The following is a 72,089-nucleotide window of genomic DNA, read 5'->3' as shown; positions in this document are numbered from 1 at the left end:
TTCTATAGAATTTCCCTGTGGGAACATGTGCCTCTATTGCATTTTTTAACAATTCAGTGGTCTAATTTGCACACTGTTCAGCTGGGAGAGAAAATATATTTTGCCATGGGGCACTTTTGATGAGTTCCCTGATGGCTTCCCAGTCAGCATTTTTGTAATACCTCGTTGTTTTGAGTAGTGGGTCTTGAGATTTAAGGCGAAAATTGAGGGTGATTTCTACCATTATCAGAGCGGGATCAGCATTCCCTAGTTGGGTGTGGGTATTTGTTGTACAATCATCGGGAACTGTTGTCAGAAATAGAGCAAGAAGTGAGGCATGTTAGTCTTGCTGGTCTGGGAAACGTGTCGGGAATATAACAGCATAAGGTAGGGAATGGGATATAGCGAAGCTCTGTGTTGTGCTACCAGCTACAAAACAAAAGAGGCCATCTAGAACATACGCTGTAGAACGGAGAAAAAAGGAAAAAGACCAAAAAGCCTAGTGTTTTGATGTGATGCTTTGAATGTAATAAATTAGTTATGACTAAAGTTTCATTTCATTCGGAGAAAACAGTAAGAGACAGGGACTAATTGGAACTTGGCCCGTTTTTTATGGGTCACACTGTATATGCAAAATATGTATATATATATATGTATATATATATATATATATATATATATATATATATTTTCTTTCTCTACGTATCTTTGTGCAATTTTGACAATTGGTCAAACCCATTGTCTAATATTTTATATATTTATGGCTAAACTAAGATGGCCAATATATTTCTGAGATTAAATGAGGTTCGACGCATATTTCATCATCTTACAATATATGTTGATTTAATTCGCTGAAATTATTCATTTTCTAATCCTATATTATATTATGTAATGAATATAATATTATCCTAATTATATTTAATAACGACGTCAATAACCTTTAAATGTAGTTTATTACATACCCATCCCCACTTTTAAAGGTTAAGAGGCCACTCGAGGATAAGGTTAAAGAGTGTACACAAGAAATTGGGCAATATAATAATCGTTGATAATGGAAATCCGCTAAAATTTTTTACTTATATGGAACGGTTCATAAAAAAATGTGTTTACGTCAGACTTGAAGACAACTATATTGAGTAACTGATGTGGAACGGCTCATCAAAAAGGTATTTACGTTAGACAACCATATTGTAGTCATTTGGAAAGCAGGAAACCGGAAGATAATTCCACGGGCGTGCAGTTCTAAGAAAGAAGCTTTGTCCATGGAACCTACGTTTATGTTTAGGCAATGATAAAGAGTGGAGGAAATTAGTAATAGTGTTTTCTGCTAGACGGGTGCTTCTTGTGAAAGTCTGGCGAGGGGGGAATAGATTGGAGCTCAGCCGAACACTTTCCATGAAAATAACGATAAAGCAGAGAGAAACTCGCAACATCTCTTCTATGAGAAAGAGGTCACAGGGAAGAGGATTTTTTTAGCTCTATTATTATAAAATTAGTGTCATGATCCATTTGTGCTCCAAATAGAAACATTCATTTACAACACGCCCCAATCATATCAATGCATCTACTGTTGGTTTGTTATCCATTATATGTATATATATGTTCACATCATGCTTAATCATTATTGGTTTTGACTACCTCTTTGAAATTCTCCCAATTTTTCAGCACGAGACGTACTATTATTTTGTATGACAAAACCAATGCACGTCCTTCTGAATCTTCGAGTCTATATGGTATTTTTTTAATACATTTTCACCCCAAACAAGGCACATTGCCACTTTGGTGTAGGGGGCTACCATCAGGGGCAACGGCTACTGGGGTACTATGTAGGGATTTTGGCAGCAAGAAGTCGGTTCACGTTACACTTTAACTTCTATACGCCAATACAGTTGGCAAGCAGGGACCTGGAATGGAATTCGAAAGTCTAGTGGTTCTGGGGGAAAAAGTCTACTGGAGTAGAAAGATATTTTACATCTAGGGATCTCTACTTCGTGGGGATGGAATTTATCTGCCTGTCGGTTTTGTCGGGGGTGTTTACATCGTGGGGACACAAGTGCTTACAGTTCGTCAGAGCATTTACCATTAAAATACTTGTAGCACAGGCAGAGGGATGCAATATTTCTTCGATGGGACATAGGCTGAAACTTGGATGCCAGTTCACAATCTATCAGAGTTGCAACTCTCTTTTGAACCTTGTCTAGGAGCGAGAGACTAGTAGCATATGCACCAGCCCAAATATGACAACAATACTCGATACATGGGCGAATTTTGACCTTATAGATATACAGAAGACTTTCGGGTATTAGTAGTCTTCTAGAACGGTAGATAGAGCTTACCTTCTTCTCAGCGGTCCTGGCAATGCTTTCAATGGAATTGTTCCAACTCATGTTTCCTGTGACTTTGAAAGATGCACTTTCAGGTCAAGAGGCATTGACTATTGCGATTGATATTAGAGAATGTTTCTTGTAATTCTGGAAGGAAACCCGTTTAGTTTTGGCAGCATTGAATGTGGCCATCCATGTTTGTCCTCAGTTCACTACAGATTGGAGGTCATTCTCTAGTGTTTCTGCCATTTCTTTAGATATGCGTTTATTTGTTTTCCTGTCGTGCCTGGTATAGAGTGCGGTGCCATCAGCATATATACCTATCTCAGAGGTAATTTTGTCGGGGAGGTCATTTATGAATATAAGGAAAAAGCGATGTCAAAGGATAGACCCTTGAGGCACTCCCGCACTGATATCATATTGTTTAGATGTACGACCGCCGAGTACAACCTGTATTTTCTCTCATCTAAGAAGCATTTAATTATGTTTATTCTTCCAGTGATACCGTATGATTCGATTTTCCTGAGGAGACCCTCATGCCATACCCTGTCAAAAAACCTTATATATATCGAGTTACCGCTCTGTCCTCCCCCGCTTTGTCACATGGTATATATGTTCAGAGGTTACAGTGAGGATGTCTGCTGTGAAACGGGTTTGTCTAATTCCATATTGTTGGCCAGTCAGAAGTTTAGCATCTGTAAGATGGACGAGAGCTTGTTTAATTTGTGACTCAAATATTTTGACGAATAGTGGGAGTAGGCTAATGGGGCGATAATTTAATGGCTCAGAACTTTCAGCGTAAACACAGTAACTATAATACTAAAGTTTGGGTTTAGATTCTTCTTCTATCTATAGTATGCAATATAGGTATGGCAGGTGCATTCACACCTTAGTATGTAGGCAATGCAATTACCTAACACCCTTTGTGTTTCTTTAATATTTCATGAAAAACTTCCTTTTTAAATGAAACACATTGCAATTATTTTAGATTTATCGTGAGTTAATTCTCAATGAGATTATCTTTAATCTCAGGCCAGTGTGGATTGCATTTTGTTGTGATAACGTAAGTTGCAGTTTTATCTGGATAATTATAAACCTCAGATCAGCTTGCTTACGTGGGCGTGTAAACCGTTCATCCGGTTCGTGACTTCCGGTTTCAAAAAATTTTCTGTTATCTCTTTCATAACCGCCCTTTCTGTTGTTCCGATTCTAAAAGTCACTGCTCCTATTCAAAGCATACAGAAGATCAGCCTTATTTTTTTTATTTAAGCTTATCTTCGAGGTGTTTCTTACACATAAATGTAATTAAACCCCGTTGTGTAAAAAGCTGATTTAAATATTAATATACAATATACAACTATAATTATATTTTTACGCTTTTTTACTGCTTTTAGTAGCGGTCCTGAGAATTCTGACGCTTTATGTTTTTTCAGGGCTTACTTAAAAGATATTATCTCTTCATGGAGGGGCTAGTTAAATCTTGATTTTAAAAGTGCTTATAGTAGGGCCTCAATAATTTTACTTAGTGCTTGCAGTAGTTCTCAGGGGTCGGGACTTTCTGTGTTTTATATTTTACAGCCATCACTCTAAAAATGTTTTATCACGACAAGAAAACACGATATAATATCAAAATTACTTTTTATTTTGAACATTTTTCATTTTACCCTTTAGGTTCTTACGAGTAGACTAGTAATATATTTAAAAAAAATAGCGCGGCTCGTAAAATGTCAAAAAGAAACATAAATAAAACACCACATTTTAAAACGTCGTAAATAACTAAATGAAAACAAAATAATGACGCCGCGGAAATACCGAAATGCTCTCAAAGTGAAAAGTGGCAAAGAAACAAGAACAACAACATCACCACTACCACCACCACCACCACCAATAATAATAATAATAATAATAATAATAATAATAATAATAATAATAATAATAATGATCGGGGGAGCTTACGGAACAAACGTCTATACATTTCTCTCTGACGAAACAGTCGAATCCCTCTTTGTTGAACAATCTCAGTAAGTCGTGACATGCAAGAGTGGGTTTTGTCGATGGTTCTTGTTCTTTTTTGTTACACTTGGATATGTGTCTTATTAGTGAGGAATAACCTTGATTTAATAAAAAAAATCCAAGAACAAAGTTCTACGAATAATTTAAATTAATTTATTGATAGCTTTGTTGATACAAGATGTATTTTTAAAAAAAATTCTAAAAGGAATACAATTTGATTTGTTTCTTAATGATGCTAAACAACTAACGAATAAATAAATACCTTAAATGTGTAAATAAAAATTGATTCGATATGCGCTAAAAATATGACCAAATAACTTCAGGTATTGTTTAAAAAAACAAAAAGGAAAAATATAATAACAATATTTATACAATAAGGGGAACGGATGTAATTACCAATCAGGAGTTCGGCCCGTGCACGGCCGGCAATTGATAACATACTGGGGTATATTAAGCTCTGCTAAGGTTAATCAGCGATAGACAAATCGTCAATAAAAATGTACGCAGACGACTTTTAATAAAGGAAACAAAGGAGAAATATGTTAATCGCACACAAAGATATATTGGTAAATAAAATATTTTGAAACAATGTAATTTGATCATTTTTTTAATTTATTTCTTTAAATTAGAAATATCACATTTTTTTTGTTTCATCTTTATTTGTTGTTAACAAATTAATGTCTTTGTACTCTCAGCTGTGACCAACTTCCGGTTTACTCATTGTATTTCATAACGCAGCTTTATATAAAAAAAATAAAAATAATAAATTTTGCATATCATAATGCAATAAAAATTTGGATCTTACTATAGATTTTGAAACGAACACAGTTATTATTTTGTAATTGATTTCTTTTAAATCATTTTCCTATCGTTATTTGTTGTTTATTAAAAAATCTCGCCTATATAGTATGTATTAAATTTTGGCGTGAAACCAAAGATCCCCAACCGAATTCATGAAACAGAATCGAAGAAGAAATGTTTTAATCACGCACATATATATATATATTGGACAAAGGAAACATTTTTGTAAAATCAGGTAAATAGACTACTATTAAAATGTTATTTCTTTTGAAAAATTGTCTAATGTATGTATGCATACCGGGCATCATAAATCGGAGTCTTAAACTGGGACCAAAAAAAAAACGGTTTAAACATCAAAGCAACCAAGAAAACAATAAAGACGATTTTAGTTTTATAATCATATATATATATATATATATATATATATATATATATATATAGACAGACAGACAGACAGACAGAAGAGAATGGGCAGTAATGGAGACAGAGAAAGAAAACGAGACAGACAGGCAGAGAGAAGCGAGCTGCGTATGAATTCGATCAGAAAACGAAATTACAGAATTTCTTTACAACTGATAAATAAAGCACACGCACACAATATATATATATATATATACATATGTATACATTATATCAATATATATATATATATATATATATATATACATGCATAAAGAGAGAGAGGAAGGAGGAGAAGGAGACAGAGTGGAAGAAAGAAAGAAAGAATGAAAGAGCAATGAAAGATATGTACGTCTTTGTAAATAAGAAGTCGCCAAATATAAGTTATCCCATACGTGAAGTACTATGCATTATAGTTAAACATAAAACTAAGGTTGCCACATTAAAAATCATAATCAATTCATGAGATTTTTTATTAGGAAGAAATCATATGTGTTGTTGCTGACATATAAACACAGAAATAAACCATGCCGAGGAGAAGGCTGAACATAGAGAAGAAACTGATATCGATGAAACAAAAAATCCTTTATCTATTAACCTCGGACGTCAGCGTAAATCTTTTTTATGGAATTCTAAAAACAGTAAAACGTGTAATTGGAGTGCAATCATATCAGACAATGAAATTTATGAATGTAAATGTATAAACATCTCTGAATTTACACGCAAACTAAGGTTTCATTCGTTTAGATACACGTTAATAGTGAAAATGTCTAACAGTGCTGTCGAATAGAAATACAATGAAATAAAGCAACATCGAAAAAGATATAAACGACAGAAAGTAATGAAGTTTAGTATTGACAGGCAAACGACGGGTTCAATCTAATTGCATACGTCTATATATCTACGAACTGAAGTTACTGTAATATGCGACTTGGAGATAAACAACTCAGATTGAACTCGATGTAGCTAGAAAATACATTGTTGTCAGTTTTCCAGGTTTTATAAGCATATTGGATTAAATTAGCTAAACAAAAAAAAACGATATTAAATGTAGTTTCTTTAAAATCGACACAGCGCATAACATTAATAGTTTCACAATAATGTAAATTTTAATGTTAATTATATATATATGTATATATATATATATATATATATATATATATATATATATATATATATATATATATACACGTTTCATTAAATAGCACGGATAACTCTTGCTTGTTTTTCTTGTAATCCTCCTTTTCTCTTTGTCGGACCATTTTCCGAACGTTTTTCCAAGTGAAAAAAGAAATTTCCCATAATCGCGAACGTTTTCGACCTCCATTGGTCATCCTCAATCGAGTAGTAAAAAATAAAAAGTGAAATTGAAAAAATGAAAGTAGCGAGATGAAATGAAAAGACGATTAAAAGATGATTTAAAGGCGAGTATAATCGTTTAAAATCATTAAAATACGCAAAAGCACTTGAGCGTTTTGAGTCTGGTTAATCGTTGTTTTTTAATGTGGATTAACAATATATATTATAACTATAGCGGAGAAGGAATGTTTACCTGATACAATCGGAATTAAACTCCAATTAAATTTAGATATTAATATCCATATATTAATGAAATAATTTCAAACAATCTCCGCAAAGTAAGGACTTTGAAATTTGTTTCCGGAGTATTCTGTCGAAAACTAAATTGTATTTTAAATTTTTATCCACAGTTTAACATTTTTTTATTTTCCCATATATATATATATATATATATATATATATATATATATATATATATATATATATATATATATATATATCTGTGTGTGTGTATATATATATATATATGTATATATATATGCAAATTTTAAAAGACAAAAGCAATGCAGAAAATACCTGAATCATGAGAGTAAAGGAAAGAAAAACAAACTAACAAGTAGACGGGTATGTTTTAGTAGAGAAATGTCTAATTGTTTATTCGTCAATCATTGCTCACATCGCTGTATAACTATTTATTTTGCAACAAAGTTATTGGCATGTCCGGTTTATATAACATCTCTTAGTGGTATAAAAGGTTGATTAATTTTGGGAGAAAATACCTCCTATTTTCAAAAAGAAAACAAAAGTATATTCAAGATGGCGAAATAGAAGAGAACAGGACTGCAGATAGAAGTCAATAACTTACACTGTTTCGATAGAACCCCTACCGACATCCACCAACTTCTCCGAGTGATTGTTGATAACACATACTTCACAAATTTGAAACAACACCTATAAACAAGTGTCTGTCCTACACATGGGCTCTACCCTCTCCGGTCTCCGAGATATTCTTATATGGATAGACTCGAAAGACAAGCAGTCAGCACTTGCAACTCCTGCCTCCTCTTCACGAGGTATATAGTTGATATCCTCATACTCACTTGCTCCCGTGACGAAGCATCAATCTTTAACGCATTTAACAATACCGACTAGAACCTACAGTTCACCATAGAACACCCAGACAACTATGGCTCTCTCTGACTCCTGGATTTCAAAGTTAATATCAAGGAAAACGGCTATATATGTACAGAATCTACAGGAAAACAGCCTGCAGGCATTTGTTTGTACAGGTATGATCCGCATTACCCCTCAAAGACAAACTGAGATACGCACACACAGAGATTTCACGCATACACAACAAGTGCACTAATACACCCGACAAAAATCTGCACACCAACAACTTCCTATACACCCTCTCCATAAACGGCTATCCCAATTCCACCTCATCCTCACTCAGAAAAAGAAAAAAAAACGTCAGCGCCAAGCCCTCTCAAATACCTGTTTCCTCAAGCTCCCCTTCTACACCGGTACCACATTAAGACAGCACCAAACCGGGAAACACTCACCAAATACACAGGAATCTTGCTCCATATCCCACTACCCCATTCCAAATACGGGCCTATGTTTGCGTACCCACGTGGTCTATGACCTGCAATGGACTAAAAGCAACACATCTTACATAGGGAGTACCACTAGACCACTACACAAACGAATTAAAGAACATATAAACACTATAATCCCTTCATTTCACAAACATATTATTTCATGTAACAACAACAAACGTAATATTCGCCTTAGTATCCTTACCTCAGTCAGAAACGTTGGAAATCTTAGAATTGTTGAAGCACTCCTTATTTCCAAACACACACCTTCCTTGAACCACAGGCTGGAACTGAGTTCTCCCTTTATCCTTTGACCCCTAATAACAAGAGAACCCAAAGTAACAATAATATACACATTTTTAAATACATAAAAAACACATATATATATATATATATATATATATATAAATAAAAATATATATAATCTATAAAATAATAACAAGAGAACTCATAGTAACTACAATAACGAATTATACAGGGTGTTCCAAAAGTGTTGGGCATATCTTAACATGGAATATCTTGACCACTGTTAAGGATATAAAAACGTATCTGGTATATTCAGAAATCTTGTAATCTCAAATTTTCCTTATTAATATTCAAACATGTCCAATGTTTGTTTCATTGGTCACACGACACACGTCAAGCCGAGAGTCCAAATCTTGCCGAGCACGTCCCAGAATTGCATTGTCAATGGTTGAAACAACTTCTGTTATTCGTGCCTTCAGCTCATCCACGTCTCTTGGAATGGGAGGCACATAGACAAGTCCTTTCACAAATACCCACAAAAATAAATCACAAGGTGTGAGATCTTTTTTATGAAATGCATGTTTACCAAGTGTTTATGATCCAGTTTTTGCAAATTCAAGCACACAAAACGCCTTTTCTGTTTGAGTGAACGCCACTACTGTATCAGAAAAAAGAATTTTAAAAATCAATAGTCTCACAAAAAAATTAATGCATTTAGCTTTAAAATAGCACCACTTCAATCTTCCTACCCCTCATAGATAAACAAATATGAGGACTTGAAATGTGCCTAAAATTTTTGGAACACCCTGTATATATAAATAATTATATATATGTATATATATATATATATATATATATATATATATATATATATATATATATAAAATAATAAATAAATTATTATAAGAAAAAATTAAAAGACCACACACAGTTACTTACGCATGGACTACGAGGTATATATAAAACAAAACATCCACACGATACATAAAGTAAACTCGGAGATGAGATATATATATAACGAACATATAAATAGATACAGACAAAAGAGCAAGCGATATAAATAAGGAGGTAGATAATAAGATTCATATAGTAATACACATACATTAGCAAAATGTATATATATATATATATCTAAAATTAATACATAGGTAGACATCAGAATATATAAGTCTATGCATATATATATATGTGTGTGTGTGTGTGTGTGTGTTTAGGTACCACAATACATTACTCTATGCATTAATAACAGCTAACACGCTCATATTTAATGATCGGTTTCTAGATCACTTCATATTTAAAAAAAACCGTTATAATTAACTAAATTAAACTCAATAATAATAAAACAATAAAGAGAAAAAGAGGTAATGGAGACATAAACGTAAAAGAGTGGAGATTAATTGTGGTAGCCATGACGGAGAACTAGACCATATTAAGTTAACACGTAACAAATACGAGGAAAAAACACACGGGGTAAAATAAAGTAAATATCCATACATAAACAGTAAAGTAATATTCCCACTAATCTACAAAAAATACATAAAATTTTAGCCCAGTTAGCCCCTTGTATATATATATATATATATATATATATATATATATATATATATATATATATATATATATATATATATATATATATATGCGAAATATAAAATGTGTATACAGGTAGACATCAGAATACATTACTCTATGCATTAATAACACCAAACAAATTCATATTTAAGAATCAGTTTTTAGATCACCTCGTATTTAAAAAAAACAGTAAGACTAGATGAATAAAACATAATAAACTAAAAATAAATAAATAGAGAAAACACATAAACGTAAAGGACTGTAAATTGATTGTGGTAGACGTGAAGAAGAAATAGACCAGATCAAGTTTACAAGTAGCAAATACGAAGAAAGAAACAGGGGGAAAAATGAATATCCATATATAAACAGTGAAGTAATATTATAACCACTAAGTATGTATAAAAAAATCAAATGCATAAAATTTTTACCCAGTTAACCCCCTTACCCAGTAACACAATAGGAAAAAAACGAAATAAAAACAAAAACCGGAAGTAAAATATATGAAAATATATTTCTAACCACTAAGTATATACAAACAAAGAAAAGACATAAAAGTTTACCCAGTTAGTCCTCTTAAACCGTAACACAAATAAAAAAAAAATAGAAATAAAAAAAAAACACAGGCCAGGAGAAAATATATGAAAATATATTTATAGCAAGTCAGTAAAACTTTATAAAGAGAAAAAAAAAACAAGATATAAGAAATAAAGTTAAAAGGAGTTGTCTCCGTTATACTATATAATTCACCCGGCGTTCACTGGGCACTATATACAAAAATGTGTTAAGAATATATATATATATATATATATATATATATATATATATATATGAATAAATTTTTGGAGGTACAAAATTTATATATACATTTAAATAAAAGGGGCGGAAATCTCTCAAAAGCTCTTTCGACTATCATCTCGTCAGGAGAGAATCGATAGTATAAAAAATTAAATAACAATGTCGAAATAAAGAGCAAAAGTGGGGAACAAGTAAACAAATACTAAAAGTGCCAGAAAGACGATTAAAAGTAAATTTAATTGGTGAAAAGCGTTTAAAATTGCACCGCGAGGGAAGGACAAAAAAAAAAAAATAAATAAATAAATAAAAATAAAAATAAAATAAAATAAAAAAAAATAAGGGTTATCAAATTTCCCCGAAGAGATTCAACGCCTTCACCGTATCCTTCTGCCAGCATAAAGATGGTTTACGAAAGGCAATAGAGACAGACTCCAAAATTCTTAAATGATTTTTGGAGTCCGCTCTATGCAGTACCTCAAACCACTCTATTTTATACTGATTGGCACAACATGGATTATCAACCAAATGTTGGCCAATAGTCCTTCCCTCGCAGTGCCATCTTAAACGCTTTTCACCAATTAAATTTACTTTTAATCGTCTTTCTGGCACTTTTAGTATTTGTTTACTCGTTCCCCCCTTTTGCTCTTTATTTCGACATTGTTATATAATTTTTTATACTATCGATTCTCTCCGGACGAGATGATAGTCGAAAGAGCTTTTGAGAGATTTCCGCCCCTTTTATTTAAATGTATATATATATATATATATATATATATATATATATATATATATATATATATATATATATATATACGAATACTAATAGACCAGATCAAGTTAACCAGTAACTAATACGAAGAAAACCACTGGAATAAAGAATATTATGGCCACAAAATAAAACAAAAAACATGAAAATAAGCCCAGTTTTCCACCTTACAACCTTAATACACATATAAAAAGAAAGAAAAGAGAACACAAAATAAAAACACATACAAGAACAGAAAAAATATATATATATTTATAACAAACTGGTATAAATTAGTTATATATATAGTATAATAAAAAGAGGAGAACAATAATACAGTCATCTCCATCACACAATAGGGCACATGAATTTTTACTGTGATACTATAATTTAAAAGAAATAAAAATCTTAGCTGCATGATAATAATAATAATACTAATAATAATAATAATAATAATAATAATATTAAATTATACAATATTATACAATATAAAATACATATACAAAATATGTATAGCCAATGTTTATAACAAAAGGAAAAAAATACCACCCAGCCCCAGACGGTTTAAACTAATCACACATTTATGCGATCATCACCTCTATCTGCAGTCCTGTTTTCTTCCCGTCAGCCATCTCGAATATACTTCTGTTTTCTTTTTGAAAAGGGAAGGCATTTTTCTCCCGAAATTAATCAAAGTTCGATACAACCAATGGACTTTATATACACCGGCCATACTCACAACTTGGTTGCAAAATAAATAATTATACAACGAGGTGAGGAATCATAGACGAAAAAACAATTTAGATATTTCTCAACTCAAACATACCCGTCTATTTGTTAGTTTGTTTTTCTTTTCTTTACTCTCAATGATTCCTGCCCTTTCTGCATTAGTTTTGACTTTTATAACTTCCATATATAACTTTACCCGGAATGCTTCAATCAAAATACAATCTACTGTTTTATATATATATATATATATATATATATATATATATATATATATATATATATATATATATATATATACATGTATATATATATATATAAATATATATAGGGGAAGTAATTGGATCATTAAAGTATATATATATATATATATATATATATATATATATATATATATATATATATACATGAGGCGTGTAATTTTAATGATTTGCGGTAAATTTGATCCGATATATCTCATACTTGACAGCTAAAATATTTGAATAAAGATACGAAAATATGTAGATATATAAGTCTTTAAAATATATTTAGTTTGAATTTTTTACATAAAGGTATGAAAATAAGTAGATATATAAATCTTTAAAAATACTTTACAAAGGATGCGACAGAGTTCCCGCTTGTTTTCGTTTTCGTCATAAAGTAAATGTTTCTTTTCCTTAATATTTCATTGTTAAAGTTTTTTTTTTTATTCAATAAGTCTTAAGAAAGGATGTTCTTGTGAAAATTTTCACACGACATACTGTTTGAATTTGTCGAAATGGTCTTGAAACAATTGTAACTAACAATGGAATAATCTATTTGTTTGTATCAACCCATTTCTTGAAGGCTTGCTTTTTGTTAAAAGAGTATATTAATGCTCAATTATCAAACATGATAATTTTATAGCTTAATTTTTAAGTCATCTCTCCTTTTTGTCTTAAATATGAACCATTAATTAATTATATTAACCCAGTATAATTCATAATAGTACAAATTTGTCGATATATATATATACATATATATATATATATATATATATTGAGAAAGTGATATGCATGTATCTATATATAACATCACTCGATTGATGTTATCGATACGAAAACCTGACGTGCGTCATAATTGAGAATCCGAAGATCTCATTGAAACCAAAGCTCATGAATATTTCTCATTAGTAGAGTTTTCGTCAAATTCTGCGGATAGCGATTGTCAATCACGTGAATCGGTTATCAGAAACCTGGCTCTATTTATCGATATGTACTCAGCAACATAGATGTAGTATAACATGTGTATATACACGCTATTTCACCATTAGAGATCTTTTACCTGCGAAAATCGCCCATACTTTGTTTGTATACATATTATTTTATTTATTTATTATTTTATACTCCTTGAAAAAGCTTATTCTATTGGCATGCATGTTTCCAGATCATATGTCTTGTTAGCGTAGCGTGAGTGTTTCCCGTAATCTAAGACGTTCTGGCGTAACTGTTCACGCACTAGACAATAACACACATGGTCTCATGTTCGATTTTTTGAGAAAGTTAAGCTACGCTGACGAGAGATATGATTTTAGAATATGCATGCCTCTTAATTACTATTTATAAGCAATATGAAATAATAAATAAATAAATTATATTTGTGTGGGTCCAAACATATTATCAGCGATTTTCTCAGGAAAAGCGTCATTAGTGTAAGATACACTTATTAACTGCATTATCGTTTAAAAATCAGAAACAAATTTACAAAAGTTTAAAAGCGATACATAAAATATATTGATAATTTTCTAGAATTTGGTGGCGTATCAGTAAACACACCAGACCGTAATACATATAGTCTCAGGTTGGATTCTTGTGTGTATGTCTGTGTGGGTGTGTGTGTGTGTGCGTGCGTCGTGTGTGTAAAGATTCAGAATGCAAAATACGATGACTGTTCATTAGTCAATATTATCTCCCATATCACAAAATGACAGTAGAAATTCCCCCCTGGACCAAAGTATTCAATGTTTACCACAAATATGGCACATACAAATCCAATACATTTAGACCTATGGCAAATACCTTATGTAAATTTCGACAACAATTTTAGACACATTTAGTCGTGTTAAAAATACTACATTGCATCCTTAGAGCAATCACAATCGCCGCACAGTTTAGGGAAGGGGTAACTATTTTCGTTCTAAATATGTAGTCTTACCACATTACCGGAAGGAACTGTGCACGTAGTACAGATTCATCGATTACACCGCCCGTAATTGGATCATACATATACACAGATAAACCATGATTTTCCCTTTAGTAGAAAAGTAATACAGCCATATTCATGAATTCCCTCTGGTCTGATGGGAGGCCTTTTAAGTCTCTTATTGCGTAATACCATCTGATCGAACATTTTAAAGCATTAAATATGGTGTAGTTAGAACATTTATAGAGTGTCAATTCCAATTATTAGACACTTAGTTTTCACTATATAATCTAGCGACCGGAACTTTCCCCTTTAAAGTAAGTATTTTCTGTTGAAAACATATATCTTCTAGCTCTTTCTGTATCTCTTTCTCATTAAATCAAGAGCGAGCTTTACTCAAAGATAATGAGCATAAGCAAAGAGTCAATACCATGGATAGCATATGGCGTAGGATGTTTCTGAGCCAAGCAGAACTGGCTTCTGGATGACAGCGACGATGTACATTATTCTCATATGGTTTAACTGGTTCTGAAGATCATTTGGAATTGAACAAAGCGCAGGTATGATGATTGGCACGATGAAAGATTAAAATACAATTAAGCTAAATTCATAATAAAATAAGCAATTAAAGAAAATAGGTTTCACAATTAAAATTTCGCATCTTCTAGAAGAACCCTTCTTATATATATATACATATAATATTGTATATATATATATAAACATATCAACACTCGACAACCAACTACCGCATGACAATACTAAAAGATGCAACCTCCCACAACAATACGAAAATAGTTATTACCAACCACGTCACCCAACCCAGCCAAGAACCCACTATCTCTTACCCCACACCACCCACACAAACCACCAAAAATCCCCCTACTTAACAACCCCCACCGTAAAAACCCAATGGAACTAAACTACCCCTATAGATACCACCCAACACAAAACAATATTTACAAAACCTACTCCCAGTACCCCACATTACAAAACTGACCCCTAAAATACCCCCCACACAAACACAACCAATCTGAACACCCCAGGTACCATCATAACCCATACATCCCTACAAAACGACACAACCAACCTCCCAAACCAATCAACGAAACTAACGACACTCACACTCATTTTTTAGGAATCTCTCACAAAATGACAACACCAGACTAGACAACAAAAAGCCCAAAGTCATCAAACTATCTACAGAGACACTTCCAAAGTACGAAATTTAAGTACTAAAACTAGGCCTCAAATTCTGCCCAACTCCCAGATGTAACATAGCAGAGTTAAAGAAAGACCTCAAAAAATTTGAACGCAAATTTAAACTCATAGATATACTTAACGACAGTGATAACACAACATACGACTCTCTAGTAAAAAAACAAATCAACATACTTCCCCAACAAACATAACAACACAAAATGACTAAATACCTTCTTTGAAACGCTCTGGAACCTCGACCACCAACAAAAAGAAAACCCCTCCAGTAATCTAACACGAAAACAAAATCAAGCACTTTAAAAAAAAAAACAACACAATAAGAACTTAGTTATAAAGGAAGCAGACAAAGTTTGTGCAGTAGTTATAATGAATAATAACTTCTATAAAATAAAAATTTTAGAATCACTAGGGAACGAAAATGATTACAAACCAATTAGCTCTATCATAGACGGCACAACCATATCTAAAATAACAAAACTCACAAGAAAAACAAAAAATCCATAGAGACTACCCAAAATACACAAATCTAACCAGGTAAGACATGCCATCAACAAACAAAAGTCGGTATACATAAGCACCCCAAACCCCAACGACCTCACATTCAACCCCATAGTAGCAGGACAATCATGCCCAACAAGCAGACTTAGCAACCTAATATATATAGTATTACAGCCCTTCACCAATCTAGTCAGAAGTTTTGTAAGAGATAACACACACTTCCTAAGCTCCCTACCACAAACAGTACACGATGGGACTATACTAGCCACATTCGATGTTAGCAGCCTATATAGCAATATCCAACACAATCTAGGGAAATAAGTTATCGCATATTGGATTGACAAACATGCACATACTTTACACCCTAGATTCAATAAACAATTCGTGATTGGTAGCATCGACATAATACTCAATAACAACTCCTTCCAATTCAATAAAGACAACTACATCCAAATACTAGGCACAGCAATGCGTACCAAAATGGTACCGACATATGCCACCCTTACACTCGCCTTCATAGAAAAGACCCTTTATGAAAGGATAGAGCAAATGTACGGGCACAATATAAAACTCTCTTCATAAAATCTTGGAAAAGATACCTGGACGGCTGCTCTATCCTCTGGAGAACCTCATGGGGGGATATGAAAGAACACCAAACTTTGCTATAAAATCTACGCCCCCAAAAAAACTTCACACTAGAACAAAGCCGCACAGAACTACCTTCCCTAGAGATCCTAGTAACAATAAAAAACAACAACATAATCACGGACATCTACCACAAACCCACAAACACGCAACAGTACCTCCACTTCAACAGCCATCATCCTAAAAAAACTATCTAAAATCAATACCCTACTCCGTAGCACGTAGAGTCTGCACCGTATTAACAGACTAACACCTCCGTTCAACTAGACTGAATGAACTACAAATAACACTGCGGAAAAGAGGATATCCACTACCACTAATAATGAAAGGTATTGAACTGGCTGAAAAAATTCCAATAGACCAACTAAGACCCCCAGAAGAACACAAAAAAGAACACATTTTAGCATACGTATCTATATACAACACAAACAACCCAGACCTATTCACACAGATAAAAAAGCCTTATCCTCCTAAATCAGAACGACAAACTAAACAACATACTCAAAACAACAAAAATAATAAAAAGCAACGCCAACCAAAAAACTCAAAACACATCCTAACTTCCTAAAAACTCGTTCCACATACTACAAAAGGGGTTACAAAATGCAACAAACCGCGATGTTGAGTATGTGACATAATAATGGAAGGTAACACATACACATTCAAAAAACCAACACAAAAATTCAAAATAAAAAAGGATCCAAATTACACCTCTAGAAATGTAGTATATGCACTAAGATGCACAACATGCAACAACTCCTACATAGGCGCCACCAAAAATTTCAGCAATAGAGTCGCCTTACATAAGAGCAACATCAAAATTTCAGATAACAGACATCTCTATGTTTCAAAACACGTACACACATGCAGTGGAAACAGCTTCAAAATAATGCCAATCTTCGAAACAGACAATTATTTTTATTTACTTACACAGGAAAAAAAAAATTCATCACCATATTCACTCCTGAACTAAACAGAGCCTAATATCATCACACAAAAACATGAAATGCAAGGTACACTCGCATGCACATTCATACACATACATATATACACACCCAAACATAAATCAGAACCGACACATTAAAACACACACCCGTGCACGGATACAACCACACACAGACATAACACCCCTATTTCTAATACAACGCACTGAACAATTCCAACCCTACTTAACCTCGAAACCAACTACACTAGGAAACACCTAGAACCATAGTATAATATCTGTTCCAACACCTCGCTCCCTCCTCAGTCAGTGGAGGAGAACCCCCTCAGGACTAAAACAACTATCATCCCTTCTATCATCCCCCTCCCATACCTATACCCCCTCCAATTGCCCCCCCTGTGGGGAACAAAATCTCCCCCATACTAGGAACCGATCCTAGGTCTGGCCATACCCACATGGGGAGACAAATAAATAGAAACATTACAAAATCCCCTATACATATTTTAAATACACCCCTCTTTCTAAACAAACATAATATACCCGAAAAGACTAAAACGAAAAATAACAACACCAAAATCCAAGAATCCAAAAAATAAATATCAAAGTAGAATGAAAGCACCGCTACCCTTATTTCAGAGGAGCTGCCCCCCCTCCTCACACATACACATTAGTAACGACCTCGGATCACAGTCACCTTCCTAAAGAAGCAAATAACCTCATAATACTATAAAACAGTATATACATTCTCAAACCAATAAAAGCAAACACACACACGCACGCACACATGCGCAAATACACACAAACACGCGCGTGCGCACAGGCACACACAACCCACCCTACCCCACCCTAAAGGAAAAGAAAAAAAACACTAGCAGAAAGAGAGAGTGACTACAACCAGGTCAGCGGCCTGGACAAGCCCAATAAAAAGTAATAAAAATTGAACATGCCAATGAATAATCAAACACTTACAAGCCTCCACACCTTGGAAACACTTCAAATGAACTACGAAAATTGCATTTTTACATCTCCAACACATTTGAAAATAATTTCTGACGAGGACGCTTCACAGAACGTCTGAAACGCGCGTTAAAACGATTTCAATGACTTAAAAACATTATTACAATGATCCAAACATAATTCTCAATGAAAAACCAAGACACGGAATAATAAAATAATGTTAAAAAATGCACATTGTTGGTGACTACTCCCTTATTTAAATATATATATATATATATATATATATATATATATATATATTCATGTATATATCCTATACACACACGCACAAACACATACACACACACACACACAAATATATATATATATATCCGATTCATCTCTTACAATAGAGGGACTATCATATACTCCATTGATAAATTAATACGAATGTCAACAAATGTGCACAGTTGTATATATCTGTAGCGAGGAGGATGCTTTCGTCTATATGTCTGGTAGGTCCTAAAACGTCCTTTAAACCTCAGCCTGTGTCCCATCGACGAAATGTTGCTTTCATCTGCCTGTTCTGCCAGTACTTTAATGGTTAATGCTACGACGAACTGCAAGCACTTGTACCCTTTCGGCTTAAATATTCCCGACAACCCGGAAAAACAGCTAAATCCCACCCTTTACAGTAGAGATTTCTAGATGTATGACGTTTACTCCAGTAGTTTCTTCCACCGAAACGGTAGACTTTGGAATTCCCTTCCGCGTCCCAGCTTCCCACACTGTACTGGCATGCAGAAGTTCAAGTCTAACGTGAACCGATATCTTGCTGCCCAACTCCCTACATAGTACCCCTGTACCTTATATCCCTGATAGTAGCCCCCTACACCATACTGGCAATGTGCCTTGCTTGGGGTGAATATGTAATTTAAAAATATGCAATACCTACAGTATAATTCGGCATTGGTCCGCGGTGTTTAGATGCCGTTTTATGCGGATTTCGATCCGTATCTTTGATACATCTTATATTTTCTTCTTTTTTAATCCTAAAATTATTTTAGTAAATTTCGTTTTTTTTTTACACCTTTCTGATCAACGTAGCCCCCACACAGTGGATGTAACGTGCCAGTAACACTGCAAGATCTTTGACTTGTCCCCGTTAGCAAGTATTTTTCCAGCTGCAAACAACCTACATTGGCGAGGTTTGAAGGTCATTATTTATTGAATGGCGTGCAAAAAGAAAACACAGGATCAACATCGACTTTCTGTTCATATAAGAATTTATGTGGTTTTCGCTGTATAGTTCTACAATTAGTTAAACAACTTTATCTAATGTTACTGCTTGTGCTTGGTTGTTGGATACTATGTGTTGTTAAACAGACATATAAGTAAACTCTGAATCACATTGTCACTATATGTGTGTTGACGTTTTTGCAGTTTTCCCGGAATCAGTTACTTGACAATTGTAAAGTTTTATTAAAGTACCGTTATATTCTTCTTTTATGTTGCAAAAATAACTGATATTTTAAAAATATAGAAACACGTAAACTTACCAATCTTAGAAATAAACTTGCTTCCAGATCACGAAAAAACACATTAAGAAATTTACGTGCGGTGTATGAACCTACAGACCACGTCATGCAAAAAAAAACAAATAAACAACCAAAAAAACACGTAAATGATCAAGTCTTATAAAATACGTTTTTTTTTTTTTTTTTTTTTTTTTTTTTTGCTAATGACATAGAAAATGGCTTTACCGACGATAGATAAATATAAATAACGGTTTAGATTACTTCCGAAATTATCGGAAGTATTCTCCGACAATACTTAACTTAGATCACACCATGACTTATGCACTAAAGTTCTGTAAATCTTAAAGAAAATTTGTTCCGGCGTTTTGGAGTCAGTAAGAACGAACTAAGACACACGCAGAAATAAGGTTGCATTAATATAATTGTAGAGATAAACGGTAAATAAATATTACCATACAAACCTAAAACCAACTTCAAATTCTATACACAAAAAAATTATAGATAGATGCATAAATAAAGCGCACACACGTTGCACCTCAAACGGAGGAAAATATCAACAGTAGAGGAGGTAGCAAGCCATGCGTCATTACATATAGGGCTTTCCTAAAAATTACTGTCTCTATAAAACATCACAAATTCATCTTTCATTAGCTGAAGGGCACCAACGTGAGAATAATAATTAAAAAAAATAACAGGTTTCGCATCAAATGTAGGAAATGAAATTATATGCAACACCCTCTCTTTTCGCCTTTCTCTCTCTTTCTCTCTCTTTCAACACACACCCACACAGATATATATATATATATATATATATATATATATATATATATATATATATATATATATATATATGTGTGTGTGTGAGTGTGTGTGTGTGTGTGTCTGTTTGTTTATATACTAGCTGACCGGCCGGCGTTTCCCGGTCGTGCAATACGCTTTAATATACTAATTTAATTTATACAGATTGCGTTTATATGATCATAGAATCAATCCTTTATCTATTATTATACATTACAGAGAACAATTTGTCATATTCCTTAATTGCAAAAAGACAAAAAATAAAAAACATAATGATAAAAATATTGTTCATTCAATTCTGTAGGTGCTTGTTTAAATTATCACGTCAGTTGATATTTAGGTTTAACGATGAATGCCCTGGAAAAGTCACTTTCGAATTAATTTGTTTTACAATTGTTGAAGAGCTACATATAAGGACTAAGAAACATGACAATAATATGCTAACATACTTATCAAGCCAAAACATTATAAAATGCCTATCGTTACCTTGTCTCACTTTCTGATTCTGCCTGCAACTCAAAACAGGATTCTTACCTCCTACTGTGCGCAAACCACCACTATCCACCATAATCTCGTCAAGATAACCAATCAGTCACATTTACTTAACGATGTATTGACGAAAGACCATAAGAAACATATATTGTTAGAAATGTGTTTGATTACTTTGTTATGGAACTTGACATTTTATTTTCGATTTTCCTTCATCTACTTTTTCAATCTTTCGATTTCTTAAACTCCTTTATTTTACTACAATCATTGGTTGTTATTGTCATTTTTCTTTCATTGTTTTATTTTTCTCTTTAAATAAATATGCCTGTTCAGGCTTTTTTTAGAATAGTTTATCTATCCGTGAAACGTAGGTGCACGTGACGACAATACATTAAGCTCCTTTGTATATACCCTCTACCGTCATAATTACAATTTTCTTTTGTGATTGTGTAATATGTGTATGGTTATGATATAAAAACCTTAAAATATAAACCAATCTTGCCACACAATGAGGTATGTAGATATTAAAAAGTGGACACTAAGTAGTAAATAGACCTAACTATGGTGGCATGTTTTTTTGTTGATTTCTGGGCCAATGTATGGTGTAATCCTTTTAATGCTAGGAATTCATTTAAAGGTCAGACAGGAATAATTAAGCTGCATAATTTTACATGCGTTGGAGACATTAGGAACAAAATTCAAGCATGATTACATAATCTCCCAAACAACCTTGTTTAAACAATCCAAATGTGCTTCACTATATTTCTGGGAAATATACGTTGCAATCCATCAGGAAACGGATCAGTGGATTTGTGAAGGAAGATTATCTTGCTTACTATCAAGTAATGCTGGGTTATAAAATAAGGCCTAAAACCCCATATTGTAAGACGCTATGTATTGAGCAACTTCGACAGTGAACAAAAGGACAGAAAGTCGCTATGTTTCAGTACTCCAATGGTTTGGTGTGAACCGAAAAAACACATTTCGACGAGTGCTATTTGTGCAGTCACAAACAACGAAAATCGACCCGAAGAACAGGAATCCGTTGGTTTATTCAAATCTCAAGTCTGAAATTAGTCCCATTCTACACTGCAATGAAATTCCTGTTCCTCTGTGTAAAGGGGTGCCTGAATTGGAATCGTCTGGTTCTGAAGAAAACCATGTCTCTGTTTTGGCCCATAACAGTATTGAATTAACTGGTTCTGATATTGCTTGTCCTACTTCCCCATAGCCACAAGTGTTTTCTTAAGGATAACTTAGTGGTCTGACTAGAAACTCCAAACTTACGGATGAATCTTCTGAACTTTAACTTCAAGACATAAAGAAAAAATGTACTTCACCTATAGAATCCGTCATATTGCATTCACACCACATTTCACTCAGGAAAACGACATTGCAGTCCTGTTGCCAAAGGTTTACTCTCGAACAGTATTATTCTGAAGATTGGCGTATGTTTATAGACGGTTCCAAAATGTTCAAAAAGCGTTCTATTTTACAAAGGAAACATATGGATCAGTAACGGTTGGCTATTCAACGCTTCTCCAAGAAAAATATAATTAAATAAAATTTGTTTCGGAAAAGTGTTCATACATACAATACAAATGGATCATAGATGTCAATTTAGATACAATTAAGTTTTTCGGGCTACAAAGTGTTAACCTAAAATGCCCTTGCTTCTTGTGTTTGTGAGATAGTAAGGCAAGAACAGAGCATTGGGTAGAAAACATTCGGCTGTGTGCACTGAAAAGATTCCTGTTTTTTTTTTTAATTTTCTGACTTCTAATTTCGTCGACCATTCAAATATTTGGTTTCGTTGCCGTCATATAAAGCTAGCATCATAAATTCTTTCTATAGGCTCTTGAGAAAATAGTGTGTTTCAAATATATTTGTATGAAACTTCTTGACTTTACCATCGATAAATTATTAATTGGAATTTAAGATAGACCCCAGATAAGTATCCATAGAGCATCAGGTTACATTTTATACACAACGATTTTTCCCGTCTTCCATAAAACCAAAGTGATGTGGGTGACGACCGAAAAGAGCGCTTCCAGCAAGACATCAGCCACATAGATGTTCGTTATCAAGGTTTTTAGGGTGCTACCATTATAGAAGACTATTTTTGAGTATCGATGATATCAAAGGCCCCTATTCTAAAAAATGATGATGTTTAGACGTGGCATATTTTTAACTTCAAGTTTTAATTGTAAATATACTGGTGAGATTTGTATCTTAACGATACATAAAAATATTGTTTTTTTTTATTTGACTGTGTTGATTGTAGTTATCGGCTTCATACAGAGGGGGTATACAATAGCAGTGAATACTAGCCCTGATAGGAAAAATCGACAGCATTTCTGGAATCAGCGGCCTTGAAATAGGTAAAAACAATTGAAAAATCTTAGCAGTTTTTAAATTGTTTTCTGTCGGTGTTATTATTGTTTATACTTAGTTGAGACATTGCGATACTTCACCGATTTCAGAGAATGCATACAGACACATGAAGTACACGTTTAAAATTTAATAAACACCGCCTTAGTTCAGGGGAAGGGTACTGTTTGAATGGTATGTGCGTTTCATCTATAGCCATTTAAATTAGTTGATTAAGTACACTGACAGCGATTCCTCAATTCTGTAAATGTATTTTCCAGGTGTAGATAAATGTCGGTAGAAAACACTGGACGGGCGGATGAGCACGCTATGTGGCATCAAAATTCCAAACGGTTAAACTAAATTCGTAAATATTTGGTAAAACACCGTAGTCCTTGAGTATTTTAAAAAAGCGTATGGAAGGAATTCTCACAGAGATATGAAAACAGAAACGAAAATAAACGTCAACGACGTTTGGTTAGTGTCCACACACGATAATATCATTAAGAAACTGTAAAAATAAAGCCTTCAGAAATATCTAAGCAATAAATACAGACTGTCAGGAACCACTCACTTTGGAATAAAATTCAAGAAAAATCTGCTGAAAGGACAATGATCTTTATTAATATAAAATATTTACGGAATAACTACTTTGCAAAAGGCAATACACTATTTAAACATGTATAACACTGAGTCCAGTGTTGCTTTCTAATCAGGATCATTGCACAACGCCTGAATATAAGGAATAGATTGCTTCTAGTCAACAAGGACTCAGCGTGTATAGAAAAACTGTTTTAAAATTGACATCCTTTTCTCATTATTATATAAACCTAGTTTATTATTGACATTAGTTTCATTCATATTTTCTAGTTAGGATGCTTTCCAGAAGGCATTGTGTACTTACTGGAAAGAACACCTAAAAGTTGCCAACAACCTAAGCAACGTGATTTTTGTGGAACGAAAAAGAATTAAACCTTGTGATACCCACTCAATCGACTCGATTATTCTCTGCTGATGTGTTTTCATTTGGTCGATGTCAATAGAGGCTAAGTTCTGTGTCTCGGTCTCAAATAATACGTTTGGCAAGAGAAAACTTCATTATAAAATCACCATACTGCTGATTTAGAATGTAGAACGATTTACCAATAATTACACATCTATTATGACCCTACTTTTACTCATGAAACCATAATATATATCTGATTGCTTGGATTATTATACCCACTAATACAGAAAGTTTTAATATATATTGTTCCTGATATTTTCTTATCTGAATATTCGACCAAATCATTTTTTACTCCGAGAGAAAACTTTTTTGTTTTCTGCCCTGGGTCAGTGAAAAATATACTCCTTTCAAACTTAGGATATTCTAGTTTTATTTCGATATGATATAAAATTCGCTGAAATTTCACAGCTAAATATCTGGACACTTGAGTGGGAGCAGGTAGCCTCCATCCATCAATTTACATATTAAATTAAACGTTTCGACGTTTAAAAAGCTTCCAAACATTTATAAATATAGAAATCTACTATCACAGTATATTGTTAAATATCTTTTAAATGTAGAGTTCTTGAAAATAACAAGGGGCATACATTTTACTTGTACGAATTAGATTTTTCATCAACATATGTGATGTCGCTAGCCTCAGTTTCTGTCTAATATGATCGGTGTTCTTCTGAATTATCTCATGTAAGTCACAATACTTTCCATATGACTGTTATGTGTTATTTCTGTTCATTAATTCGCTATTTTGAGGCGTCAGTTTTATATAGACTTCTATTTCAGGAACAAAGAACATAAGGTTTGTAAATTTGAGTTATTATTGAATGCTGTACGTTTCCTTGTTGCCTTTTTTCGAGCTTATATCTTATATGTATTTCCTACTTTTGTGAAACTCATTTTTCTTCACTTATTACATACTCTCTTCTGAAGGGCATTGATAAAAGTAGCAATAAAGAAATAACGGAAAAACAATAAATTTATTTGAGCATATCGAAGTAAATTTCAACAAATATCTATTTAATATGTTATACTATGTTTATTATTATCAATACTATAATCATAATATGTTTTATACTCAATACGTTTCAACATAACACTAGTGGTAAGACATAAAAAAGCTTGGAACTGAATGGAAATCAATCCAAAATATTTCCAATAATTAAGCCGTCGTGTTGATGCAACAGAGTGTTGGTGTTTTCTCTGTTTGATACAAACCAAACCAAATGTATATCCTGGTATGAAAATTAAAAAGAGGATTTATAATATATAAAAAGAGAGGAAAAAGAAAACCTAACAAAATACCTAATATAGGCTATAAATTAATCGTCTGTTATTACATCCGTCATATATTGTAAATATGACTGGAAATAAAATATAACGAATTTTGTCAGTGCCTTTGTGTGGACTTCGAAATATGCTTATTGTTTGTTGTAAACGGATCCTCTAAAGTGTATTTTCTGATTGTAATTTTCACGCCGTGAAATAAGGAAAAGTAAAAGACTCGAACAGTAATTACTTCCGTTACAGATGATATGTAGTACATAGATAGTAGGCATATAAAGCTCGAATGACACAATGGCGGTACGAAGACAACGCCCGATTACCACATTACTTGTGGACATGTCCATGTATGTGGAAGTTGCTTTTAGCGTGAGAGTTAAATTACCTCCTTACAACGTTGCACATACATGTGTTCTGGGAGTCTGTATTAAAACACACACATACACACACACACACACACACACACACATATATATATATATATATATATATATATATATCAAAGGCCTTCGACAAAGTATGGCATAAGGGTCTACTTCACAAGATTTCCAGCTACGGTATAACTGGAAATGTTTTCTCAATCATTAAATCATTTCTCTCCGATAGGCTCATAAGAGTAGTGGTAGATGGTAAAAAATCGGAGGCCTGCAATATAAATGATGGAGTCCCTCAGGGGTCAATCTTGGGCCCAATTCTCTTCCTGATCTACATCAATGACCTCCCTAAACACATACTTAAATCATTCGTTGACATATATGCTGATGACACGACGATCTATGGCAACCCATCAAAGGCTGTAAATGACGAAGTTCTGTCTGATTCTCTCTCCTCTGATCTTGAGCGCGTGGTTCAGTGGGGGAAGATGTGGCTAGTTACCTTTAATGCATCCAAAACCAAACTCCTATCCTTACATCATCAACGCTCTGATCCCCAGCCGGCATCAATTGTGATGGATGGCTCTCGTCTGGGTGAGGCCCCGTGTTTTGACAAGCTTCTGGGTTTGACCTTTACTCCTGCTCTGAAATGGAACACGTACATCAAGTCTGTTGCCAAGGTCGCTGGAAAGATGGTGGGATCCTTCTACCGCTCCAGAAGATATCTCACTACTGATGCAATTCTCTATCTATATAAAAGCCAAGTACGACCAAGGATGGAATACTGTTGCCATATCTGGGCAGGAGCTGCATAAAACAGCCTATCATGCCTTGACAGAGTACAAAATAGACTCTGTGGTTTAGTGGGGGTTGCCCTTTTCTCTACCCTGCAACCCCTCTCCCACAGAGGAGACGTTGCAAGCCTATCCTTGTTTTATCGTTATTTTCATGGCAGGTGCTGGTCTGAACTCCAATCCCTGGTCCCCCCCTGCCAATCTTTCACGAAAAACACCCGTCTAGCTGAATCCACTGTGAAAAATTTCCCCCACTCTATATCTGTGCCTGAATCAAAACGCGGATTTCATGAACAAAGCTTCTTTCTTAGAACTGCACGCCTGTGGAACTCTGTTCCGTCTGCCTGCTCCCCTCCGGACTACAACTTGGATGTCTTCAAGTCTAATGTTAACAAATTCCTAATGAACCGCCCCCTTAAGTAAACACTTCATGAAATCTCCTGACTAACGTAATGTACTTGCAATAACCCTTATCCCTGAGTGGCTTCCGGGCCTTGATAAGTAATGATCTCTGTGTAAAAAAAAAAAAAAATTCAGAATGTTTGAGATTGTATATAATAAATTCCAAAGTCAAACTACGTCGCAACCACAATATATATATATATATATATATATATATATATATATATATATATATATATATATATATATAAGTGAAATCTGCGTGTGAGTAAATTTCCCTGTCAATTTTTAGTCTACAGATTCCGATTTGACTATAATGGCTATTGAGATTTGGGAACATCTTTTAAATCGGTTTTCGGCCAGTAATTTGGCTGCGAATGGGTCAGTTCAACGATTTGACATTTAAAACTCCGCCAATGTTGGGTCTAAACACTTGAAATGTTAGATGCAGGTTACTTGCAGATGGATTACACTTTTAATTTGATTTGAACCCAAAACAATAAATTCTAAAGGGGTCAAAATTGGGGGCAAAGTTTAAACGAAACTGATCACGCGGTCTCCACCAAATTATTCTGCCAATTTTTTCTTTGAACATTTTAAAATTTGCACGATGTGTATGCAGACATACGGCAAGCTTTTTAATCGAGTTGACCTTTGTAGACTTGACTAAACTCCTTCACTATTTCTATGTCTACAAACCTGAAATTCTAGATGTTGTTTATCTGGATATTATTCAAACATTTTAATATATATATGTATATATATATGTATATATATGTATATATATGTATATGTATGTATATATGTATATATATATGTATATATATGCGCATAAATTTATGAACAGTACATATGGCCCGAGCAAACGCGGTTAAACTGCTCGTATTTAACAAAAGGAAAGCGAAATGAAAGTGTATTGCTTGAAAACTGTGATAATAACTTAAGCTAAATAACAAAATTATATTGACCTTACGAAACGCCTTCAATATCTTTCAAACTAATTTCATATGGGCAATATTTATAGTTCACACAGGAATCTCTAGTCACCTTTGAAGCAACCTCCTCCAGTTGCAATGCCCTTACTGTAGCGTTCCAACAACTTCTGGAAGGCCTTTTAGGAGTTCCCTTGTGAACGCTCGTCAATGACATCGTTCTAGCTCTTCATCTCCTCAACCACAGTCTCTAAGTTCTTCCTTTAGGTTAAGGAATAATCAAAAGTCAAAGGAAGAAAGGAGGTGTTTTATGCCAGTCTTGATCAAAGAGTCTGTAACAAGGATGGAGGTGTGAACTGGTGCATTGACCTGGTGAAAATGACACTGACACTACTTAAAGAGTGTTGGCCTCTCTCGACGAAATTGCTTGCTTTAACTAACTTACAACTTCAACAGTTACCTTGTTGACTGCCTGCCCAGTGTAAACCCAGTACATGTAGATCATGAACATACTGTAAAAAAGAGGATCATCCTATTTTCTAAGTGAATTTTCTCTGTCTTGCATTTTGGCTCTGAGAGAGCCAGTGTGCTGCCACTGGGAACAATGTCTCTTTGTCTCTGGAACATAGTTATAGATTCAACTTTAATTGCAGGACACAACGGCATCAAAAACTGGAGGGGTGAAGAAATCATCTTGGCCCTCTCTCTCCTTTCATGACAACGTATTTCATTCTGATCTTCTCTGAGCATTCTGAGACAAGCCTCCGCGAATTCAATCCTCAGGAATAAGTGTGTGTACAGTTCCAACACTTATATCAAACCGTGCACTTATATTCACTATAGAAACACAACACTCTTTATTCATGAAATTCTTTATTATGTCAATAAACTCTGGTGCTCTGAGTCTTTATGTTTTCCACACCCCATCATGCCATACACACTTCATGTCTTCCTTAAATCTCTGCTGCTACTCAAAAACTGGTTCTTTATTACTGCAAAATGCTCCAAACGCAATCTGCAGCATCTCAGAAGTTTTGTAGTATTTTACCAAGTTTAAAACTGCATTTCATTGCATATCGTTCTATTAAGTTGCCCTCACGTCGAAATGCCATTTTTGTGACATTCACCATCTTTTACAATCAGGCTTTAATAAATTGGATTCTTATTTCTGTTCTGGCTGTTCATTTGATACTAGCATAAAAACATGCTTATTCATCTCATAATATCTATAGCAATACAATAGTGTATATTTTAAAGTATACAATTTAAAATGCTTATGCAAAAACATTCAGAAACTTATTTAAAGAATTCTGAAGGGTTTTCTTTAATTATGTTGTTGACATTCGTTGGTTATTTTGAGTTAAGATGAGTTTAGCCATGTGTCACGTAATATCGTGCAGGCAAATTCATGTCACGCAGCTAGAAATAAATTTACTGAATAAACTTTTCAGAAATTGATCCATCAACTGGCCATCTCATTCGTACCTGTTTACGATACTAGACTATTTTCTTACACAATATGTAAAAATCTCGTATATATTTAATAAACAAGGTAAAGTAAGCCATTAAAAAGGCAACATTTGACCTGTCATTTCCGAAGTTTCTGCGTACAACTGTGAAAATCTGAACTGTAGATTGCGCCATATACGCAGGAATATAAGATACTGGAATTTTAGATCGAATTGCCGAAAGTTAATATTTGGAATAAAAAACATATCTGTATAATATAAATATTTACCTGCGATTAATTTTCTGCTTAAATTCATCACCTTAAAAAAACTATATAGAAGATCATCACTTTTATATATAATTATACATGTAATATTCTATTACAACAAATAAAATGTTCATCGTTTAATTTTAATTAAACTTCGTTTCAGAGTACTGACACACGTTTGTAGAATATTCTGTTTAACTTGTGTGAGCTTGAATGTGAATTTTGCATCCTTATGAGATAATCATTAATACACATCTGATTATACACAAACAAATTAAAATTTACTTGGAATAAAGCATTACGTTACGAATAAAATGTATGCTTGCACCATAAATAGACACGTCTTGTATCGAAAATTTTTTCCGTTCTTTAGTAATATACTTTCTCTCTCTCTCTCTCTCTCTCTCGCTTTCTCTCTTTCTTTATATATATAATATATATATATATATATATATATATATATATATACATATATATATATATATATATATATATATATCTGATTAGGGATATACCCTATAATTTTATTAAACGCGAGGTTTATTGCATATATCTTTATTAAACGCGACATCATACATTTGGAATAATAAAACTACATCATACTGGCATATGATTATATCTTAGAAGTGCACTACTTTTTCTTAAATGTAGCTCAAATATAAAATCACTATAAATTTGGAACTGATAAGATAAGATCCAGTTTAAATATCCAGGAAAACTGGGAAAAATTACAAGTATTCGACAATGTGATATGTCCAACAGGATTCTTTGAAACAACTTTTTTTATATATAAACAGAAAACGAAAGGCATGAAAGAGCAGAAGTAAATATAAATTTAAATGGGATTGGCATTATTTACAATTTTGACAAGATAATAATATTTACTCCAATCAGCGAAAATAATTGCTGGTTAAAACAAAAAAAATAGTTTTAATTTTGATTCCAGAATTAGAATTTCTTAATATAATTATCCACCGTATATAAGCAGGATATAGCATATTACTCATCGTTCGACCTACTTGACTTAACATTCATAGGCAACATGAATTAAAAAAAAAGAAACAAATGACATTGTCAAGGATGTTGCAAATAATGTAGGCTAACTCCCCTGTATAGAAAATTACTCATATCGGATTGTTTTTTTTTATTCTGATAGTCACAATTCGCCCATGCATATGGGAATTATTACAAAATCCCGGCTGTTGCATGTACCACTACTATTTTTTTTAATATTAGGCAGGGTCAAATACAATGTTTCAAATTTCATAATGACGACAAACTCCACCGTACTGTATATCGATACTCAATGGCTGACTGGGATAGTTTGCGTACATTCATATCTGACCTACCTCTGCATTCATGTTTAAAAAAGAATGTGTCCTTTATAGTATCAGACCTGAACGAATGGTTAATTGTAGGCATAGACCGATTCATATCATCCAACAAAATTCCAACAAAAACCTAAGAGCTAGCCATGGGTCTCCTCAGAATTTGCTGTTGCTATCGCGCACAGAAGTCACATTTTCATACCTACCACCGTAATAGATGTACTGAGACTAAAGCAGCTTTCAGGACTCCCAGCAACCACTGTAAAAGAGAAATAAATCATGCAAGAAAGCTATATGCTCAGTCTGTTAAATCCAAGCTAGCTGAGCAGCGGCTTGGTTCCCACCAGTTTTGGCAAATAACAAACAGGATCTTGAACAGAAGCGTGCGTTCTATCCCAACTATAATCAATACACCCGAGGTCATCTCGTCAGCATCAGACAAGGCCAGACTATTTGCCAAGAACTTCGCAGCTAATTCTATCCCATGCGACAATGACAAGCAACTCCCTGTATTTCCTCCTATAATAGACAACACGCTATGCAACATACAAATATCTGTGCGTGAGGTCGCCAAGCTAATCAAGAACCTTGATTCCAGGAAAGCAACTGGCCCTGACGGCATTCCAGTTATAGTGCTGAAAAAGCTACAACCAGATCTTGCCCCCATACTTACAAAACTATTCAAGCGTTGCCTTAAGGAGCAATGCTTTCCAACACCCCGGAAAACCTTGTCAGTATGCCCTGTATTTCAGAATTCAGATGAAAAGTCATCTCCCTCTCATTACAGACCAATAAGTCTCCTGTGTGCCATGAATAAGTTGTTAGAACCCATATTAAATAAAGAAGTAGTCAATCACCGCAACAGAAACAACCTTTTTAGTGACATGCAATATGGTTTCCGCTCGGAAGATTTACAGCATATGTGCTTATGGTTATATCACATAGGAGTAGTGAATCTCTTGAAAAAGGTTTAATTTCCAGGGCAATTTCTCTTGACATATCGAAGGCCTTCGACGACGTACGGCAAAAGGGCCTACTTCCAAGATTTCCAACTACGATATTACTGGAATGTCTTCTCAATCATTAAATCATTTCTCTCTCATAGGTTCATAAGAGTAGTGGTAGATGGGCAGAAATCAGAGGCCCACAGTATTAATGCTGGAGTCCCCAGTGGTCCATCCTGGGCCTAACACTCTTCCTGATCTACATCAATGATCTCCCCAAACACATACTTAATTATCCGTTGTCATCTATGCTGATGACACGACCATCTATGGCAACACATCAAAACCCGTAAATTACAGTTCTCTAATTCTCTCTCCTCTGATCTTGAGCGCGTGGTAGAATGGGGAAAGAGGTGGCTGGTCACTTTTAATGCATCCAGATCTAAGATTCTATCTTTATATAATCAACGCTCTGATACCCATCTGGCATCAATTGAAATGGATGGCTCTCGTCTTGGGGAGGCTCCATGTTTTGACAAGCTTCTGGGTCTGACCTTTACTCCTGATCTGACATGGAACACATACATCAAATCTGTTGCCAGGGGTGCTGGGAAAATGATGGGATCCTTCTACCGCTCCAGAAGATATTTCACTACTGATGCAATTCTCTATCTATATAAAAGCCAAGTACGTCCAAGGATGGAGTACTGCTGCCACATCTGGGCAGGAGCTGCTAAAAACAGCTTATCCTGCCTTGACAGGATACAAAATAGACTTCGTGGTTTAGTAGGGGATGCCCCTTTCTCTTCCCTGCAACCTCTCTCCCCCAGAAGAGACGTTGCGGCCTGTCTTTGTTTTATCGTTATTTCCATGGCAGATGCTCGTCTGAGCTCCAATCCCTCGTCCTCCTGGCAAATCTTTCACGATAAACAGCCGCCTGGCTAAAACTACTGTTAATAATTTTCCCCACTCTTTATCTGTGCCGAAGTCCAAACGTAAATTCCATAAGCAAAGCTGTTTTCTTGGATCTGCACGCCAGTGGAACTCTCTGCCGCTTGCCTGTTTCCCATCTGACTACAAATTGGACCTCTTCAAGTCTAACATAAACAAACTCCTGACAAACCGCCCCCTTAAGTAAGACAGTCTATCAAAACCCCCAATTCTAATGATTACTACAATACTATCTCATTGATTACTGTACACGCAATAAACGTTAACCCTGAGTGGTCTTCGGGCCTTGATAAGCGGTGACGCCCCACGTAAAAAAAAACAAACTCGCCACACATATTCACGATGTTGTATCTCTGTGACTGCATTACAAGTATGTAATGCAGTTTGCACTAATGAACTAATTATAATTGTGTTCTTTTAACATACATACACCTAACTAACCAGTAACAGCACACACTCGTCTCTGCTTTAATGAGGTCCTCAGATACCAGGAAGGCAGTTCCATCTCTCATATTTGGTTAGGATATCTGATCTCTGGCTGGCGAGTGGAAATTGCAGGAATGTTATAGTAACTAGCAAAGAGAGCCGACGTTGACCGGGATTTATTGATGATCGATGAAAATCTCGCACTTCTATATTATTATTGTTATGGAAATCGACGAAAGTTACCATGTTTCAATTAAATCGATTGATTGTCTGCTTTAATTGTAAACCCAAACCGGTTCACCGATAATAGCTTTCGCACGCCTCCTTGCAGTATCTTAATAACAGTATATTGTACTCTACATTGAACTGTAGAGAACCTGCTGTTAATTTTATGTAATTCTTATATAATGGTTCGAATGAAAAAGTAATATGCAAATATCAAATATCATGGTTCAATTGCACTCTAAAAGTAACATTCATTTCAAACGCGCGCTGAAATATCATGGAACCAACTGTTTATTTTATATGCCTGGGTTACTGGTGCTGCGATTTAAGTTTAATATGAAAAAGACAAGTATCATAGGACAATTATGCAGTAAACAGAAACATATATTTCGAAAGATTGCATGTAATAAAAACAGATTTTATACGTCAGGCATTTGCTATTTTGTGGTATTAACACTTCTCAAATTCACATAAAATGTAAGGTTGTGTAAGGTGTTTATTTTGGTCAAAGTCGCCTGTTTATACTTTCATCGGATTATTTCGATTGTCGATTATCGATACTTATCGATGACGTTCCGGTGCAAAGCGTATCTAGAAGCACTGTGGCATATATTAAGTACCGTTGTGTGCAATTTCATTAAAATCGGCAGCCGTTTTCGAACGCGTAGAAAACGAACTCCAATTTACACAGACACATACAAAGTTCTATTTATATAATCTGAAAGAAAAGATTAGAGATATATGTGAATAATAATGCAGTTGCTCAACACGATATATTATGCTATTCGATATATTATCATAAATATTAAACACTTTCCGTCAAGCATCCATATGCTTTATTTAAGGTGTTACGTTATGAGGGAAATAAGGTTTCTATATATGTAAGTCGCTGTATATAAACTGAGTTTGATTATGTGATGCATTGTGTATATGGTGAATTTTTTTCTTGTAGCTTAGTGTCATAAATACTTGTGGATGTGTGTGTAACATAGTTTACACGACATTTACAATACGGATAACAGAAAGGGGACTCAACACAGTTCTGTGTTGTTATGCATCTTTCAATTAAAGGAATCATATGCTTGTTCATCCGGACCTTGGCTGATGTAACTGCCAAACTCTGAAATAAACATTTCTTCCACAGAAACAGCCAGGAGTCTTCGGTTATATTTTATACAACGTTTATTCCATTATATTTCCTTGATAGACGTGTGAATGGTTGTTTATCCTCTGCTTCACCCTCGTACCGAACAATTACAGGCCTTTGTCCAACACTGAACTAGCCAGCTCTCTATCTCAGTCTCCTTTTAAATCTAAACTCTTTTATATATGTGAATATCCCTTTGTCCTTACGTCACACGACTACACGAAAGCCCATCACGCAATATTCGATCATGTTTTCTGGCTAAATTTATTGTTTTTGGTGAAGGTCTGAAAACCCACTCTGCTTATAACAATCACATTCCTTCCTTGTTATGGTTTCTAAATTAACCCAAATATTTTATTAAACGTTCCTTTGTTTCATAACTCTTTCTACATGAATGTTACAAACAATAATATTGCTTATTATCTAAAATTGATCTTGTTAATATTAGTCGGTGTATAAAATTGACTTCTAACAAGACCGCCTGATGTTTCTCCGGCATTATATGAGGGGAATACCTATAACGTTGCGACTACAATCAAAAGCCAGGAAATAAAAAAAAATCTGGATCAGCATTTTTATAATTTTAATTTTTCATTCATAGTGGTGTTCGCTAGACGAGTGTTTTTCGTGAAAGTTTGGCAAAGGAGTGCCATAGATATAAGCTCAGATGAGCACTTGCCATGTAAATAACGATAAACAGAAGCAGGCTCGAAACCTCTCTACTGTGGGGAAGTGAAATAGGACAACCCTCACTAAACTACGAAGTCTAATTTGAACTCTTTCAAAGCAGGAAAAGCTGTTTCTAGCAGCTTCTGCCTAGACGTGGTCAACAGTACTCCATCGTTGGCCGTACATGGCTTCTTAAAACGTAGAGAATTACAGCAGCGGTAGAAGAATCCCACCATTTTTCCAGCGATCTTGGCAAGAGATTTGGTATACGTTCTCCATTTCAGACCGAAATTAAAGGTAAATCCCAGAAGCTTGTCAAAACATGGAGCCTCCCCAGGACGAGAGCCTTTTATTTCAATGGATGCCAAATGGGCACCAGACCGTTGTTGGTGTAAAGATAGAATCTTTGTTTTAGATGCATTAAAAAGTAACCAGTAACCTCTTTCCGAATTCCACCACGTAGTAAAGATCAAAGTAGAGAGAATCAGAGAGAACCTGGTCGTTTATGGGCTTGGCTGTGCTAACATGGATTGATGTGTCGTCAGCATAAATGTCAGATGTATGTTATTTGGAATATCATTAATGTAGATCAAGAAGAGAATTGGGCCGAGGATTGGCACCTGAGGGACTCCAGCATTACTCCTGTGAGCTTCTGATTTCTCTTAGGAACCTCTCAGAGAAATTATGTAATAAATGAGAAGACGATCCCAGCTATATCATACCTACAGATCTTTGCGAAATAAAGCTTTTTCCGATACTTATCAAATTCTTTTATATGTTTGATATGTCCAGAGAAATTTCCTTGCAGAGGAAGTCTCCGTCGAGAAGTTCGCTAATCCTATGAGACATAACTGTGAGCACGTCTGCTGTAGATATAGCAGAATCGGGACAGTAGTGCACGTCACTAATACGGTTATTTTTGCTGAGAGAGTTGACTACTTCTCTATTTAACACATATTCCAGCAGCTTACTACTGATGCACAAAAGACTTGTTAGTCTGTACTGCTTGGAAGATGAGCGATCACCTGAATTCTGAAATAAAGGACATACTGATGAGATTTTTCAAGGTATTGGGAAGCATTTCTCCGTATAACAATGCTTAAATAACTTTGTAAGGATAGGCGCTTGTTCTGGTTGTAGCTTTTTGAGCACGATCATTTGGACTCCGTCAGGGCCAGTTTCTTTACTATAATCAAGGTTCTTGATAAGCATGTTTTCAGATACACGAGAGAATATTGCGGGTTGGCAGCCTTGCTCGTTGGGGAAATAATTAGTTGCAAAGATCTTGGCAAAGAGTTTGGCTTTGTCTGATGCTGACGAGATTATTATAAGTGTGATTACGCCATATTTATGGACATACTGGAAAACAGAATTAGGTTCGAGTGTGAGGAATCCAAAATGGTAAATCCTAAGACAATACACTTAATAAAGCTATTATAATACGGAGACAATTATATTTCTTATTAAGTAAAGTAGCTTATCGAATTAGCTTACATTGCATTTAATATTAAGCATTGGGAATTAAATACGTCCAAAGTGTAAAACCCTCTTGAAATAGAATCTCGTATCCAGATGATTCTTTCCAAGATCTACAGAGTTGTGCAACTCTCGTTCTGGACACTCCATTCCTTCTATCTACCGCATAGATCTTTTCAAGATTAAGATCCTTGCATTAATTATCGTTCCATATTTTCTCCTTACATCAAGTGTCTTCATACCATGTCTAGGCGATTCCACTAAAAATAACGTTCAAATATATAAATATATATATATATATATATATATATATATATAATAAATTTTGCATAAAATTAACGACAAAAACATGCGTATACATATCTACATATATACACATACACACACGCACACACAATCAAACACACACACACACACATATATATATATATACATATAATAGTATAATACTTATTTCAAGTTCTTGTATGATATTAATGCATCTTTTAAGTCGTAATTTCAGTTCATAAATAATAATGCATCACTAATATTTTAAAAGCATATAACATACTGTGATATTGCCCGTTAGTACAATACGTTTTAACATGATATTTTATTTTGTGCAGATTGAGTATGACTTATTATAGAATTAATCCAATGTTGATATTATATACTAAGAGAAAAATGGGTCTGGTGGTCTAATTCGAATATGTCAATAAATAAATGAAATCATAATATTAATGTTGTTTATCCAATTCCGTCTGTTTCTTTGCAATACCACGTCATAAGCTATTTGGGCTTCTCAATAAATATCGTGGAAAAATCACTCTAGATTAATGTTTAGTTTCATTTGATAGAAACGAAGTAATGATTTAGATCGATTTAAAAGGATGCCTGATTTTAATCGTAAATTGATCTCATTAATAAATAATAAAATAGAATGGTAAATGGATGGCTCTCGTCTAAGGGAGGCCCCAGGATTTGATAAGCTCCTGGGTTTGACCTTTACACCTGATCTTAAATGGAACACATACATCAAGTCTGTGGCCAAGGTCGCTGGGAAAATGGTGGGATCCTTCTACCGCTCCAGAAGATATCTCACTAATGATGCAATTTTCTATCTATATAAGAGCCAAATACGCCCAAAGATTGAGTACTGTTGCCACATCTGGGCGGGGGCTGAAAAAAATAGTCTATCATGCCTTGACGGAGTACAAAATAGACTCCGTGTCTTGGTGGGGGATGCGATTTTCTCTTCCCTGCAACCTCTTTCCCACAGAAAAGACGTAGCGAGCCTGTCATTGTTCTATCGTTATTTCCATGACAGGTGCTCGTTTGAGCTCCATTCTCCGGTCCCCCCTCGCCAATCTTTCTCAAAACCACCCGACTAGCTGAAACCACCGTCAATAATTTCCCCCACTCCCTATCTGTGCCTAAATCAAAACGTAGATTCCATGAACAAAGCTTCTTTCTTAGAACTGCACGCCTGTGGAACTCTGTTCTCTTTCCTGTTTCCCTCCCGACTTCAACCTTGATTTCTTAAAGTCCAAAACAAACAAATTTCTGATGAACCGCCCCCCTAAGTAATGACACCTTACCAATTCTCTAATACTATTGCTACACTATCCCTTTGATTACTGTACACACAATGACCCTTATCCTGAGTGGGTCATTGGGCCTTGATAAGTGGTGAACTCCATGTAAAAAAAACAAAAAAAAACAGCCGGGATTTAAAATGAAATCATTCGATATGTAGTCGAACACACTACCAATCAGCTATATCTCAAAATTATAATTAATCTGTTCGTTAAAATAGAAATTATGTGCTGAAACTTTACTTCCTCCCTTGGCCGGTGCAACGTAAAATAGTTCCCAGTATTTTTTTTTCTTTTTATCTATAAGAGAAAAACTATTTTTACTATCGCATTTTTTCGATTTTCAATATTTATCGGATTAATTTCTTTACAAAACATACATAAACTCGCTACCAGACATATAAATTAGCCTTCTAAAAAATTTACGAAAGATAAGTTCAGTTGTTTCGGAACCTATGAGAAACGAACTAAAACACACACAAAGTGATTTTTGTTATAATAGTAGTGATAGCGAAATAAATATTTTGCAACACATATTATAAGTTACATTCTCAACAGTTTTTTTCTGATTTTAAGTTCGGTTCTCTTCAGTTGTGCGTTATTGAATTAACCTAGTAATGTGTCCGAAATTTAAATCTAAACACTTAATATCAGGAAGATTATACAATATTCAAGGATAGATGTAAATACATGTAAATACATGCGTCTCTTTATTCATCCTCAAATAATATGTGTGTGTATTTGTGTGTGTGTGTGTGTGTCAGCGAATACTTCCTGTGTATATGCGATGCCTGTGTAATTTCAAGCAATTCTTGTTCGACATGTGATGCTTGGTAATTTTTTTCTGCTTTTGATAATTCCCAGATTTTAACTCCAACAGTTTTAGCTGCAACAAAAGCACTTGATGAAAAGCCTATTTACATTTAACTGCTTCTTCGTGTGGTGGAACTCGTGTAGGCTTCCCTGCGGATAATATGTCCAACGCAGACGTTCCTCTCTTGACATCCTATCTTTATGTCTTTATTAGTATTTCACTCGAGAGGTAACAGTATGCTGAGTTTTCCCCATGAGACTGAAATTACTTAGTAGCCTGGTGGAAAGACGCATGTGTCAGATTTCTTTATGTTTATACATATATTATTTTGCTATAGAAAAAGTATATTTCATCCCCGAGAAATCAGCAGCACAAAATTGTGCGAGAGTCATTAATTCGATATAAATTGAATATAGTTAAACATAAAATATAGTCGCAAAAAAATAATATATATATGTATATATATATATATATATATATATATATATATATATATATATATATATATATATATATATATATACATATATATATATATACGATCAATTATATTACCCGAGAAAGGAAGCCAAACTGAATATATATATATATATATATATATATATATATATATATATATATATATAATTTAAAGGAGATTAGAACAATAGTCTAAAGAGCAGAGTGTATTTTAATGTAATAGTAAAATTACTAGTTTAATTAAAATACAGGGAAATAAAAAGTGCTCGTTGTAATTTAGCTATATAATAAGCTCGATAGGTAAATATCCTAAAGCTAATTTACTATTTAGTAATGGGATTCATGATTTAAAAATCAAATTATAATTAAATTAAAAATCCGTTTAATAAGAAGGAACAGCAACAAAATCAATAATTTGTGCGGTCGTTTCGGAGAACAATGTTTTTTATTGTGGTAGACGTCAAGTTACGGACAATAATTTTTACATATAGTGTTTTTAACAAACAAAGTTTCCTCATCAGCAAAATATTGGGAAGGGTTTTTATTATATGTAAAAGACACCATAAATAAACCTAGCATTAAAAGTAACGCAGATGTATCTGGAAAAAATTAAAATAAAGGTATGGATTTAACTTGATAAGAAAATTAATATGGGTTAAAGATAGAAATAAAATAGAGTAAAATTATAAATCTAAATTTGGTTGAAGTACAATATTATGATAGTATTTTTCGATAAAACTTATAGACACATACATATATATATATAGATATATATACACATACAGATATATATACATATACACATATACACATATTCAGAAATACACATATTCATCACGAAATAACCTATCATAAAAAGATTCATTATACAGAAATTTATTATAAAAAAATCCATCATACAAATATTTATTATGAAATGATTCATCATAAAAAAACTCATAATAAAAAGTTTCATCATACAAACATGCATTATTAAAAGATTCATCATAAAAAATCAATCATAAAACAAATTAATCATAAAATGATTCATCATAAAAAAAGTCATCATAAAAATATTCATCATACAAAAATTCATCATAAAAAGCGTCATCATAAAAAGATTCATTATAAAATATTGATCCTAAAAGTTAATATTTACGTCGGAAATCAGATACATTCTGAAGAATGAAAACTTTTCCCAGAGACCTTAAAAACAGATTGGATGCAAATATTTTATTCCAGGTTTGGTGTAAAGATCTGCAGCATGAGATTGTCGAGGATAGGCGCTTTTTTGAGAGTAGAATAATATATATATATATATATATATATATATATATATATATATATATATATATATATATATCGTCACCATCATCATCATGGCGGGATCCTTGCCCGGACAATGTAACACTTTCTTTCCAGAGTTTCCTGTCTTCAATCAGCGGCCCCAGATTTTCAGGTTCACAGTGAGCGCCGTGTGCTATTTGCTGGATGTACGTTGATTTAGGTCGTCTTTTGTTTGCGCGCCCCTGTTGTGGAGTTCATAGCAATACATCACCCACCAATTCATGCTTGCTCCTCATATAATGACCAGCAAATCGTAGCCGTCTTTTTCTGATTGTATTAGATATGGCAGGTATGTTGCAATAAAGTTGATGCTTCGTGGAATGATTTTTCCAAGATATATTGAATACTGCCGTCTCGTTCTCTTTCCAATCTTTCGGTAAGTGTGCAAGTTGTAACACCGTAAACAAGGACAGACTCAACCACTGTACTGAAGAACTTTCTTTTCAGTTTGTTAGTTTGTCCCGAAGTCCATACTGAACGCAACCCACCCAATGCGGCCCATGCTTTTGAGACGCTAATTTTGATGTCTCTCTCTCTCTCTCTCTCTCTCTCTCTCTCTCTCTCTCTCTCTGTAAGCTATGTTGCTGCCCAGATATGTAAACTCAGCGACTTCTTTCAGTGTTGATCTAACCAACGCCCTGATCTCTCCTTTCACATGGAAAGTCATAAACTTTGTCTCATCCGCATTAATGTGGAGACCAATGTCATTGCAGAATGTTCTAGCTTACCTAACGGTGTTTGCGCATCAGCAGTGTTGTCCGCGATCAAAGCAATATCGTCTGCGTAATCTGTATCAGTTATGTGTGCTGATTGATGGCGTATGTTTCTGGATTCATTTAGGGTGAACTGAAGCCTAGCATGTTGTGTATATAAACAGATGTGCGAAGTACAACGTCAAGACAGATAATGGAAATAAAAGGGGATGGGTATCTCCTTGTAGAATCCTGGTGCGTGTCGAAAAATTCAGTGGCCCTATCTGACGACCTGATCATTGCTCGAGTGTGCTCATATAGCATCATGATATTATTAATGACTTCATTTGGATTGTCATATGCTTTTAATATGCTGGCAATTTTTCCTCCATGTACGGAATCGAATGCTTTGAAGAACTCTACAAAGATCATGACTGCTTCAATGTTTTTGGCTTTGATTCCTTCAATCAGTCTCCTAACAGTAAGTATTTGACTAGTAGTAGAGCGATTCTTTCTAAATCCATGTCGGTTCTTCCTGGGCACTTCTTCGATCTTTGCTTGGATACAGTTGAGAAGCATGTTATTGTAGATTTTTGCTGCAATTGGAGTGAGTTTTATTCCTCTGTAGTTGTTTGGTATGCTTAGGTTACCCTTCTTGGGGAAGGGAAGTATGCATCCTTCCCTCCATATATGAATAACTTTTTGTTTATATACAGAAGTGTATGAATTAAGAAAGATGTCATTGAAGCCACCTGTCTTGCATACTCCAGGAGGTATGTTATCTAAATCTGCATTTTTTACGATTGTCTTTTGTAGTACAGTTAGAAGTTCGTTCATTGTAAAATCCCCCTTCTCAATGTCGAGTTCCTGTACAAGGAGTGCTTGCCTTTAACTTAGCTTTGGCAGGTCGTTTGCGTCCAGATATCTCATTTACTACTTGCCAATCCAGATATGATTGTTTGTTATAGCAGATAACATTCTGGATTCGATCTATTTTTTTTCTTGAACATACTTCATACTGAGCTCTTGGAGCGCCTGCTTCCTTAATTTTGTATTCGGTCGACTGGGGTATTTATGTTGCTTTTTGATTCTGTTTTTTACCTTTTCTCGTTTTCATATTACTTTGTCATTTTCCCACGGAAAATATATAAGTATCAGACTGTTAGTGGTGAAAAAGTCTTAGCTTTGCATGCGTTTCCTTTGTCGACGAATATACTCAGAATGAGTTTTGGTTGATCGTTGATGAAGGTCATGGACACAGTGGTGCTCCGAATTGGCCGCTAAGACACGCCGGTATGAATATATTGAGATTTAGATTTCAGCTTTCCAACAGGCACGTGTAAAACCGCATCAGAGAAAAGAAGGCATTTCCAAATATCTTCTAGTTGTGAATCTAATGAAAAAGAACTTTATGCAAAATTCTATCAAATCTATTTCATATATCACACGTTATTGCTCTAGAGAGAAAACGCCCTGTAGATAGATATACCGATCTTATATAAAATTACAGTTAGCATATCAGCTGTAGGTCTCGAACGACGGTGTCATATTGCTTTCACTCTGAAGCGTTTATTTAAAAAGGTTATTGGATATATCGCTAATAAACACGGATTCCAGCAAGCAGCTCATGATACACAGAAAGCTTTAGAAGTGCAGGTTTCTCGGTGTCAATTAACAAACACCTCACATACAAACCAAGAATGATTATGTTCTTATCGAACGTGTTGCATCTAACCCCCACCTTAGACACCTCTAACCTCTACATCCGAAATCTCATTTCGTGGTAAGAATCAACACATCTAAATATCGCTCCCTAATTTGTTGTCCAGTTTACTACACTACAATATATTTTCTTCTGATCTCGACCTTTTACTAGATTGAAGGGCAATCATTCATCTAGGCAGATATGCTATCATGCTTAGTGTTTTACAGAGTGAAACCTCATGAATTCCCATATATGTAGAGTACACATGTAGAGCGGATATGTTGTGTGCTTTTCATCCTATGTTATTTAGAATATTTAGTCGAGATGTAGTGGAAAGTGGAGGTATCTTCATCCCAAATTGTTCTGCAAAAACTTTGTACAAAGTGGCCTTTGACACCCAAGAACAGTGTTCACTAGTCATTCTAGTATGTGTAGACCCGTAATTAAAGGGAAGTTATTTATTTATATAACTGCGCATGTGTAGAAATTTTAGTAGAAGAAAGTAAATACTTTCTATTTTCCTGCAACTATATATTCATTATTTCTATGCCCATGAATAATATGTATACACCCCCATATATATATATATATATATATATATATATATATATATATATATATATATATATATATATAGTCTATGACAGTACAAAAATAATGAAAGATCATTAGTGTAGAAGGGATCTTGTGTTTGATAACAAGTGTAAAACATTCTGAAAGCATTTTCAAATAATCCATTATTCCTATTAATTTTATATTTTCAATTTAAGGATATCACAAATTCTGAAATCGAGAATATTAATCTCAGATGAAATGTTTTTCTCTAATATTTAAATATATTTTTTCTTTGATTAAATATTGGAAATGCTAATCTCCTTGAGAATAAATCAGTGGCCCAAGGTCACATATCTCGATGAAATAAAATGCCCGGATAATAAGATAATTGGATGCTGTATAATGCATATAAATTGTGTTTCTATCTTATACTATTATCAATAATGCAACAAGAGCATATATTAAGAATGAAACATTCTATTTTGCATCAAATAAATACATATTTTCTTATGAAAACTTAGAAATAACACTTCTATTTCTTTAAAGATTTTAGCGCAATTGCTTATTTCTTCATTAATAACAAAATATATTTTTCACTCAAAAATTAACATTTTATCTATATAAACGTAGACGTAACATAAAAATCAGTAAGGCCACACTAGCTACCAGAAGCCAATATCTGTTGTTTTTTATTTCTTATCATTCGATTAATTCAATATGATTTATTCCTATAAAATTTCCTAAGAGAGGAATGATTTTAAACAAGTATTCTAAATGTTAACGAGCATCTCTCCCCCCTCTCTTGCTTTCTTATTCTTTCTATTTTCTCTCTCTGTGTCTCTATAAGAGAATAGAGAGGGAGAGAGGGAGAGAGAGAGAGAGAGAGAGGTGAGTAAACGTGGAGGTAGACACGTTTACCAGAACCAAAGGTCAGCTGACCAAATTACGTATGTGTGACGTGGTTGGCTAGATCTGGAGATTTGATTTGAGCTTTGAAGAAGACAGACGTTTTCCGTGGTCTCCCCCCTCTTAACTGGGGAGGGGGGAGACGAACGCTGACGTGTGTAAAGAAAAACTAACACAAGCCGATTTCACTTCCACTTCTGCAGAACCTCTGGGGAAAGTGAAATAAAAAACTATAAAACCATTTCATCGTCTTGGAGTGATAAATCTTCGTCAAACAGGTATCAAGTCTCCCTCCAGGATGAGAAATTGCCAGATGGTTCCACAGCGAGAAACAGAGGTAGGTTCAGAAATTACATGTCACACACACGATTCCCTTTATGATAATCAAATACACAACCATTTATATTAGAGACAATCACACGGAATCTTTCTTATGTTATATAGAAAACGTAAAAAGTGCCCCTAAATGAAGAACTCTATATAACATATTCAAATGTAACGAAAGCTCAATTTGGTACCCCTCAAGGATAACCTCGATGATAAGAATATATAACATATTCGCTTTGGTGCTCGTGACTAAGTCGCATCACCGATGCGATAATCGAACCTGTGTTTAAGAAAATACAACGTGGAAGCATGGAGATTTAGTGTCAAGAAAAAAGAAATAGACTAAAAAAAAAAGAAAAAAGGACAAGAAAAACAATAAAATGTATGGAAAAAAAAGAAAAAGAAAGAACAGTAAAAAAATCGAATCAACACACACACAACGTAGGGTCCATTAAAACACTAGGCGAATTAGAAAAATAATTAAGAAAAAAAAAGAAAAAAAAAGAAAAGCAATACACACGTACAACCTTTTCACGAAGAAAGAAAAGGAAGACATACAGACACACAGATGTAAAACTTTATATATAGAAAATAGTTAAAAAAATGTTTATCGTATTGGGAATTAGCTCGTTATGAACGAAGAAAAATATCACTTAATGTCAAAAATTAGAAGGGAAAATCAAAGAATGACCTTATTTTGTAAATTTTTAACAACAGCCAGTGAGAAAACCAAAAAGATAAACATGTCAATCAAAAATATGTGTTATGAATATTTTGTGTCATTTTTAAACTGTGAACTAAGCGTAACTTTTAAGGAAAAACAATATGTACTGTTGATGAAAAGACAATGGTCATGTCCTGTAAAATGATTTTTTTTTCTTTTTCGCTGATTGTGCGAATTTTTCGTAGGAATTTTTTTTTTTTTGATGACGTGGTCCACGAGTCTGTGTTTTGTTATTTGGAATTGCGTTGTTAGTGAGATGGGACTTTGTGATTGCTTATAGGATATTTTTGTATTTTTTAATTTATTATTTTTATGTAATTGATGTGTTGTTAAACGGTATTGGCAGAATTTTCTTGTTCTTTGACATGTATGTTTTTTCGCAGAATGGTGAGGTGAAATCTTTGCATGTGGGGTCTATTGAAAGAATGATTAATAAAAGAAAGAACGTGTTAATTAATTAATAATCATAATAGTACTAATAAAATAGGGAAAAAGAGAAAGAAATAAGATTTAAACAGTGTAATAAATGATTAAAAAAAATAAAGTTTCGGAAGAGTCAAAGGTTCAGTCGGTATTAATTTCGATTTTCGAAAAGTAGAATAAATGTTCTATTCGACATGAGTGATGTTTTGACCACATAAGTAAGAAAACAAAAAGGATAAATATAGGGTTAAATAAACTATATGAAGAAATGAAAGAAAAAAGTGGGGCGTGAATGGAATTTAATTTCTGTGGCAAGCATGTTAGAATTTTGGAGAGGTGTTGAATTACATGGGTAGTTATTAATTTCATTATTCTCGGGAAATGATTCGAATTTTATTTTTTTTTATCGTGATTTCTGTTGATTTCGAGTAGAATCAACATGGAGCAAGTTTGAGTACTTCATGTGTGGAAATCCGATGTTTTCCGTGAAGCTATGTGTCTTCAAGGCAGGTTGCGCTTACCGACTTTGGAAAAAAAAAGTTTTTTTCTGACATAGCAGTAAACGGAATGTATTCTGTCCAGCGTGAGCGGATCTAGTTGTAATCAACTTCAGGGAGCAAATGAAATGCCCTCTGACATGGTGTAAGGGGCAGAGGGGGTGCAATGGCTGACGTGGCCATTATGTTACGAATCGCTCAAGAGAAGATGAATGAAATATGTATGCAAGTACTTAGGAAAATAAAATGTTACCCTATTGTGAATTAAAGGTACAAAAAAAACATGCTGGGTGAATTTAATTGGTATTATTAAATTAAATTATTTTGGAATAGATTTGGTTGGTTTAGTTATATTTTAGGGACGTTTAGCGCGTAGTTGCATTTTTGTCATGAGAATTACAAGGCGATTAGGCTGTAGAAAGCAGTTTTTTCTGTTGTTTTATTTTTTTATAAGCCACGGTATTGTCACAAATTAGAAAATTTGGCAGGGGAAATACTATTTTAGAGTAATGAGTACCCTGTTAAAACAATACTAGTGGTTCCAGTGAGTTGGAAGATGCCACGTAGGCCCAAGCAACGGCAATAAGTCTTGTCCAACAAAAGTCTGGTGTGCGAGGTCGCGATAATTCCTCAGGGTACGGAGCGACTGGACAGTCGGTACCAAGCCAAATCACGGGGAGATAGAAGAAATGGAAAGATGCAGATTACGTAAGGGACAAGATAGAGCCTTATTATTATTTTTTATTTTTTCAGAGGAATGTGTGAGGGATATCTGGGTTGGAATCTTGGGACTTGCTGGGAATGCGGAAAAATCACAAAGGGAAAGCTACTTAGTTAGAAATCGATGTGCAAGTAAGCTTTGGCGCATTAGTTAGGGAGTGATGATTCCGTATCTTGTCGGGTTCCAGGAACTCAAACAGGCTCCGAGTGAATCAGTGTGAAGGCGTATCTTGGCTTAGACCAACCAAGGGAGTAAGTAGAAGAGCGTTGTGAAGTCCCGAAGTAGTATATAGAATAGGACAAAGCTCCAGTAATAGGACCACTCAGAGAAAGACGTCAGGGCATTACAGTAAAGGAAAAAAAAACTGGGACTTAGGCCTATGCTGAAAGTCGAGAACGCGAGTGGGATGGTTGAGTCGGTAGAGCATCAGACTTTTAATCTGAGGGTCTGGGGTTCGAGTCCCCATGCGATAAAGCTACCACCAACATGGAGCATCCGACGTTCTGGTCGTAATTGCGATATGCTGGCCCCATTTCGAAAAAGTGATCGAAAATGGAGTCTCCATTTGTTTGATCAAGTGGTCCAAATAAAGAGCAGAGTCAGTGGAAAATATCCAACAATGCGACCGCCTAGACAAGATGTATATCTGCAAAGCTGTATCTTTGTCTAACTTGGAAGCAAGTTAATGTCGAGGAGAGACTTTCGAGAAGCAGCAGAAGGGTTGATAGTGTAGTAGAAGAGTACTGGTGCCTGATCTTTCTTAGAAAAGGGGTGAGTCCGGAAAGTGAAAAAATAAAGATGTACTTCGGACATAATTATTTTTTTAGTTAGTTAGTTATTAAAAATGTATGGCTTGCCATACATTTTGATAAAAAAGGGGTGGAGGAATGTTAACGAGCATCTCTCCCCCCTCTCTGGCTTTCTTATTCTTTCTATTTTCTCTCTCTGTGTCTCTATAAGAGAATAGAGAGGGAGAGAGGGAGAGAGAGAGAGAGAGAGGTGAGTAAACGTGGAGGTAGACACGTTTACCAGAACCAAAGTACGTTTTCCGCGGTCTCCCCCCTCTTAACTGGGGAGGGTGGAGACGAACGCTGACGTGTGTAAAGAAAAACTAACACAAGCCGATTTCACTTCCACTTCTGCAGAACCTCTGGGGAAAGTGAAATAAAAACTATAAAACCATTTCATCGTCTTGGAGTGATAAATCTTCGTCAAACAGGTATCAAGTCTCCCTCCAGGATGAGAAATTGCCAGATGGTTCCACAGCGAGAAACAGAGGTAGGTTCAGAAATTACATGTCACACACACGATTCCCTTTATGATAATCAAATACACAACCATTTATATTAGAGACAATCACACGGAATCTTTCTTATGTTATATAGAAAACGTAAAAAGTGCCCCTAAATGAAGAACTCTATATAACATATTCAAATGTAACGAAAGCTCAATTTGGTACCCCTCAAGGATAACCTCGATGATAAGAATATATAACATAAACACTAGATTTGCTTTCTTCAAAAATGGAACGCAATCAACACCAGAATGTGATACTTTTAGAAAAAAACCCGCAGAATATGGCTCTGGTTAATATTAAAGATATGCCTTATAAAATTAATGGTAAACCACTACCAGAATATCCTTTCACCTCACCTGATAGATCTTATACACATTTTTTTCATTATTTCCTAGACACAGGAAATTAGCTAATTCAGCATCAATTGGTCAGGATAGTATTGCACAATTATTTAGCAGGACAATTGTAAGATATAGTCTATGATGTCAGCAAGGTCGCCAAATATTATTTGATGCTACCGGAAATACAGAACACATTTTAAGTCCACCACTTCTGAATACTTTAGCTCAGAACGAAAAAAGAACGTATCAGTAGTTGTAGTGTCAGGAGTGATTGCAGAAAAAAACATATGTTTGTGGTAGAACATTCTGTTCGACATTTGAGTTGTCATTATCCCTTAATAAATAAGATTCAATTTTCTAAATAGAACGGATTTCGGATTCAGCTGGAGAATTGCAGATTTGTTTTATTAATTTAATAGACAATGACATATAAATAGGCATTTGACGATATAGATAAAACATTGCATGATCTGAAAACAGTTTATGTCATAAGTGTAACATCGTTTTAATCATGTGCCCCCCCCGATAAATAATTCCATTATAATTATATGGTATGCTGCAACACAAATTAAAACTGCATCATTGATGCCCAATTGTGTTATTCAATAATCTTGATTCTCTTGATAATGCTATTGAACAAAAATATATGTTGAACGCATTCAATATTATTTGAGAATAGCTGTCATATTAACTTGTGTGGTTGAGGGCGAATTTGCAATTATTCCAGGAATACACAATAGATTCTTCAATTCAATTTCAATAGCTTCAATTTTCAATTAAATTATGTTTTTCCATGACAATAAACACATCAGATAAAATCAGTGACTATGGTTGATATCGTCTTAGATTCGCTTTGCTTTCCGTATGAGCAGTTTTATGTAGGATCTTCAAGGGGGTCTATACATATTATATTCAAAGGGGAACAACTTCTTTTACTGTATCCAAGAACTGTATCCAATTAGCAAAATAAATGCGTCATTAAATAAACCTGTTCACTAACATAAAAGTATGCATGCTGGCTTGCTACACATATCTAGGCACTTCAGATCTTATATACCAGAATACATTCGAATATAAAAAATTATACTACTATTTATAATATAAAATACGAATTAGATTCATAATTATTTTAAGTACTCATTATTTATGATTGTAACGCAATTCACAATATATCAGAAAATTATATTTCGGTGAAGTAAATGTTTACTTTCTCATATCACATATTTACCTTATATAATCATCACCATTTCTTATTATTAAATAAAAGACATTTTACATTTTAACATATCATCTCAATCAATAAATGTACAACAATATTTTACATTTGAAAATAGGTTCTTATCTGAAAGAAATACATATCTTCGCGCCATGATTTTAAAGATGTCTGTTATGAATAATACCTACAAAATATTTTAATTATTTAATACATAACATCTTTTTTATTTATTATTCCTCTTATATAAAACATAACACGTCTATGCGTTAACAATCTATATGTGTTAAATTTTACCATTTTTTTACAATCCTTATTTTAGAGGACTAACACATGATTATGCACTAGCTTATTATATAGTAATTTGTTATTTAATAAACCGGAATATTTACGACTCGTCTCTAGGTATGTAATTCTCAGCTGACAACCCTTATGTACAGTTATATAGCTATTCTAAAAATATATTTTATATAATGTTTACTCACCATTTTCTCATATTTCCTCAGGAATTGCCGTTACAGAAGTCATGTTACTAGCTTAACATTTAGACCTGTAAGAAAATGTTTATTTATTACTTATATATTCAAAATAATTTAAAATTATTTTTTTATTTATTTGTTGTAAACTAATTGTTACAACTTTTAAATCATACAAACATGTCCTTACAGATCTTATACATTGTCTCTGTATTTTTATATTAGAATATCTAATATACATTTTTGTATAGGTCGAGTTTTTATCATCTTATTATCTGCAAACTTCGCAATATTTATTCTGGCCTTACCTCCAATCATCTTAATGATCATTGTTATAATGGCTTTATTTTAATGAATACATGATTTCACACTTTATCAAATAAACATTGACAAGATAAACGCAAAGCTAGGCAACACAGTAATCGTGCTTCATAAAAACCCTATTCTACAGACATTAGAATTTAGTATTATAGAAAATAGTCATATGAATAATAAATACCCGTTTGTCGCTGAGGAACACATTCCTTTTCCATGTTAATAAAATGTGTTATATATACTCTGCGTTTCTATCAACATATTTGTATTGCTGTTAAAGGCCAAATAAATAAACGCGGGTCTGTTTTTACCTGTCAATGTAGTCGGTCGGATTTGTTGATCATGTAATTGTTGGGTTCTTGAACCATCCCAAAAATTATGTTTCCTTCTCATTGTGATCTAATTCAAAGCACTTACTATTAAGCTTAAAATTAAAGGGTGCGATTCTCATTTCGTCAGCGTTTACATTAAATTTGATTTTAATCTTCAAACGTCGGGTAAACAAGGAATTGAAAGTAGTGTAAATTCTTTGAACAAATAGATATTTTAATCTACCTCGTAAAAATTAAAAAAAAAAACAGAATGTTGTTATGCAAGACGAGAATACACAACTTTTTGTTTCTACATCTAAAATCAGACGGAAAGGCAGCTGCACTTTGCAGCATGAAAAATATCAAAAAAATACAATATTCCCAAATTGTTAAAGACAAAATAAACATGAAATGGAAACAGTTATTTCTTTATTTTTATATGGAATTCTTAAAATTTCAGGCAATGGCTAAATATAAGAACAAGCGACACATCTCGAGAGATCGACACAAATAGAAATATAACACCTGAATTATTCATTGATTATTTCTAAATCTTTTTGTGAATACATTATTCAAAATGGTATTTTTATAATTGATATTCAAACGAAATATTCCAAGGAATTATGAAGTAAAGTATTTTTCAGTTTCTAGTCTCATTCGTACACTGCACTGGTTGTATTACGTTATTATGCTATTGGTCAATTTTTCAGATATTTTTCCTGATAAGAAAGATAATTTTATCCTCAACGGTGTAGGCCTTTACGAAAAGGCTGCCACAATTACATTTTAAGTAGTGGTAGCTGTGTAGAATACAAATTTGGAAGCATAAAATGTCACTCGTTTTCATGGTTCAACTCAGTTTTCGTAGCATGTTAACTGTTTTTCTTAATTGAAAAAAAAACAGGGTGCTTTACTTTTCTAATCACCTTTATGCATATTTAGAAATTGTTTTTACAGCCGGCCTTTAAAATCGGAAAGTAATTAGTTAATCATGCTTCCCGATAATATATATTGCTAGTTATGTTCGTATCTTCAAAAATACATTTTAATTCACACGTGCTTATTTCTTAGATAAACATTTACCGAACCAAAGCTCATAATATACATATACGGCCTATGGGTGACAATTTATACTGGTATTTTTGTTTCCGATTTCCCTTTTTTTATTATGCAATTAGTAGTTTTACCAATATGTTATCTATCAAATGCATATGCAAAACTACGTGGGGGAATGTTTTGCACTCATAAACTGTATATGCTTTTTCCAGTTCAAAATGGGAATAGATCAGTTTAAAATGGAAATATTATTATAAGTATAAATACAAAAAATATTTTATGAATTATTTTAGCAATAAACGTGTTAACATTTTATAATATATACACACATTCTTCATCTCATTTATTAGAACAGAACATCTTCTAATGCTACAGCTGCAGGAATTTTAACTTTAATTCCAGCTATGAAACGATTGCATACTTCTGGTGTAACCCGTCTTTATTCTTCTTTAATAATGAAGTAAACGCTCTGACCCTTTGTTCAGTAATTGGCAACCCATCTTTTCTCTTCAATTGCAAGAATACTCACAATTGTAGCAGCTAATTCCTGCTTGACGTAACCTTTGATTAAAGACCATATTTCTTCAATTGGATTAAACACTGAACTGTATATCCCAACCTAAGCACTTCACATCCTAGAAATTCTTCTTCACGAAAAACTTCTTCAATGTTTGACTGACATGGGGCAGTGTCAGCAACCATCACAACTGGACCTCCATATTGTCTCTTAAACATTCTCGCATCAAATATGTGATCTTTCCTTTCGAAAAGATCCTTTTTAAACTGCATGGTAACTGAGGCCATGGGGATAAATACATCCAATAACGTGAATATTGGCACCTGATCAACGGCTAAATCTACCTTACATCATCTACCCTTTAGAGAACGCCGACCTTTCCTGAAAATATGAACATTAAACTTCGTTCATCCATGAATAAAATGAGATTTCCAAATGATTGGGAATTCAATAATTTTAAATAAAATAATCTATATTCATTTTCATTCTCAATTGAATTCGCCGACTCGAGCAGAAATCTTACAGCTTTACGTGTATAAGGCATCATATATAAATGCTTCGCTATAGAAGATTTGGACAATTTAAGCCCAATTGACTTCAACCTATTTCACAGATCACATTTAATGTGATCCTAGGATTTTTATCTACTAGTGCTTGAATAAAATCGAAATGCACCTGTTTGACCTTTCAATTTCTAGGCCCTAAACGTAATGTTTGTTGAGCGTAAATCTTGGACCTACGATAATGTAGACCATCCGGCTGATCCTTTTCTGACGCTTTCCTTGTTCCCAGATCGTGTTAGTTTTGTGTACCTGAAAAACCCCTTTTAATTAGTTAAATACCTCTTTTTAGAAGCTATAGTATTTGGCGGTTTAAACTTTTGGTAAAAGTTTCTCGAAGGTCGGCATAAATTTCCTCGCCGCTATTAACATTTCCGATGGAGTCCTTTCATTTGGCATAATTCGGTTAACATGTAAAAACTGCTGTAATACTTGTTCTGGAGGCGTTCCTTTAGCTTCTTCAGGGCTCTTTTCAATGTGTCTACACACCTCTGTACCTGACGGTTCGACCGGTGATGATAGGTTGGCGTCGATATGTGGTTAACCTGTCAATCCTCGCAGAAGCTTTTAAAATTAGCTGAAGTAGATTTTGTGCCATTTTCTGACACTAGACAATAAACCACACCAAACCTAGCGAACAATTCGTGCAGTGCACTGATATTAAAATCTGTTGTTGGACTTTTACATCGAAATATATCAGGCCATTTTGAAAACTGTCTGCCAGTATTAAATAATAGTTTGCATCTAGTTGGCCTGCGTAATCTACGTGTATTCTTTGCCATGGGTGGTCGGCTTTAGGCTACGGACTAATATTTATTAGGGGCGCTTTTCCAGCTTATGAACATCCCTTACACGACTTTACCGTGCCTTCTGTATAATGCCCATATTCTTCCATTAAACGTACGATAATATGAGTCTCTTAATTCGCGTAGCAACAGTGTGCACCGCATGATCATCCTTTATAATTTTCTTTTGCAATGTAGCTGTGATTACTATTCATTCCGGGTAAACAGTATATTATTGCACATAGAATAAGCTTCCACGGCCGATTAACCCGATTGGATTGGAATAGGACCGACCACTTCCCTAGATGAGTTCATAATTAACGGATACTCTAACTTAACAGCTAAATCTGACACCCAAGATCGCCATTGGCATGGAATATGTGCCTGCATTAAGGATGGCTTCCCGAGTGGCAGGGATATCTCTAGAGAAGATCCTAATTTACCCTATATGTGCTTCAGGGTTTCACTTGCTAACACCACTGCATTTATATTTACCCTCTATCGGCCCCACAACTGCGGAGTTACTATCTTTAAGAGCATATCTGAGAAAATAGACCACATACTCTCTGCACATCCCTCGGCTAACATCCAGATCGGTGGTGAATTCAAAGTCCATAACGTGAAATGGCTGACCCATTCAAAAAAGGCAGACGATGGAGAGAGGTTTTATCATGATTTAGCCATTGCTTATGACCTCACTCAGATTGTTTGCGAACCCACCCGTGTGCCCGATACACCCGGTCAATATGCAATCCTCCTAGACTTTTTCTCTCAACTTCCCCTGAGCTATGTTCATGTTCCGTTCATTCTCCTCTAGGATCCTCCGACCACTCCGTCGTATCAGTTAAGATAAAAACGAAAGGTAAGAAGTCCCCAGACGTACCCCTCCACCGTACTGTATATCGATACTCTATGGCTGACTGGGATTGCTTCTGTACATTCGTACCAGATTTACATATGCCCTCCATGTTTAAAAAGGAAGTGTCCTCTATAATATCAGATCTGACCGAATGGTTAATTGTAGGCATAGACCAATTCATATCATCTCAAAGATTCCAACAAAAACCTAACAGCCAGCCATGGTTCTCCCCAGAATGTGCTGCTGCTGCTATCGTGCACAGAAATCACTTTTTCATAGCTACCAGCGTAATGCCCAGTCTGTTAAATCCAAGGAAGCTGATCAGCGTCAAGGTTCCCAGAAGTTTGGCAAATAACAAGTAGGCTCCTGAACAGAAGTGGTCGTTCTATCCCAACCATTATCAGTGGACCAGATGCCATCTCGTCAGCGTCAAACAAGGCCAAACTATTTGCAAAGAACTTTGCAGCTAATTCGACCCTATGCGACGAAGGCCATTAACTCCCCATATTCCTACTATAACACAGAACACGCTAGGAAACATAAAAATATCCGTGCATGAGGTTGCCAAGCTAATCAAGAACCTTGATTCCAGTAAAGACACTGGTCCTGATGGCATCCCAATTATAGTGTTAAAAAAGCTTCAAAAAGAACTCGCTCCCATACTTACGAAACTGTTTAAGCGCTGCCTTAAGGAGAAATGCTTTCCGACTCCCTGAAAGACCTCATCAGTTTGCCCTGTATTTAAGAATTCAGGTGATAAGTCATCCCCATCTCAGTACAGACCAATAAGTCTCCTATGTGTTCTGAGTAAGTTGCTGGAATCCGTATTGAATAGCGAAATAGTCAACCACCTCAGCAGAAACAACCTTCTTAGTTACACACAATATGGTTTCCGTTCTGCAAGATCTACCGCAGATGTGCTGACGGTTATATTTCACAGGATTAGTGAAACTCTTGACAAAGGCTTCCTTCCTAGGGCAATTGCTCTTTACATATCAAAGACCTTCCACACGGTTCTGCAAGATCTACCGCAGATGTGCTGACGGTTATATTTCACAGGATTAGTTAATCTCTTGACAAAGGTTTCCTTCCTAGGGCAATTGCTCTTCACATATCAAAGACCTTCAACACGGTATGGCATAAGGGTCTATTCAAAAGATTTCCAGCTATGCTATAACTGGAAATGTTTTCTCAATCATTAAATCATTTCTTTCCGATAGGCTCATAAGAGTAGTGGTCGATGGACACAAATCGGAGGCCTGCAATATAAATGCTGGAGTCCCTCAGGGGTCAATCCTGGGACCAACTCTCTTCCTGATCTACATCAATGACCTCCCTAAACACATACTTAAATCAGTCGTTGGCATCTATGCTGATGACACGACCATCTACGGCAACACACCAAAGGCTGTAAATGACAAAGTTCTCTCTGATTCTCTCTCCTCTGATCTCCAGCGCGTGGTTTAGTGGGGGAAGACGTGGATGGTTACCTTTAATCCATCCAAAACCAAACTCCTATCCTTACATCATCAACGCTCTGATCCCCATCTGGCATCAATTGGGGATGGATGGCTCTCGTCTGGGTAAGGCCCCGTGTTTTGAGAAGCTTCTGGGTTTGACCTTTACTCCTAATCTGAAATGGAACACACACATCAAGTATGTTGCCAAGGTCGCTGGAAAGATGGTGGGATCCTTCTACTGCTCCAGAAGATATCTTACTATTGATGCAATTCTCTATCTATATAAAAGCCAAGTACGTCCAAGCATGGAATACTGTTGCCATATCTGGGAAGGAGCTGCTAAAAATAGCCTATCCTGCCTTGACAGAGTACAAAATAGACTTCGTGGCTTAGTGGGGGATGCCATTTACTCTACCCTGAAACCTCTCTCTCTCACAGAAAAGACGTTGCGAGCCTATCCTTGCTTCATCGTTATTTCTATCGCTGGTGCTCATCTTGACTCCAATCTCTGGTCCCCCCTCGCCAATCTTTCACGAAAAACACCCGTCCAGCTTAATCCACCACTCTTTATCTGTTCCTAAATCAAAACGTGGATTCCATGAACAAGGCTTCTTTCTTAGAATTGCAGACCTGTGGAACTCTGTTCCGTCTGCCTTCTTCCCACCGGAATACAACTTGGATGTCTTCAAGTCCAACGTTAACAAATTCCTAATGAACCGCCCCCTTAAGTAAACACTTCATCAAATCTCCACACTAACGTAATGTACTTGCAATGCCCCTTATCCCTGAGTGGCTTCCGGGCCTTGATAAGTGGTTATCACTACGTAAAAAAAAAATCCGTAGCAATAAACGAACGTTCTTTTGATCATTCCATTCACTGCAATCAATTTTCAAAAGGTCTTCAAATCTTCTGAAATATGTCTCAAATGTTAGGTCTTCCTCAGGAGCATAGTGAATGTATAAATAGCTGACCAGTCGCATCTTGGGAAAGAGCCGTGCTGATGTCTTCTCCGATATCCTTATTCACTAAAACTTGTGTTATCAAATCCATGTTTTTATCTGACTGGTTTTGTTGCTTTAAATGTATTTATTTCAAGTCCAATATTTGTTCATTAATTTCTTTTCTTTGTCTTTCCAGTTGTCCCTCTGAGAATTTCATTAAACCTAACTACTTTGTCACTATTTTTTCGTTTCATTCTTTCTTTTTTTTCTTTCTCGTTTTTCGTCGGGATATTTTATTGAATCAAACAGTTTTCCCCTCGTTTTGTTCTGTATTGAAAATTGTTTCTCTTAGTTTTGTTTCTGTATTGTCAATTGCTCTTCTCTGAACTTTTTTCAACTTCTAATTGTTGACTTTGTTGGGATTTCAACATTTCCAAAATTTGTTTTGAAAAATCGTGAATTTTGATTTGTTTTACGGCATGTAATAACTCAATATGGCAAAACGAGTTCTTTTAGAAACAACCTACTTCATTTATTTACTCTTCCTATAGGTGAAAACCTTTACAAAATTCGAACCAGGTTATTTAACGAATATTTCCTTCATATATGTATTTCTTCGTGTGGCATTTTTTCTGAGAAAATAATTCGACGTTTGTATTTATACAGAACGCCGTAGATTTCGTTTGTCATTTTTCAATTTTCTTAACTTGTAGGTACTGATTTCAATTCCTTGTTGATCCTCCACATTTTATTCCTTTTTTTAAAGTTACTTATCTGTGAAAGAGAGTGTATAGCATATATTATATATTGGTTATTCTTTCTGATGTATGTGCGAAAAATTATGCCATTGTCCTGTGCTTAGCGAAATCGTTTTTTTCCTCTTCAAGGTGTCGATCAGTGAAAAGTTTATTTTAATCGGATTAAATGCCGAAGGTTTTTTTTTTAAATTCGTGCGATGAATTCAGCGAATAAAATGAAGTATACTATCATTTACTTTTGTAGGAGACTTTTTCCCCTTTTCCAACGCTAATGCCTTTTAACTATAGCGCATATTAGCAAGACATGACTTTTAGAACGACAAAGGTGTGTTTGTACTTACTGAAACTTGGTCTCGGTAAGTCAGTAGTAATAATTCTCCAATGAGTTCTGTTTACGTTTTAGTAGTTTTTTTAACAGTAAGATAAGGTTTTTGATGGCGTCTTGATTAAATCCTTTTTTCGGCAAGAATTGTTGCCATTTTTCCAGGTGTTCTTTATCCTGTGTTTGTGTATTTCTACGCTCGAATGTTGTTTTTTCCAAATGTAGGCAAGTAGTTTTCCCCGTTCTTCACCGCACTTTTGAAAAGTATATACCCTTGAAGTTTCGAATTTCGTCCGCGTGTAGGAAATAATTATTTCGAATATCCGCGCGTCTTTTTTTTCTTGAATACTTTTGGTCGTCAAATGCTGTCTTCAAATGAATGTTTTCTTAAAGTGAATTCGTTTCCTGTACATCTATCATTCAGTTGTTGTTAGCAATAATTGTAGATTGATCCGGAAAGTTCTGGAATCGTCCTTGTCAACCAGTTGTTGTAGACTAGTGCTAAAGGGTTTCAAATGAAAGAAACTACAATTAGTTTAAAGAGTATGCATACAATATGTATTTACCATTAAGAATACAGAAGCCACTAAAGTATTAGGAGAGGAACGTGTTCGCAGCAAGCGGTTACACATGGTATGACGTCTCTGAAACCAGTGGAATGTAACACTGATTTTTTTTTTGTATCCATGATAAAAAGAAGTACAGAGGGGCAATATTTAATGAAGGAGCAATATTAAAGTAGAGTCGGCCGACCAGGTTTCGCCCTCATTTTCAAAAAACCAGATCGGTTTTTGTACCATAGGGAAAAAAATTTAAATGTGGAGAGCGACTATAATAAAATCAAATTATCGGAGGAAAGAGAACAAAAACGAAAGGGACGACTAAAGTAAATCTTTGGGGAGAAAACGCCTTAGAGACAAATCACGTCTAAACCTAAAAGACAATCACTCTGCTTCCAGAGGGAAGGTCTCCTTAACCGGATGTGAATATTCTCCGATACCTTCAAATGAAATAACGAGTGAGCGTGACTCAGGATAAAAAATGAGTCACTGTTGTAATTCATTGCACATCGCGTGTTTTTAAGCAAATGGTCCGTTATAGTGGAACCATAATTATTGCTATAAATGTCCGTTGGTTGAAAAATTCCAGTCCTGATTTTACTAGGTACATGTTGGTGGACGCGACAATCAACCTGAGGGTTGTTCTTCCCACGTAGTTTGCACTGAAACTACTATAATAAATAACATTATTCATAGAATGGGGGGGGCAGAACATCCTTTCAAGGACATTGCAATAATGGTTTTGTAGCAAACATCACAAGTTCATTAGAGGCAAACTAGCAATGTTATACAGCTGAGCTAATCTGTTTAACGAATTTTTCACTTACTCTCCATTCTGTAAATTTGACATTTCGCCGCCATCTTAGATTTTATTTGGGATTTTTTTTATTTTCCTCTTTATGACGGAGTTAATCATATCAAGAGGGAACCCATTATTGGACAAAGTATTCGTAATCATTTTTAGTTCTTCATCCAATTTAGACTGTGAACAAATCTTGGGGGACGATGTGTTAAGGCCCAAATAAAATTATATTTTCGTTTGTTAGGGAATCCCACCTTGTATACAGACTAGTAAGCGTTGGTTTACGGTAAATTGATGTCAGATAATTTAATGGAGCTTTAGTAATCAATACATTAAGAAAGGCTAAATCAGAATTGCTTTCACCTTCATACGTATACTTTAATACGGGATGCATTTTGTTGAGTACCGTGAAGGATTTTTTCCCTCTGTTTGATTATTAAATGGGCAAAATGTGCTGTCTACATCTCTAAAGTAGACTAGCGGTTTTATGGGTACAGTTAACAATTGCTTTTCATGGAATCCCACAAATATATTCGCTATTATTGATCCAAGAACCGAGCCGATTGCCACGCCATCTATTTGCCCTACATTATATCGTTGAAACCGAATTCAACCGATGGAGTGGCAAATTTCATTAATTCAATAAATATATTTTCAGAAATAAAGGAGGTTATATCTGACTACGATAGAAAAAATCACTACATATATCTATTGTCTCTAAAATAGGGGCACAAGTGAAAAAGTTGCTAATATCATAAGAGCGTATAAATTTATTGGCAACTTTATAATTTTGCATAAAATTAGCAAACTCAAATGAATCTTACATGCAGTACTTACTATAACATTTCGCTACTGGCTGTAAAATGTTGAAAATCTATTTTGCAACCTTGTGTTGTGCAGACCCAACCATAGACAAAATAGGCCTTAAATTAATCTCTATTTTATGGGTTTTAGGTAAGCCATACAGCCTGGGGTAGATAGAACTTGAGGCTCTTACATCATTAGCTATGTCAGAAGGGAGTACAACAGCTTTCAACGACTATAGTAATTTCTTCTGAAATTTATATTCGAAGGAAGCAGTGGAACCATGAGTATTAACAGGGTCTTATTTTATAAATTTTATCAACATAATAATGATGATTTAATACCACAACTCTCGAGCCTTTCTCGGGTCTAGTTATTACTTGATATTTATTATTTTGCAGAGTGCTTATGACAGCAAAGTGTTGTTTGCGCCATTTAAACTGAATGGGATACTGGTGTACTCGCATAGCTATGAACCAGGTCAGTTAATCTTGCTTTTAGGACCCTTCCCTTGGTTTCAGAGATAGGTGTAAGCCTCACTGCCTAAGCATTAAACATTTCGAATTCCGAAAATACTTCTTCAGGTTTAATACCAGAAAGTGGATCAAAATTCTAAACTGTGATCCAATACTAACAGCTCAACATGAGACATTTTCTGCGAGGACAAATTAAGGGCATTTTTACCTGTATTTGAATTTGTTGACAATCCAAACTTTTTATAAATTAAATGTTGCAATTTGTTATTGAATTGAGCCTTAGTTTTTTACGACCTTGCTCTTGTAATATTGCAACATGCACCGAAAAACGCAATTTATCACGGTACGAAAGAACACTCACTCTCTCCCTACATAATTATGTATAATTTGTTCTAAATGTTTCTAGATTAGACGCTAATTTTAAAACTGAATAAATGCATTCTATATTTTATGTCCTAGATATAATTTTGCTTTCTTTTATTAAAATAAATGAAGGACATATATTTTTATAACACAAAACTGTAGAAATAACAGGTTTTCTTGTGTTGACCTTATTTTACTTTTTGCCAGAATAGATTTTAATCTCTTAGTTAAACTCGGGTTGTAGCGAGACTTCAGATGTTTCATTATTTTTGGGAAGGTACAAAACTTTATTATAGCTATGAAAAAGGGAATACTGAGCTTTTTTTTGTATTCATGATGAAACGAAGGCCAGAAGGAAACTATATCATGAAGGAACAAAAAAAATAATATATACATATTGGGGTAGAGTCGGCAGATAAGGTTTCGCCCTACCTTTTCATATTTTCTCTTCCCTCAGTTAATTTTATTTTATTGTAGTCGCTCCCCACGTTTGAATTCGCTTTCCTATAATAAAAAAAAAACTCTATTTGGCTTTTGAAAAGTTGGGGCGAAACCTGGTCGGCCAACTCTATCCCAATATATATATGTTATTATTTTTTTTGTTTTGGTTCCTTCATTAAATATTTTCCCTCTGTCCTTCTTTTTATCATGAATACAAAAAAAAACTTAGTCTTCCCTTTTTCATAGCTATTATATATATATATATATATATATATATATATATATATATATATATATATATATATATATATAAATCTGTTTCTATGTGTGTCTCTCTGCAGCTTTGCTTCTGATTCTTTACCTTGGACTCCAAAATGAGTAGAACGATTATTTTCTGGAAATTTCACATAAATGTACTTTGTCTCTCTGAGAGTATTTTTAGATTGGGTTTGAATCAATCAATGGATCGAACAAATATAAGAACTTGATTATCAAAATCTAAATCCCAAAAACTAAATCCCAAATAATTAGTATTTAGATAATAAGTCCATTCAACGAGTTAAACATCGAGCAAGAAGAAAAGGCTAGGTTAAAAACAAGATGACCCTGTCTAAGACAGGGGCGTGTGCAAAATAAATGCATTTGTATAGATAACCATTTAACAATAGTACTTTACTTTTGCATATTAAACTTTATTTCAAGACATTATATAAAAACAATTTTATCAAATATAAATATATTTTGCGATAGAATGTGGACTACAATGTATTGTGACCAATGCACTTCGGGAATGCATGTAAAATTTCCCCTGATACTTTAGTGTTTGTTTCCGATATCAGAAAAAATGTATTGCTTTATTAGAAAAATGTGAATTTTAGCATTTCACCGATTTCTATTATAACATTACTATTTAAAAGGATGTTCTGGCCTCCATCATATGTATGAATAATGTTATATATATATATATATATATATATATATATATATATATTGTTTGGCTGTGGAAATAATAATATAATCTACATTCTGAACAATTCTATTACTAATTGCTCGCAAGATTAGCATAACTGGATGGCTTCGTCCTTGCGAGTTAAAAACTCCCTACTTGTCAGGCATCGCCTTTGGTTATTAGTTAGTTAGATGACCGCGTCTCTTGTAGCGACGAAGAAGGTTCATTCCACAGTCGGATGTCGCTCCGGCTTCCTTTATGGGTTAGTTAGTAGAACTCCTTGTGTGCGGGGTGTTTGCTCAGATAAGAATTGCTTGCCTCCCATGCAAGAGGCTTGGGTTTCGAATCTCGGGTTCGGATATGAACCCAAATGAAAGTAAAACTCCAGTTTCGGGCTTCCGGTTCGTTGCCTCTCATGGCTATTGTGGGCTGCGGCATTGTTTGGCAGTGGAAATAATTATATATATATATATATATATATATATATATATATATTATTGGAAGTTGTAAACCTTTAAAACTATTCCATTTTGATTTTTATATTATTATAAAATACACACTCGTTAATGATTAATTTATTAAATCACCTGTAATTGCTGCATTAAATTGAATTCTTGAATCCACGATAGTCCTAATGTAATTTCAGCGATCAGAGATGCCTATCATAAAACCGTTTCGGGGAGAAAAACAAAGCAGTATATTAAATCATAGCTCCCCGCATTGAGATAAAACATCACCTCCCTTTATCACAATAATAGAAAATGTTCAGAATATATATATGTATATATATATATATATATATATATATATATATATATATATATACATATTGAGATCAGTTATTATTATAGCATTTTATAATAATTGATATCCACATAATGTTTTCTTCTCATGTATTAACTGCTTTCAAAGCTGCTAGAATAGTTACATGTGGTCTTCAAAATTTAATCCTCTGAGGGAAAAAGATATGCGCAAAGGATTTCAATAGGAGACAGAACACCTAAGATATGGACGGGGATATTAAGGAGTAGTGCAGTTATTGGTGAACATAAACTGCGAAGCTTAGATTAAATTAGTTTGTATATCTCATTGTCTTTTAATGAGCATTATACTTGTAATAGTAGTATTCGGATGAATACCAGTAATATAAACAGTTGTAATAGTCATGGAAATTATCCTGGTTGCCGAAGTCTTACTTGTAGTATTATTGAAGGTGATCATAGAATCCGATTTCATCTTGTATTTATCCATTATTATTTTTCAATCTTTTCATACTTCATATACACCAAAAATGTTTATATATTTCGGAATCGAATTTTAATAAAGAACTTGAGATAATTGAATTTGAATTATTAGAATTGAATGACGAAAGCAGTGCATTGAAATGTATGTATTTGAAAATAGACTCACTCGTTTTAAATCAGATTCTTTGGGTCGCCGGCGGCAATTATTTATAAAATATTGCCTGGAGTATTTTACGAGATTATACTGAAAAGGAAATATATATTCAAATAATTATTTTCTAATATCTGTGACCTATATTTTATTAGAACGGTTAACAATTCTCATCGGGAGTATGTATATACATGATATGTTTATATCACTTATCTATAAGTCAATTTATCTATCCATCTCTCTATTTCTCTTTCTCTCTCTTTCTATACATATATATATATATATGTTTATATATATATATATATATTTATATATATATATGTATACATATGCGGGCTGATGTGTGTATATACGCTAGTATCAGAGGAATTCACTCACAAAAAGTATACGCAATTAATATAGGATTATTTTTAAATGCTATTTTTCTCTATTCAAGGAGCAATACGGTATAGATGACATAATCCTAAATAATAAACTTTACAAAAATATAATAATATAGACAGCAGCTCCACCCATGGATCTAGGTAAATGACAACACCAGAAATAATACTGTGGCAGCTAGTTCTGGTTATATATATATATATATATATATATATATATATATATATATATATATATATATATATGTCTTATTATAATATAGTATGTCTCTTGTCATTTCCATTGGTTTCTTATTTTTAAATCAAAATATCTATTAAAAACACAACTTTATGATCAATAACCAATAGAGTTATATTCCACAAACCACCCAGTGTTTACGCAATCTTCGATCAACATTATATACTGTATTTTATTACAGTTTCTTTAGATGTATTCAGCTCTATTCTACTCACTCCAGTCGTTAGTTAATATACACTTCGTCTATACTCTTTTTTCTTAATTTACCGTTTTCAATAAAAAATGCATTGATATTGTCTATATTGTCTCATAGGATCGATTTCAATTATTTTATTCGACATTTGTATTACATTTGTGTATGTGGTCATAATTCATACACATATCAGTGGATAAAAATACACAAAAATGTTTAAACAAATGGCCATAAGATTTCATCATACGTAATAAATAAAGTTGTGGCTTATTACGGCGGATTTGTATTTCTCGTCATGTATGTTTCCTTATCTCACAATATAAAAATAATAAAGTCCCGCTGGAAGTTACGAACGCAAAAGAATTCCTGTTGTTAAGCTTCCATTCTATTCGAATGATTAGTACGCGACAAATTATCTCCATAATGAACCATAACCTATCAGTAAAATACTCAGCAGTACACATGTAAGCGTTACAATTAGAGAGGGTGTACTAAAGCTACGTTCGTTCTGATGGCTTCGAGTTTTCATATGTGATTATGAATTAACGGTACCTATGCATCGGACATGAATCGAAAGAAGATACGGGAGCTAATGAATATATTGTCATAGTTCGGACAATACATAACCGCGAAATTCTTACTTGTTATTCACATAGTGTATATCACATAGTGTGTACATAGACCTTATTTCTCTAAAAACGTATAAGCGGTAAGCGTAAACAAATATTGAACGAATACACTTTCTTCACGATCAGTTCACATTTGACCTAGTGTTCTTTTTTAAGTCTGTAATGAACGATGCCTTAATTTGTAATAAATATACAACTATCTATGTCTTGGCGAAGGTTACACTTTACATTAAACGGCGGGGTTGTCCCTATTTACTGTTTATAAATTTAACTGTATAAGTATACGCATTTAAATACGCTTGTTTGGAGAGTATTTCCTAGCACTTTCTTGTACCGACATTTTAATTTGTATTCCATTTTATTTTTCTTAATTCCATAATCCAATTTGCTAATGATGTTGTTTTCTTATTATTAGTAGCTATTGGTGTTTTAAAGGGTGCTGTATAATTATTAAATATGTATTTTAAACAAGATGTTCAGCCCCATTATATGCTCTTGTTCTGTTATAATCTATTACCTCAAATTTTGTACTATATTGAAAATGAGACATTTATCTTTTATTCCTGAAGTTGGAAAGTGAATTTCCCTTGATATTTTTATTTATAATGCAATAAAGCTCTGTCCCTAGGATCTTTGTCTATTTTGTACTGTTAGAACTTATACTAGTTTTCAATAAGTTCGTTGTAGTTGAAAAAGATAATGTAGCATTATTTCTCTTGATAATTTACTTAGATTAGTTCCATTACGAACATTTTTATCACTAATCTTTAAAAATTTCTTTCGGCAAATAATTTTTATGTGTGCACTCTAAAATTGTGAACTGTGAAATGGAATTTCATTTAATGCGCCTTACAGTGGGTAAAACCAAATGCAATTTCTACGTCTATTTTTCATTTTGTATTAATATTACCTTGTGACGTTCTGATCTTATCTACAAACTTATTATTACAGGTTATATTTTTATACTATGATGACTATTTGATTACACAATTGTATGAAATATCGTTCTATGGTTTCAGTTTTGATATATTCCCGTTCATTTGTACTTTATTTAAATTGTTATATATTTTATTTCACAGTTATATCCAGATCTAGCTAATGCTTCATTATAATACTCTTCCTTGCCATTAAAATTATCTTTGTTATGGGATAATATAGAAATTCATTCTAATATGCTAGGTATAATCGCTTTTAAAATGTAGATTGGGTGGTTTGATTAATAGTTAATTTAGTACACATTTGATTTGGTTTATGATAAACTTCCCACGCATTGCTAATAAGATTCGAAGTAACATTAATAAATTTACTGCTTCATGATTTTATCAAGGGCTATTATTAAGTAAATATTTTTTAAGAAATTATATAGCATTCGAAAAATTATTTCGAAATTTCTACCTCCAGTATTGATGAAAAATAATGCATCTTCCTTATACAGACTTACCACAATATATTTGGTTCCTTTTTCGCTAACTGTTTTAGAATATAGAGACCAACCAAATCAATGGCCTATGCAAAGTCCAGAGGACCAATAGTAACATCAATTTTAAATTCTCTATTTCTTTAGTCCAATATTATAATATTTAATTAAGCTAATTTTTACATGTCAATTTCCAGTTGTGTAATGCTAGGAAGACACTTTTTATAACATGAGTAGTTTAGCCTATTTTATCTGGAACAGGAAACTAGATGTACTATTCAGATCACTTTTCTTGTGTTAAGAAAGGTGAGGTTAAATAAATACTGCGAATAACCATGATTTAATATACTTTTTGTTTTTTAAATCCCCGAAACAATTTTTCATGTAAGAGAACTGATGACCCCTGAAATAAAATAAGGACTAGTGTGAATTCGATAAAGCAAGTTGATACGAATGCTAAAATTTACAAAGTTAAATAATAAGTATTTACGAGGGGTGGGCAATAAGTAATACCCCTGACCCACTTCCCACCGTAGTAAAGCAACGAAACTTGGCACAGTTATTAGTCTTTCTCTACATAGGAACCAGGCAGAGTTATGCATTTCTCCCATCGTTTGATGCAGCTCTGGAGACCCTTTTTGTAAACACCCCAGGCTGGTCCTCCAACCACGACGTGACTTCAGAAATCAAGGCTACATCATATGGGAACGCTTTCCTTTCAAAAACAACTTAATGGCTGGGAAGAGGTGAAAGTCCGAGGGGCAAGATCACGAAATTAGGGAGGATTAGGGAGGATTTTATCACCACACGCCCGTGCTTCTGATCTGGCGACATACGAATTGTGAATCGGAGGGTTGTCCTGCGGGAGGTTGGTACGTTTGCTGATATTGCTCCGCTGCTTGATTTTGATAGCTTCCCTTAATTTCCTCAAAAGTGAAGCATAATAGCTCTTGTAATTGGGGTACCCTTTGCCAGGAAATATGTCAGCACGACTCCGTCCTGGTCACAGAAGACTGTGAGCATGACCTTGCCAGCGGAGGGATTCACTCTTGCCTTCTTTGGAACTGGTGAGTCCAAGTGCTTCCAATGCATTGACTGGGCTTTGGTCACTGGATCATAGTGATGGACCGAGGTTTTATCCTGTGTAATCAGTTTGGGAAAAAAACTTTGACTCATCTTCGTGGCACATCTCCAAATTCATCCTCGAGCACTCGACGCGTTCTCGCTTCTGGAATAGTTTGAGCAACCTGGGAATCAATCTGACAGGCACCTTATGCTTTTGCCAATGATCATGGATGATAGTTTCCATTAAACCTGTACTAATCTTGACATCTTAGGTTATTTGTCGATCTTCCAAAATGGCAGGCTTGACGGACACATGCCTCATCAATGGCAGAAGGGGGGCGACCTGGTCTGAGAGCTGCTTCCACGGACTTCTGGTCATGTTTGAATTCACGATGACACCGTTTTACAAGGTTATGTGATGGGGCATTATCACCATGCGTTTCATTCATTTCATCAAAAGTCTCCTGTGATGTGCGTCCTATCAAATACCAAAAACGGATCACTGCTTGACATTCAACAGGCACACCTGACTCAGTTGAAACACCTGTAAAAAAGAAACCACGATTAGTTCAGAGCTGTAATTTTCCACACAACGCGTGGAGATATAAATCCTTGCACACACATGCAAAATTCCAGCTAGATGAGACATCTGGAAGGGGGACAGGGGCATTACTTATTGCACGGCCCTCGTACATCGTTTAATGGTTAAAATACTTCAAAGACTATATATATATACATATATATATATACATAGATATATAGTTATGAAATATATATGGGGATTAAGTACACAGTATAGTACGCGTTTCATGCACGCTAGAATTCGTCAGACTAATAAATTTTAGCGTGGATGAAACGCGGAATATCTATGAAACGCCATAGATATTTTATAACTTGATACCTAGTTCTACATATGTATTGAGCACTGTTGAATAAGTACTAAAAATCCACGCATAAAACCATACTTTCATATATTAATTAATGTGATAAAACGAAATAGTCATTATATATATGTATGTATGTATGTATATATATATATGTATATATATATATATATATATATATATATATATATATATATATATACAGCAAACGTTTTTATCACTCGTTTGAATCTACATCGAAAGCTTTCTTGCAACATTTCCATTATACCGATTTCAAACCACATGGGAATATCACAACTCTAAATATAAACCCAAAATTTAACTGCCGTAGAAATGCATATTTGCGTATGCATCGAACGAAAACACGCTTAGTGCACTTACGATTCCAAATTTCCAAGTTATTTTTAGCTTTGCCGTCTTAACAGCTATCATTACCGACAAAACATGTATTCAAACGTGTTCCCCTGAGCAAGAATTCTTATAACTAAATTGTAAAGAGCGTAAATTGACAAAATAGACTAATATAGATTATTTACCCCAGGTAGACGTGGTAATACGTTTAAAGATGATACTTGACTTAAAACTGTTATTGATTATTATACTATATACTATATATATAGTAATTTTATATATATATATATATATATATATATATATATATATATATATATATATATATATATTGTAATGTTTTCAGTAGTAAAGAAAAGATTATCATCTGGTGTTAAAAGCAAAACATTCAGCGCTAGCCTTTAGTTAGCAATTCAGTATTCGCTATTTTCGCGTTATATATCGCCAAATAGATAAGAAAAATAAAAAAATGAAGCGACTACAAGAAACATTTTTATGTTTATGCATGAGATGATAGTTGATATCATCCTACGAGTATGCTACCAGGTGAAGTTTGTTTTGACACCTTAGCACATATATTACAGGCAATAAACCAATTCAAGATTTGTTTCGAAGTCCAAAATTCCTATACATATGAAGGGTCGTAAGTGGAGACTAAATATTCAGAAAAGAGTAAGGATAAGACTTTTAAGCAGATACATAGACAATATCATATATATATATATATATATATATATATATATATATATATATGTGTGTGTGTGTGTATGTATATATATGTATATATAATATGTATACACATGTATAAATACATATATATGCATATATATATATATATATATATATGTGTGTGTATGGGTGCGTGTGTGCGTGCGTGTGTGTGTGTGCGTCTATGTGCAGGAAAATTCTCATCGCAATTCTACGCTATTATATACAATAAAAAAACAATGAAAGTTTTAAGCGTAATAGTTAATAACACAAATCATCTATGGACACCACAAAAATGTTTAATCACTTCAAGAACGCCCGGGGTTCAAATGAATAATTATTATTATGGACCTTTTAATTTTCTTGGCATATCCATGCTTAAGTATAATCTGTAGTTTTTTAAACCAATTTAAAGAAAAAGATTTAACATGATTTCGATACTTATGTCAAAGCAAAAAAAAAACTCAAGTTTATCAATGTTATATGTTAATTATTACACATTTTTACTTTTAATTTTCTCTTGTTTTCTCTACGTATTCTTGAAAACATTAATAATTGTAATATTTTATCAGGGAAGTCCATGTTTATTGCTCTTCCTATTTTAACCATTATTAATGTAATACATCTATACAATTTGCTGATTATTTTTTATCTCTAGATTATATCATTTACTAAAAAATAGAATTAATCCAAAATTAAATGCAAATAAACATACTTAAAATCATTTAAGAAAAT

Source organism: Euprymna scolopes, chromosome 10, assembly GCF_053919585.1.
Source record: "Euprymna scolopes isolate OS-2025 chromosome 10, ASM5391958v1, whole genome shotgun sequence".
In the NCBI taxonomy this organism is placed as follows: domain Eukaryota; kingdom Metazoa; phylum Mollusca; class Cephalopoda; order Sepiida; family Sepiolidae; genus Euprymna; species Euprymna scolopes.
The sequence above is the reverse complement of the archived record's forward strand: the minus strand, read 5'-3'. Positions refer to the sequence as shown.